The 64661-nt window shown below is 38.8% G+C and overlaps 2 protein-coding genes and 2 long non-coding RNA genes across 5 annotated transcripts in view; 2 read left to right on the plus strand and 2 right to left on the minus strand.

The window, feature by feature from the left end:
• LOC140334892 (uncharacterized) overlaps nucleotides 1-2266 on the plus strand; it is a 4383-nt gene extending 2117 nt beyond the window's left edge. The window contains exons 3-4 of the long non-coding RNA XR_011921639.1: nucleotides 989-1056; nucleotides 2214-2266. This is a non-coding gene — a long non-coding RNA (uncharacterized lncRNA). The remainder of the gene's footprint in view (nucleotides 1-988; nucleotides 1057-2213) is intronic.
• A 16702-nt stretch (nucleotides 2267-18968) lies between these two features.
• On the plus strand, nucleotides 18969-34451 carry LOC140334886 (NACHT, LRR and PYD domains-containing protein 1a-like). 2 transcript variants are annotated; one of them, XM_072417156.1, is made up of 13 exons: nucleotides 18969-19107; nucleotides 20807-20857; nucleotides 21672-21722; nucleotides 23137-23211; nucleotides 24266-24375; nucleotides 25036-25088; nucleotides 25740-25972; nucleotides 26197-26489; nucleotides 28095-28214; nucleotides 29736-29792; nucleotides 30701-30851; nucleotides 32081-32131; nucleotides 34019-34451. In XM_072417156.1, exons 1-13 carry the CDS (start codon nucleotides 19101-19103, stop codon nucleotides 34291-34293), a joined length of 1527 nt encoding a protein of 508 aa, XP_072273257.1. In that variant the 5' UTR covers nucleotides 18969-19100; the 3' UTR covers nucleotides 34294-34451. The 2 variants fall into 2 exon arrangements, with proteins under 2 accessions (XP_072273257.1, XP_072273258.1); XM_072417157.1 differs by lacking the exons at nucleotides 18969-19107; nucleotides 20807-20857; nucleotides 21672-21722 and adding an exon at nucleotides 22828-22974.
• Nucleotides 33961-35987, minus strand: LOC140334893 (uncharacterized). The gene is made up of 2 exons (XR_011921640.1): nucleotides 35549-35987; nucleotides 33961-34275 (listed from the first exon to the last, which is right to left on the minus strand). It is a non-coding gene; the product is annotated as an uncharacterized lncRNA (long non-coding RNA).
• A 1673-nt stretch (nucleotides 35988-37660) lies between these two features.
• LOC140334890 (NACHT, LRR and PYD domains-containing protein 10-like) lies at nucleotides 37661-40389 on the minus strand. The gene is made up of 2 exons (XM_072417162.1): nucleotides 39952-40389; nucleotides 37661-37851 (listed from the first exon to the last, which is right to left on the minus strand). Exons 1-2 carry the CDS (start codon nucleotides 40224-40226, stop codon nucleotides 37803-37805), a joined length of 324 nt encoding a protein of 107 aa, XP_072273263.1. The 5' UTR covers nucleotides 40227-40389; the 3' UTR covers nucleotides 37661-37802.
• Between the last annotated feature and the right edge of the window lie 24272 nt (nucleotides 40390-64661).

The following is a 64661-nucleotide window of genomic DNA, read 5'->3' on the forward strand; positions in this document are numbered from 1 at the left end:
ATATATATATATATATATATATATATATATATATAATACAATTATATATAATATATAGGGATTTCTTTGTATTGGAAACCCCGGTGATCGTCACTGCACTCGCCGGATGAAGGAAGAAGATACAAGACGTGTCCGGAGGAGCTGCGGGGAGAAGGTGAGTATTTTTTCGATCGATGCTGGATCATCGCAGCGGGGACCAGGTAAGTAAGGGGATTTACATAGTGAGAAAAGTTCGGGTCTATCGATTTTTGCAAAATCGATAGACCCGAACCAAGGTCGGGTTTACCGGCCTGGTGGTTAAGGGGTACCAACAAATGTCTATCTATCTATCCCTCTATCTATCTATGTATCTATCTATCTATCTCTCTATCCCTCTATCTATCCAGAAAGTTCTGGGGTGCAAGAGCACCTATTGATAACAGGACTTTAAAGGCCACTCACTATACATTTAATAAAATCCACTTTATGGTAAACAATGGAAATTGTACAAAAATCATAAAATCCAGTAAAACACAGGACATAACAGCGGATCTCGTATTGGGCTGTCCTACAAGAGGTTACACCCACCCAAATGTGCCTACGCGTTTCGCAGATATATCCACTTCTTCAGGAGAGTGGAGATCTATGATTATAACAAAAAATATATATACTCAATATGCCAGAGTACAATCAAAAAATATATCATTATTATACTTCCAAAATCATACATTTACCTGGTTATGGTATGTAGCAACCTTGAAGAAAAGCTGAAAAAAAACTTGAACTGGGTTTCTGGCACATAGCTGGCACACCTAACAATGTAACAAATAGAGTTTTACTGCAGCAATATTGATTATATATATTCCTGTTATAATCATAGATCTCCACTCTCCTGAGGAAGCGGATATATCCGCGAAACATGTAGAGACATTTGAGTTGGTGTAACCCACTTTTTTTAGTATTCACAATAATATGATGTAATTTCAAAGAATCTTTTTTTTATTTTTAGAAGCTTTTCCAATGACGAACAAGGTCTCCAATCGGCATCAGTTTTTGGATTGCATCTTGTGTGGAGAGGTAAATTCATTTCTAATTTTGAATCACCCTATTTACAAAAAACAGCTTATTATTTACCACATCCCAAAATTCAAGTAAACAAAAAAGTTTCAACTGCAAGATGGAGTAATGTATAGAGATAGCGAGACTTTTAAGGTATTACTACAAATTGCTCTAAAGATATTATAAGTATTAAAAGTTCATATTTATTTAACACTTCTTAAAATCCAACACAAATAAAAACATCAATAAACATGATTCAACATTTCAACGTATATTCAGTGATGGTAATTCTTATGTAAACTCCAATACTCAGGTTACAAGACTGTATCAGACACTAGGGCCCAAATTTGACGCGTTTCGCTATCTGACTACATTACCCCATCTTGAGGTTAAAACTTTTTTGTTCGCATAGAAAAGAAATCAAATGAACTTCTTGCTTCTACAACACTTAAAATTTGCAGAACAAAGCAAAAGTGAAATGTAATAGCCTGCCTCTTCTGTTTCTTATTAGAGACAGTCAAATTGATAATGGCTTCCAATCAATTCAATTAACTTTCACCCAAAATTGAATTATGTTTGACCAAATTTGAGAAAACTCTTTTGCTAACTGCATCAAAGGGGGTAATAATTGACATTTAGGGAAGTCTTTACTATTCTTTTTTTAATTAATATTTACCTTTGCAGATTCAGTAATACCTAAATCAAATCTCACAATGACTTATTTTGATGTCATGTTATGTAAATCCAGCATGGAATCAAGGCAGATGTCCTCAGCTGCCCTCTTACTTAATTGGCTGGACACTTAAAAGAAAAAAATTGGGTTCTGTCCATGTAGACAAAGCACCTATAATTTCATTAGGTAACAAATGTCCTTGCCTGCCCTTTTGAGTGATTGGCTGGACAAATTAAGTAAAACAAACAATGACCACAGAATGTTATCAGCTGGTATGATTTCTGGTATTTATTGCACTCAGTGAAAAATGTAGAAAACACTTCAAATGTTTTTTTTAACAGATCAAATTTAAGGAAATAATTACGTTTATTGATAGTGTTTATATACATGTAAACATATGCAAGAAGGCAATATCCAATATGTATTATCATTATATAAAATAGAAACTATGTTGTACTATTAGGAAAAAGTAATATACTGTTTTATTTTTACTTTCTCCTAGGGTGAGAATTTTTCAAGTCCAGTTACTCCAGAAATAATAAATACAACGTACAAGTAAGTTTCATGAACTGTACATAAATATGTGGTAATCCACATTTGTACCCATAGTGTTATACATTTCTACATCCGCTAGAATATTGAAGGGGTGTTCAGACTATTTGTGAGGTTGTGGTGCAGTTTCTGCTTCTTTACTCCTATAAACAGCGCCCATAGGGAATAAATGGGGGTGGTAGTGAAGAGTTGAGTATGGACTAGTATAAAATGTTCAAAATGTCCTGAGCATTACTGGGGGTGGTAAAAAAAAAAAGGGAAGAAGACCATTGTTCCCACCACTGGTTTGAAGAATCCCTAAAGATACAATACTTCCTTTTGTGTCATTATTCTTGATGCTTTCTAAAGTGGAACTAAAACCAATTGATTTTCACCTGTCATCCATCACGAGTGTTGGACTCCTTCCTTCTTCTCTTCCTCGTTCCAATCCTTGGAACCAATAAGCCGGATAAGAATGCTTTTTGCAGACGGGACATCACCAATCCCCTTTTGCAATGAAGCCCTGCCTGATCGCAAATCTAAATCACATTTCTTCAGTCTCCTCTTCCTCACTGATTACATGGCAATTTTGTATCTTTGGCATATTCCTCCATTGCAATGCTATACCATAGCGTTGTCCCAGTCCAGCACTATTTTATAAAGAAAAGTAACAGGTTAAAATGCTGCTCTCAGCATCACTTGTGTCATTTGCTCGTCACACACAAGTCATTGGCCAATCTGACAGAGAGGTCTCCAATGATTTTTTAGGGCACTTTGATGCATGGAGTGTCTTGGACCAATGAGGAAACCCGAGTTCCTGGTTTTAGTTGCATGGACAACCCAGGTTGGCATGCAGGAAGAAGACCAAAGGAAACTGGTAATCCAGTGCTTGGGAATTACTTTTGCAGGACAACCAGATAACTGAACATTGTGAGACTGCTGGGTACTAAGGGAACCTAAATAGGAGCTCATCATCTCCTTTGATATCCAGAAAGAACCAAGACATTTCCAAAAGAGGAAAGGACTGTAACATGCAAGGAGGGAGGCAAGCATTTTTGGGACTTTTTCATTGAAAAAGGCAAATGCACCTCCTCCACAGGAACCCCAGATCTCACTCTATTGGAAGGTGCCAGCAATATGTGATACATATCCTCCTGAAAACACAGCACTGTCCCTTTGTACCACACTCAGGAGCCCCCAGTCCTGATGCTGGCAGTGGGTCGAGTCTTGTAAGGCCCTGACAGTGTGCAGTGAGATCAGAGAAATAATGTCTTTATGTCCTAGGAGAGCCCCTACTGTTTTTTGTTCAAATCACAGATGTGGTGGTCATTGGGATAAATATCTCTTACATTACTGGACATTGGGGAAAATGACTCTTACATTAGTAGCCATTGGAAGAACTACTCTTACATTGGTTGCCATTGGAAAGAATGACTCATATTGGTGGCCATTGGAAAGAATGTCTCTTACATTACTGGCCATTGGGGAGAATGACTCTTACATTAGTAGCCATTGGAAGACCTGCTCTTACATTGGTTGCCATTGGGAAGAATGAATTTTGCACTGGTGGCCTTTGGAAGAGTTACATTTTCATTGGTAGCCATTGGGAAGAATTACCTTTTCATTGGTAGCCATTGGGAAGAATGAATCCTACATTGCTGACCATTGTGAGGAATGACTCTTACATTGGTAGCCATTTGGGAGAATGACTCTTACATTAGTAGCCATTGGAAGGATGTATTTTACATTGGTAGCCATTGGGAAGAATGACCCTTACATTGGTTCCCATTGAGAAGAATTACTCTTATGTTGGTAGCCATTGGGAAGAATGAGTTTTCCATTGCTGGCCATTGGGAAGAATGTCCCTTACATTGGTGTCACTTAAACTGACCTGAGATGCACACATTGCTCAGGGATCAACTAGCAAAGTCTGAAGGAACCCTAGGGGTCCGGTTGACAAACACTGTCTAATTCTAAATCTTGCGTTATAAAACCCTTTAATACATTACTTTGAAATTTGACTGATTTGGTGCTGAGTTTTTGTTCAAGTTATCTTCTCATTATTGCTTTAACTTTTATTTTATTTCACAGACTAAAAATCAACTCTATTGGATTCTTCCGCTGTTCTGAGACTGGAATAAAATTTCTAGTAACAGGTGCAGTGACCGTTTAGTACAAACCAAAGCCCTGGATTTACCAGAACACTAAATTAGTACATTTTGGCCCTTCTTTTGAAATTAACTTAATGAAAAACTCATTGCGGAACTTAAATGCGATATATCTGCCTCACTATTTGTGCCTAAAAGGTAAGTTCCATGGCTGGAAAGAATTCATACCCTTCTACAACATTTCCATGGAGAAAAGACAAAAATCAATGGCCTGGCATCGGCATTGAAAGTGATTCTGGGTGCTGCCATGTTGGATGTGATTTCTTTTGAGTTGTTGCTACTTGACTGTAATTCTATTTGTCTTTGTCAGGATTTATTGGGAAGGAGCCACCAATCCATTGCTTACCATCTGATGACAAAAACAACCTAAAAAAATTTTTTAATTATCCTTTCTACAATGTTTTTGTTAAACCCACAATGCACACATTGGGAACCACACTTTTGGTTTCAGAAGGGAAGTTACCAGTTCATGGAAATGTATTGCTGTATCTCAATTGCAAGTCTGATCCAGGTCATGAAGACTATAAAATCCGTCTGTACTTTGTGGCTGATTCACCTCTGATGAAAAAGGTAAAACTTTTCAACATATTCCTTATATATATATCCCAGGACTAACCATTGTCTGAAAACCTTTAGTGTACATTTTCCACCATTATGCAGGTCTAGGAAGATTTCTAATCTAAAGCCGCCTACACACGTGTAATTTTTGTTGTTGGAAAGGATCTTTCACAATCTTTTCCAACGACAAGGGAGTGCACGATGCATGAACGGTGATGCACATACAGCACCGTTCTGATCTATGGAGAGGGGAGGGGGAGAGCGACGGAGCGGCACCCTGCTTCGCGCTCTCCCCCTTCCCTTGCATTAGGATCGGTCGTCGTTCATCGTCCGTGGATCCGCCAGGATGGTCGTTTGGACGATGGATGACACCGACTGTACACACGCCAGATTTTCGCCCGATATCTGGCCGATGCCGATTATCAGAAACATCTGATGTGTGTACGCAGCTTAAGGAAGAGAAGAGTCATGATATTAGGCAGGGAACCCTTACTCCAAGCCTTACAGATAATGTAATGCAATATTATTATTATTATAACATCATTTCTACTTTATAGTGATAAATCTGCACTCGATGCTGAACCAGAATATACTAATTTATTTAGCTCTGTAATCAACTTTTTTTTTTTTTTTTTTTTTGTATTTTCAGTATTATAGTGTGCTTTCTTTTAGAAAAATTGGCAGCGTCCAAACATGCAAGCATGCGGCTTACATTCCCAAAGGACAAAAAACTCCCAAAAATATTTTTTTTCAAGCTCCGTGTGCTTACTTTCAGGCTCCAGACATTTATGAGCATTTACTAGCTGTTTTTGTGTTTTTTTTTACTGTGCTATTGAATTGTTTTGTAGGCTTTCTTATGCTCCTGCAGGAGGTTTACATAATTGTTAATGTCAGTCCATCCAGAGGAAATTTTCAAATACTTTCCAATTTAATGCACAATTTTCTTGCACTCAGCTCAGCTCCCAAACTGACTGCTGTACAGGACACTGGATGAAAAATAACTATATGTCTTTGGTCTCATTGGATTGATCCATATTGTTGTGCGTTATGTGTGTGCCATGCTGTCATGAATGCAATGCTGGATGGATATTGTGTGTTTTGTTTCGGGGCTTTGATGGTGCGATGATGGCAGGCAGCGGAGTGCAAGAGCTGAGTAATGAAAGTCAATCATAAAATCAATGATTTGCTATCTACAAACGAGGGTACTAAAACTTTTACTGTATTACCAATATGGCAAAGATTATTGAGACTTGCAGTTGATTGACCTAGATATATAGTAATATGAATGGCAGCACAATAAAATGTTTGCTTGCTTTATTGTAGGCTCTGGATAAACAAAACTGTCAGGTTGGATTCCATAGAATGGACAAGCCATCCCACACCATCCAGACTGTGTATACAAACACGGACTATGATGTTTATAGCGGTACAGTTGTGGTATTTCAGGTAATCTATTGAAAAAATGTAAAATATTATAAAAGTTTTTTTTTAATTATTGTGTCAGTTTCTGAAAATAGAATGACAACTAATAAGCAAGTGAGCTGGTTCTATAAATTAGGCAACCACAATGATTGGTTGCCACTGTCCGCCATGATTCCAAAATCAAAATATAAGTGACATAGTAAAAACATGTATTCATTGGGATGGGTCACATAGTAGACTGGCCTTTTAGTACCAGGGTTTCAGGTTCAAATCTTTATCAAAGCTGAATGTCCAAAAACCTGATAGGAAGAGTGAAACTTCAAACTTTACCTAGTTTTTTTCAGATCCCCCCACTTTAAATAGTGTTTGGTTCTATTCGGGCTGTTTCCTCATATTTTGCTAATGGTTCCTCAGCATTCTAACTTAGTTTAAGCATCCGTCAGCTGTCCCATAAACCTCTTTCTATAGTACAGCAGATGCCCTTACATTTAGGTATAAACCATTTTTTTTGCAAAATATGTATTAAAAGAAAAATCCTCCTGTTACAAAAATGTTGCATGTTATATTTTTAGTGCATTCTAATGGATTGGAATCCCATTCAAATAAATGGAATGGCAAAATGTAGCATATGGAAAACGTTAACTCACGACTGGATAGGTGTGTGTGCACCCCAAGCGAGGAATTATAAAACATCACAGCAATACCACCAATGAATTTCAGGACATTTCTGTGTACACTTGTTGCAACTAGGGATGAGCGAGTTTTTAAAACTCAATCTCGCTGTGAATTTGAACGCTCTCGCTTACTGAAATTTAAGCGAGAACGGGCGGTGTAAATTCGCAGAATGAGGTCAAATTGAAAAAAAAATTTGAATTAACCTCTAGTGCCGGGGATCACACATCTTCTCAATGAATGCGGCCCTAGAATATTCCGGGCCCAAGAATATTAATTAACCTCTAGTGCCCCGGGGATCGCAAACAGATTCACTGCGAATCCTCCTGTTAAAATTTTCTAGATCTTCTGCTGAAATTTCTCGGAACCATATGAAGTTCGAGGAAATTTCTAATCCCTAGTTGCAAAAACATTTACCGATGATGGGCTTCCTCCTGTGATGTGCATGAAAAATAATGCTAAAACAGAAGACTCCACTGTTTATTCAACATTAACACATATGTTTTGCTTAGGGCTATGGAGGTCTGGGGTTAATGTTATTTATTGTAACAAATCATCTGAAATCAATGGCCAAATGTTTGCTGACGCCCAATCATTGATTTTAAGCTTAATGGCCAAATGTATGTGTATCCTCCTTCAAATCCCAGAGTTTATGTGTCCCTAGTGAAAGGTCGTGGTAATTCTGCATCATACAAAGACATTGTATACAATTCTGCCCCTCCAGCCTTGTGGTCACAGTTTGGTGAAGACTATGTTCTGTTCCCCCATGACTGTGCCCCTGGGTACAAAGCTAGCTGGAGGAACAGTCACGCAACCCTCAACCCTACTGGTGAATTGGAATGGTGAGCCATGTCTTCTCATCCAACATTGGTACCTGACCCCCCATTCTGGCACAGTACCCACGGGCACAAAATCTTGCAGGAAACCTTCCCAAATGAGAAAAGAATAATACAGATGCAGGGGGGGGGGGGCAACTCCATGGTAATTCCCATGGTTTTCAAATATAGCTTCTATAGGTGTAATGGTCACAGGGGTTCACAAACTACTACCATATAATGTGTGTGTGTGTATATATAATATATTTATATACAGTGGTACCTTGGTATAAATCCTTAATCTGTTCCAGGTCTTTGGAGTTATACCAACCAGGACTTATACCAAACAAACTTGTCCTTTAGGAAATACAAGAAAATGATAAATCTGTTCCCATGAAAAAAACTGTAAAAATTGATGGGGCTGTATAATTTAAACTCTGCTTAATACTAAAATACATGAATACAAAAGCAATTAGATGAAATAAATGAAAATTTAACCTCCCTTTACTTTGCTGAGAGGAGTTGAGTGCCTACTAGGATGGTGCTGAGAAGGGAGGAGGAGATGTTATGTATACTGAATGTTACTGAATGGTAGCAACTGGTGTACTGGCAGTCGTGGCTTTGTCTCGAGAGAGATAATTAAGGGGAGTGCGCAGTGTTGTGACTCATTTTGACCCATACAAGTTCTAGCACAAAGGTTGTATACCAAGCAAAATTTTTTGTGTCCAAACAGGACCAAGTTGGACCTATTCTAAAGCTGACTTATACCAAGGTACCACTGAAAATAAATAAATAAATATATATATATATATATATATATATACATATACAGAAACTATAGAAATTGACACTTTTGTATTATACTATGTGCATTTATTTTTGTATCTTAAAGAGTTTGCATCTTCAGACTGAATGCCAAACCGGAAAAATCGCCTTCCTAGAAATTAAATTTGATCAAAAAAAAGAAAGAATTAATGTACGTCTAGTGCTACAATAAGATTCTAAAACTGTGTGGAAAGCAAGCATAACCACAGGTAAATTTGTGTGATTTTTTGCTGGTCTCATTGCATAAATGTGCGCATAGGTACAGGTGTGGGTATATGTATTGTGAAACCAAGGCAGGATTGGAGGTGGAATGGAGATATGCCCAAAATTCCTCTCTTATGAGATATAAATGCCCAAGATTCCTCTATGAAGTAGCAGGTGGAAGACTCTCACCTGTGAGATAATTAATGAAGAAGCACTGAGGGTGGGGATATAACATAGAGCAAGGAGCTCAGTCAGTAGTTTAGTTCTGTTTGGAGACACAGACAGGGGTTTGTGTGAGAGAGCTCTGTTTGGAGACACAGTATACAGACATTTATAGGTATATAATCTTTTTCTCATCTAATGTTCTGGGAGCTTGTTTATGTAGAGGTATTTTCCTGACACTACGTGGTAGTAGAAGGACATTTGGGGTGAGCACATAGCTCACATTTTGTACACCTTTTTATTTGTTACCTCCTCACACCTCCCCGCTTACCTCTCACGTTTTGTCATCCCAGCAGCACTAAACAAAATTTTTTTTTGTTTTTTTTTGGTTGTTTCATGGCCTTTTTATGATTTCATTTGTATATACTCAAATCATTTTTTACAGGGATAAAAGGATTCTATTTTCAAAAAAATGTATAGGTATAGATAGTCCATAAAAATCTACCTACTTACAAAGAACACGGGGGTTCTGGTAGAAGGAAAATATGTTCATATTTCCCAGTAGGCCAAGAGAGGGCAGGCTGCTTACGCAAGAACAATTTCCCATTGGATACTAGAAGAAATATTATTTGCTTATTCTCCTATTGGTTTGAACCCACTACAAGAGACCAGAGCCCACTTAACGAGGGGCATATCAGCATCATGGGCCTCCTATGCAAAAGTGTGAACAAAGTCAGTTTGCAAAGCAGCTAGCTGGAGATCTCCAAATACCTTTATTAGAAATTATAAATTGAGCGTCTGTTCTGATTTAAATTCTGTGTTTGGCTCCTCTGTGTTAATGTCAGCATTGAAAAAATATTTAAAAAAGATTTTTGCAACAATTCAGGTTTCTTGGATTATAGTAATGTAGTCCCTTCCCTCTAAATTTAATTTTTCTTGCTTACATCCCATTTGTGCACTGGCAGGAGGAGTGCCAGGAAAAGGGAAAAATGTTTATCATACTTACTCGTAATTTTTCTTTTCTAGCAACTCCTCCTGACAACGCAGTGACTCACTCTCATCCCTTTTCTTGTTGCAGGGCTTGTTACTGAATGGGGAGGAGGTGAGAGGGGTTTATGGAAATTTGTAGGTCCTGGGGTGTCAAAGGGGCGGGCGCTGTCAGGAGGAGTTGCCAGAAATAGAAAATGATGGGTAAGTATGATAAACAATTTTCCCTTATCCAATACTTAATTGGCTATTTAGGAAACAAATAGAAGGCAAATTTGTTTAAAATTTTATAAAATAGGAAAAAAAATTCTGGTAAACAGTAAAAATCGTTGTACAAATTCAGATGGAAAATTGAAAATGTAACTCTATTTTATAATGACATTAAAATAGTAATCCTTTTCCCTGTCAGTGGGTCTGTCACACTTACCTCCTCTACAGGCGCCTCTCTCCTGCGCATGTGGGCAGTTCTGATCCTGGGCACGCCTGCTCCCCCAAGTTTTTTTCAGTATCGGCCCTCGCCCCAATCAATCTCTTAAACACTCTTGGCATTTTAGCTGGCTAAGACACAGTGCTCAGTGTTCGTGCAAAGTGTGTCCAATAGTGCCGAGCGCACTAGCTTTGCTGAGCATTTCCTATTTACCTGTTGCCTGATTGTGTGCTTCCCAATCCAGTGTTAAGCCATTGTCACCTAGTCTGCGGTTTCTCTGTCTGTTCCCTTGTTCTGTTCTAGTGTTCCCGTGTCGGATGTGACCCCAATGACTCACGTGCCTCTTGTGTTCCATCATGTCTTCGCTGACCCCCGTGTCACCTGTGCCTCCTGTTGCTTCCTGGGTCTCCTGTGCTTTTCTGTGTCATTGGAGTCTATTCTCTGGATTTTTGGTACTTGACCCCTGGCTTTGTTTCTGAGATCGCTTTTCTGCTGCCTGCCTCAACCCCGGCCCTCTTTGACTATACTCTGCTTGCTGATTCTGTACGGTTCTTTGTCTTGCCCACCCTGGGTGTCCAAAGACCACAACCTGGAAACAGCCCTCAGTACACCATCCTCACCTCTAGAGGCCCCCGAGAAATAATGTTAGCTGTTGCTTAGACTCTGTGCCTTGCACCTTCTTGGGGCTCACACCATTATTAAGCTACCCATATTCCCTTCTACTGGTTCCTTCTCTCCAAGAGTGACTGGGTCCTGCAATGGTTACCTACTTGTTTTGCCTAGGGCATGATAAATTAGTGATGTGCTTATTTCATTCTTCTTTCCCTTTGGCACTGGATGTTCTGTTTCCCTACCTGACACTACAGGTTGTGGACAGTCACCTAATGACCTTGCAACAATGCAGGACCTCTGGTCCTGCAATCTACAGGATAACATCAGATCTTCTTTTGTTCCTCACAGGGATACCTAAAATAAATTGCAGTGTGAGTGTGAGTACAATTTCACAGTCAAGTTGTGACTTTTAGGTTGTGTGATTGTAAGTTTGTAATATGTATGTCTACCTCTAACATATCTTGACTCCTAAAGAAAAGCAATGGTAATAATATAGATTTTTTTTCCCAGAAAGCATAAAAGAATTTCTAATTGAAAAAAGAAAGCTGCCAATTGTAAAATGTAAGTTTGTTTTATAGTAATATAATTGAATTGCTATTTAAATTTTAATTTGCTATTAAAAACTTAAATGTTCATTTCAATGTGCTGTAATCTTCTAAAAGTTGTCAATCGTGTAATACAATTTGGCAATCTGGAGGTGTAGTACAAAAAGCCCCCCATTGTAATTTACTGCTTCTGTGATTGGCTTACCAATTTTCTCAATTTTAGAAATTTCAGTTTTAAGGAGAAACTGCCTAAGGGTAAAACAAACAGCTTTTTTCCAGAATGGTAGGAATCTTCTACAAAGTTGGTTTATATTCTTGCAATTTAAAGAGAGAGATTCAAAGGTAACACAATTAAATATCCAAGAAAAGCAACAGAATGACACAACCCAATAGATATATAAAGTATAGAGAAAAAAAGATATTCAAGAAAAGTGAGACTCGAATATGAATGATTATTTAAAAACGAAGTTTATTCAATGCAACTAAACAATGTTTTTAGCCATAAAGGTATTATAAACAACCATAGGATAAGTTACCATACATTGGCAATTAGGGAAATCCACAGCAACCTCTTAGTCATAAAAAAAAGTTTCCAAGGGTAAACCAAAAAATGTTACAGTTTTCACAAGAGATATTACACAAAATGCATAAGGGAACTAAGTATTGTATTTGATATTTAGGTTTTTTCATTTGATGCGTTTTACAGAACTAATATGCTTCTTCAGGAAAGCTTCTCATTAAGAGGTATTTCCAATGCAAAAAACAATGGTTGCTGACTTTTATTCCTGGAAGAGGGACACAAAAGCCAAATCAGTGATTGGCCTGTTCAAAAGAATTCCCAAACTATTGAAAAGATTGCTGTAATAATGAGGGAGCAATATGTATTAAACTGTCACCTGTTCAGAGTGTGAGCCATAAATGTAAAGCGGGAAGTCTGTAGTACTTTTCTTGGATATCCTTGCAATGTACATAGATTACCCAGCGGGCATTGCTTATTTCATCCATGGGAAAAAGTCAAAGAATCATTACAGAACTCCAACTCCAAACCCAGAAGCATCCGTGCGGAGCCTACATGACTGGGTTTAAAGAGGGCAAATAGAGGAGTAGAGATTGTAACAATTTGATTCAGTTAGATGAATTCATAACATAGCAAAAACAAATAACTGTAAGGCCCTGGTCCAGCTCCTGTGGTCACTAGACAAATCTCCCAATCTAACTGTAATCTTCACCTATAAAAATCCTCCACTCCTTGGGAGTTGTGCCGTCCCAGCACCCATTTGCCCCCAGGAAGGGAGGGCTTCTGGGGAAAGACTGACAGAGGTTCAGGAGCCCACAAGAGCAGGGGACATAATGGAAAGATGGTGCAATACAGGAGAGTCCAGCAGAGACAAGTCCAGGAAAGGGAACAAAAGGTCATACACAGGATGTCAGTACACCAGACGAGATATCCAAAGGAAAAAAACACAGGGAGTCACAGGGAAAGGTCGTTCCTGGCAGAAAACAGTCACAGGGACCCGAAATATGCAACAGAAGTCATCAACAGGTAATTCAAACACATAGACACCACTAGCAGGTCAATCATCCTACGCACTACAAAAAGCAACTGGTGCCTGGGAGCTGAGAAGCTATGATGGACCAGTAGCCAATGGCAGGGCAGGGTCAAAGCCAGGTGGACCAATTGGAAACCCAGGGTGTTCAATTTGGCAGCCCCAATATTGGACATGTGCGCAGGTGCATGGTCCTGCAAAAGAAGGATCCCTTTGGTCAACATTCCATGACGTTTTGTCCTAATTGCCTCCTTCAGCTGGTCCAGGAGGTTGGCATTATACTGTCGGATGATACTAGAGCCCCGAGGTAGGTAGTCCACCAACAGAATACCGTCTTTGTCCCAGAAAACAGGCGCCATTACTTTTTTGGCTGATTTCTGGGTTCGGGACTTCTTCGGCCGTGGGAACCCACTGTGACGCCATTCCTTTGACTGTTCTATGGTTTCAGGATCATAGATGTGGAGCCTGATTTCATCCTCAGTTCCTAACCCAGCCAAAAAGTCCTGTGCAGCTTCAAAATGTGCCAAAACGGCTTTGGATGCTTCAATTCATTCCTTCTTCTGATCACTGTTCAAACATTTCAGCACCCACTTCGCTGAAAGCTTGCCATGTCTAGGATAGTGGCGATACCAAACCCAACACGCTCCAGTGAGATGTCAAGTATCTGGGCTATCTTTTTTGAGTATGTTGGCCGGTCCGCAATAAACAGCTCATGGACATCGCAGGTTGCTGGGTCAGCTGAAGTTGGGGGGCACGCACTGCGGGGCTCATCTTCAACGGTGAAATGCCCGGTATTGAAAGGGGATATCCAGGTTCTGACAGTGCTGTAGGAAGGACACTTCTCCCCCAGTGTTTGTGACATTTCAGTGTGAATGTTCTTTGCTTACTTTCCCCGGAGAAACAAAAACTTCACGGCGGCCTGTAATTTCAACGACGTGAAACTTGCTTGTGCCTCTGCCATTACAGCTTCTCACTAAAAGAAATAACAGTTTTAGGAATCGGAAAGCCCTGATATTTACACAGTTACATACTAAGATATTAGGCTGTTATATGCCCCCACACTCATTTTTCTATTCAATCTGAAAGGGGGCAAAGCCAGGAACGTCTCAGCACCCCCACGTAAACAGGGTGCGCTGGACTGTGATGGCTTACTGCACCAGATTGCCAGCCAGCTAATCATCTCCTAACCATAACTTTGTAAAAGTTTACTCACACTTTCGTTTTCCACCCTACTACTAGCAAACAGGCTGATGTGCATAGTAATGCACTGAAAATTATTTTCTGTAAATTAATGCCTTTTCTTTGCAAGTCACCACCATCTTTGTGTTTCCTTCAGACACTCAGGAACAGGAAAGCATTCAAGATTGTGGGGCTGAGGCCATCAAACAAGAAGGTGGCATTACACACTCTGCATCATGTCATCAGATAGGTAAGAATGTGACACATATACATGCTGAAAGTTTATGAGTCTTCCTGTTTGAGAATGTTTTATGCACCATAAAAATCTAAACCATTGGGCCTCATTTATTAAAATTCTCCAAGACTGGAAAGGATAGACTATTATAGGAGAACCTGCCTGATCCAGAAAACCTGTAGGATAGTTGTTAAAAATCATTTACTATTTGTTAAATGTTTTCATTTCAGATCGATTCCAGGTCTGCTGGATCACTGAGGTTCACTCATGATAGTCTATCTTCACCATTCATAGAAAGCTTTATTAAATCAGGCCCAAGTTATCCACCAAATTGTGAGTTCCTCTTATTATTATTATTATTATTATTATTATTATTAATAATAATAATAATAAACAGGATTTATATAGCGCCTACATATTACGCAGCGCTGTACATTAAATAGGGATTGCAAATGACAGACTAATACAGACACAGGATACAGGAGGAGAGAACCCTGCCCCGAAGAGCTTACAATCTAGTAGGAAGGGGAATTTCACACACAATAGGATGGGAGACATGTAGTGCTGGGAAGTAGTGGGGGTTTCAGAAAACAGAAGAAGACAGGTAGGGAAGTTTGAAAACATGGGGTTTGAGCGCTCTTTTAAATGAGCAGAAAGTAGAAGCAAGCCGAATAGGACGAGGAAGACCATTCCAGAGACTGGGGGCAGCTCTAGAGAAGTCTTGTATCCGTGCGTGTGATGAGGTTATGAGTGAGGAAGTCATTAGTAGGTCATTGGAGGAGAGGGAGGGGGTTAGGGACGTAAGGCAGTTTGAGAAAAGGTTGTGGTCAAGGTTACGGATATCTCTCTGCCATTGACCAAGTCTGGGATGTGGCAAGGGAGGGCAAGGGTTTGATAGGTTGAAAGTGATAAGGTTATGATCAGAGAGAGGATATGGTGACTCTTCAACATTTTTCAAATAAGCACCATATTAGCCACCATATTAGCAAAGACCAAAAGCCTCAAGTTGTTAAATAATTTAATATTAATGCCCTCTCTATCTTTGTCTTGCTGACCACTATGATGTTGCTTGATTGTGTGCTTCCAAGTCCAGTTCCTGTGTTAACCCCTTGTCACTCGGTCTGTTGTTTCTCTGTCTATTTCCTTATACTGTTCTAGTGTTCCCCTGTGTCTGAGGTGACTCATGTGCTTCCTGTGTTTATCTGTGTATTCTGTGACCCCTGTGTCACCTGTACCTCTTGTTGCTTCCTGTGTCTCCTGTGCTCTTCTGTGTCTTTGGTGACCCCTGTGTCACCAGAGTCTGTTCTCTGGATTTCTGGTACTTGACCCCTGGTTTTGGTCCTGGTTCTGCTGCCTGCCTCAATCCCATCCTTCTTTGACTATTCTCTGCTTGCTGATTAAGGTGAAGAGGAGGAAAAGTCAAAAATGTTGAGTTGTCACATGAAGAGGTTGGCAATGGACATCTACCAATGGAGACATTTGTTACAGTGAACACTATAAGGGGATTTCCCTTTTTTTGCAGAGACTTCTTCTCACTTCCTGTTTTGTCTGTGGGGCAAAAAGTGAAGGCAGTTATTCCCAATGGAACACAATATTGAGTTTTGAACATTCTCTACCCCATCTTTTTTTTGATCTTTATAACATGGGGGAATGCTGGAGATAACTTTCAGATCTTCATGGATCCCCTTTCTATAATTACTATATCTACAGATCACAGTACATTGTTGTGGTGATCAATTCCTCTTACATTGCTGGCCATTGGGAAGAATGTCCAAAAAAATCATTGGGGTCAGTTAAACTGATTAGAGAGGCACAAACTGCTCATTGCTCAAGGAACCCCCAGCAACCTCTAGAGGAACGCTGATTGAGGAGCACTAAACTATTCTTTTTATTGGATGTAATGTAGAAATGCTTAATAGATTTTCTAAAAACCTAGTAAGCAGATAAATGTTTCTATTTTACTTTCAGAAAATCAAGCTCAAACATCAATTCCAGATGAAGAGATGAAGGAAGATAAATGGTAAAATAGCTCAAATCTATTCATGTATTGCTAGTGATAACCAATGGAATATAAAACCTTAGTCTGGACGATTTGTTTAATATCCCTCGGATTTCTCTCCAGATCTGCCCTTTGAGGAATCTCTGTTTAGATATATTTAGTCTTTCAGATTGATACCTGGCATAATTCAACCCAGAAATCCAAGGAAACAGGGTGAAAGGTGTCTAAGGAATAACACCACTGGGTCCTGAACTCAATGCAGAGAATTGCCATGTTCAGAGAGGAGGGAAATAGGAATAAAACTCTGTGGTCATATATTTGGCACTAAGTAAAAGTACGTTGGTTGTAATTTCCCTTTCCCTAATATCAGTTTATACCAGGCAGTAAAGTGAGACCCTCCAAAGGTCCACCTTACTGAAATTAGAGTGATGCCAAAAGTATCGTTTTGGGTCCTAACTATATTACCTGGTATGCATTAAAGCAGAACTATTGGAAAAAAAAAATTACCACTTACCTGTAAAGGTAGACAGCCACCGATCCCTCCATGATCCTAGTCCAGTTGGTCCCGCTCTGTCCCATCTTCCTTCTTCATTCCGGCACGGGCTGGACACTGGACACCACCATCTTCCCTCATTTTCCTTCTTCTGCTGAAATCTCTCTATCTTGCACTGCACAGGTAAAAGGTATATCTCATTGTGCATACGTGAGATCGGCATTTTTTTATTACAGGAAAGCTTCTTCTGCACATACCCCAGAAAAGCCTGCAGCCTCCTGACGTACATGACGCAGTTTCCCAGCAAGCTTTGGGTTTCTCATTCAGTGTTTACTGCTGAAGCAGTAGATGGAAGGATGGGGGCCTGCTGTTAAAAGTTTTAAAAAATTGTATTTTAAAAAAACATTTTTTTAATGTAAATGTTATCAACCCTTTTATATAAAGTAAGAAACGTGGTGATAGGTCACTTTTTATCCTGCCCTCCATCCTCACTTTAATAAAGCCAACTTCTGGCTTTCTCTTTATTTAGTCACACAATGGGCCTGATTTATCAAAGCTCTTCAAGGCTGGAAACAATAAACTGTCATGGGAGAACCTTGGGGATCCAACAAACCTTAAATGGATTTCCTAAAAATCATTTGCTTTCATTTGACAAATCCTGGACCAGACCCATTCCAGGTATGCTGGATCACCCAGGTTCTTTCATGATAGTCCGTCTTCTCCAGTCTTTGAAAGCTTTAATAAATCAGACCCAAATAAATGCAGCTGTGTATTCTTTAAATATAATTCATGTTTTACATTTATTTATTCATTTTTGATAAAAGCAGTGTAAATATCCTAATTTAACCTAGCTGCATCCTCAGTCTTCAGTATAGCAGAGCACAGATAGTAGAGGGTGAAGCAGCACAAGGGGCCATTCAGTCCTGTGCAATGTACGAAATATGCTTACAGGAGACAACAAAGTGATAGATTTTTGGGTTCTTCTGCATTTTATAGTTAAAAGTGGGAACTGCAGCAGATGAAGATCAAGTCCCCTTCACTGCCAGAAAGGACCATTTTAATAAAGAGATTTCAAGAGTGGATAGACATGGAAACAAATTTAAGTGTTTAAATTTAGGATAAACTAAAACAATGTTTGTATTTTAGGGGAGTACCTGACCGTGTAAAGAATGAATTGATTTGTCCAATCTGCAAGAAAACTTTCACTGACCCTACAACTCTAACATGTGGACACAATTTCTGCATGAATTGTATTAGAGAAGGATTAAACTCTCAGAATAAATATTCCTGTCCCGAGTGCCTTGAAACATTTAATCAGAGACCTACACTGAAAATAAACCAAACTCTGCAGCAGGTGGTCCGATATTGCACTACGTCCAGGACTAGCGACATCAAATGTTCCTACTGTATTTATGATGTATTTATGAATGGCAATGTCGCCATTAAATCGTGTCTGATGTGTGAAGCTTCCCTATGCAAAGATCACCTGGAAGTACACAGCCCAAGGGAGGAACACATCTTACTAGAACCTACCTCTTCTTTTGGGAAGAGAAAATGTTCAACTCACAGGAAGATACTTGAATTTTACTGCCCAGAAGATGCCACCTGTGTCTGTTCTAGTTGCTGCATATCTGGAGAACACAGAGGACACCGGGTGGAAACTATCAATGAGGCTGTTAGGAAAAAGAAGACAAAGCTAAGAAATTATCAAGTTTTGCTGAACCAAAAGAAAACGGAGGCTGAGCAATGTCTACAGTTTTGTATTGAAGCACAAAAGAAAGTAACTGAAGGAACTCAAATGGCCTCTGAAATGAAGCTGGTTAGGAAAATGTTGGGGTTTTTAAAGCAGATGTCTTGTGGGACATCCACAGAGAAATACCAGGATTCAATCTCGATCAGGGATATGAAAGAAAAGATTGAGAAAAGGAGGAATTAGCTATCCAACTATATAGATGAAATTGAAGAAATATGTTGCTTGACTGATCCATTCTTGGTTCTGTACTACCAAATGAAAGGTGAATGATAAATATCCAAACAATTAATTTATTGGCTAATTTGAGGAGATTTCATATAGTTTTGATATTCTTTGAACACCATAAACACAGAATGATTAATGGAATATATGGATAAGGAGGGTAATCTTAAGAATAAGCTGCTTTCTTAATACCCAAATATAGACCACATATGCATGGCGAGGAGACAGAACAACAAAAGGAAATAGCATGGCAACAAATCTTTAAATAAAGCAGTGAGGCAGAAGACAACAGAAAATAACCTTCACATTAAACTCCTCTCCTGTAAGCCTTATAATAATTCCCTGTACACTCCAACACTAACCCTAACTCGCTGTATACCTAACACTAATCCCTCTTTACACTCCAACGTTAACCCTAACTCAGTTTCCCAAAACTAACCCTAACTTCATGTATCCCAAACACTTACCCCTTATATACACCCCAACACTAACCCTAACTCAGTGCATCCCCAACACTAACCCTCCCTGTACACCACCAACTCTAACTCTAACTCACTTTACCTCTAACACTAATCGCCCCTGTACACTCCAACGTTAACCCTAACCCATGGCATCCCCAACACTAACCCTAACTCCCTGTATCTCCAACACTAACCCTCCATGTACACCCCAACACTAATCCTGACTCTCTGTATCGCCATCACTAACCCTCCCTGTATCTCCAACACTAATCCTGACTCCATGTATCCCCAAGACTAACCCTCCCTGTACGCTCCAACTGCACTAACTCCATGTATCATCAAAACACTAAACCTCCATATATACCCCAACACTAACCCTCCCAGTACACCACCAACTCTAACCCTAACTCACTTTACCCCTAACACTAATCGCCCCTGTAAACTCCAACGTTAACCCTAACTCACTGCATCCCCAACACTAACCCTAACTCACTGCATCCCCAACACTATTTCTCCCTGCATCTCCAACACTAACTCTCCCTGTACACCCAAACACTAACCTCATCTCACTGTAACCCTAACACTAACCCTCCATGTACACCCCAACACTAATCCTAACTCACTGTATCCCTAACACTAACCCTCCATGTACACCCCAACACTAACCCTAACTCACTGTACTCTTAACACTAATTCCCCCTTTACACTCCAACGTTAACCCTAACTCACTGTATCCCTAACACTAACCCTCAATGTACACCCCAACACTAACCCTAACTCACTGTATCCCTAACACTAACCCTAACTTTTTTTTTTGTATGACTTCTGTGGATTTGGTAACAATTGCTGGTTGGTAATTGGTAAACTTACAAAAAGTATTTAGCAAAACCACTTCAAACAGGGCTGAAACACAAAGGTATGACACTCAGATACCCTGGTATTATTTGTGCGTGTATGATTGAGGTTCTTGATGGGCATTTTTCAGCACATTTTTAGCAGGTATAGTGTTTCCAACATGATATACAAACTCTACAAATCAGTGGGTAAATTTTCTTTTCAGTCCCCTGAAATATACTTAATGGTCCTTTTACATTTTTTTTATATTAGTAGGCCATGACATTTTGTAGAGTTGAAACAGAATAGACAAATCTCCCAAAGTCCAATGTTTTAGGATGGACACCGGGCAGTATATAAAATATAGAGATATTGGGCTTTCTTCATATATAAGTTGTATGTCATAGATAAAAAAATATTTAGTTTCTTGTTTCATTTTAACAGATGCAATTGAAGAGTTACCGAAACCACTTGAAACAGGGCTGAAACGCAAAGGTATGACATTCAGATATCCTGGTGTGATTTGTGCGAGTATGATTGGAGCTCTAAGTGGGAATTGTTCAGCACAATAGTTGGTTGCCCTGTGGCTATTTGCAGCTCTATACATATTACTATCAGCAATTAAGAAGTGTTGGGGTTATATTCTGAGCTTTAAAAATCATTTGAAGGTTTTGAAGAATAAATTAAGTTAATCTTTTGCCAAGCCTTCCATGCCAATATGTGTACCTCTCCTGCCAAATGTGCCACCAAACTCCTCTCTGATGAAGAAAAATCATCTCCCAAAGTCCTGGTGCCTCACTGGGCCCGGTGGTTCCTCCTGCTTAATTTCAAATCACTTCTATGCCTTGCTTTGTATTCAGCAAGCACAGAGGGCAATCAGGAGATAAGCAATCCTGGTAATGTTGGTTTCTGAAGTCAACTTTGGGGAGGCGGAACACAGGACGGTAAGGTTTGGTGAGAGAGTCTCTTTAGTTTACCTTTCCCTATAAAGGGAATCAAATGATGTAATTAAATTTGTTCCAGATCCAATTTAATATTTCACTCAGCGGGTATAGTGTTCCAATACGTTGTAAAATCTCCAAATCAATGGGTGAAGTTTCTTTTCTGTCCACTGAAATTTACTTAATTGTCCTCTAACTTTTAATATTAGTAAGCCATGAAATTTTGTAGAATTGAATTAGAAAAGTCAATTTTTCCAATGTCCAATGTATTAGAACAGACACCTAGTAGTGCATAAAATACAGAGATATTATATTTTCTATAAACAGTAAATAATATACACATATATGTTTATATTTATTTCCTATAGGTGACATTGTACAAGTAAAGATACCAGCTCCAAAACGGGAAAAAGTCGAAGGTGTGGTATATGGGTCTTGCGGTTTTATATTTTGCCATATATGATGGGGGGTTTTTGAATTTTTACTTATTGAATCTACTTAACTAAATACGTTTTGTCATCATAATTTGGCTGTCTTTTTATCAAAGGAGGTCACGCAACCCCCAGGCTCACATTCCTGCCATTAGACCCCCGTGTCATAATTCATAATTCCCAGATTCATATTCCAACTATAATACCCTCATGCCATAATCCATAACTCCCAGGCTCACATCCCAGCCTCACCCTAATATTGACCTAATCCAAATTCGACCCTGGTCCACATAAGATTCCCATGTCATAATCTACACAACCCCCATGTCCATAAAGTTTAACCTCAAACTCTAACTCTCCGGAGCCCTAAATGTTATCAAAAACTCAACACTGCATCTACTTATACTGGACCTCTTCTGTCCTTTTTTTTTTTTTATATGACTTCAGAGGTGTTGGTAGTGTTTGCTTGTTGACGATTTTATAAAAAGTAATTAGTAAGCACATTTGTTTACTGTGTTTCATGTTAACAGAGGAAATAGAAGAGTTACCAATATCACTGCCAACATTGGAGAAACACAAAGGAATGATTTTCAGATATCCTTCCCCTATATATTGAAGGAAATTATTTTATCTTTGCCTCTATTGACTTTTGTGGTTCTGGTAGTGATTTTTGGTTGCTAATTTCTGAACTCACAAACAGCAAATTGTAACAACACATGTCTACTCTGCTTTATTTAAATAGAGGAATCTGAAGTTGAAGTGATTAGACCCCCATGTCATAATTCATAACCCTCCAATTCACATTCAAGCCATTCGACCCCATGCCATAATTCATAATTCCCAGATTCATATTTCAACTATGATACCCTCATGCCATAATCCATAACTCTCAGGCCCACAACCCAGCCTCACCCTATTATTGACCTAATCCAAATTCGACCCTGGTCCACATAAGACTCCCATGTCATAATGTACACAACCCCCATGTCCATAAAGTTGAACCTCAAACTCTAACTCTCCGGAACCCTAAATGTAATCAAAAACTCAACACTGCATCTACTTATACTGGACCTCTTCTGTCCTTTTTTTTTTTTATATGACTTCAGAGGTGTTGGTAGTGTTTGCTTGTTGATGATTTTATAAAAAGTAATTAGTAAGCACATTTGTTTACTGTGTTTCATGTTAACAGAGGAAATGAAAGAGTTACCAATATCACTGCCAACATTGGAGAAACACAAAGGTATGATTTTCAGATATCCTTCCCCTATATATTGAAGGAAATGATTTTGTCTTTGCCTCTATTGACTTTTGTGGTTCTGGTAGTGATTTTTTGGTTGCTAATTTCTGAACTCACAAACAGTAAATTGTAACAACACATGTCTACTCTGCTTTATTTAAATAGAGGAATCTGAAGTTGAAGTGGAATTAAAGGAAATGGCTTTATCTCCTCTATTTCCAGCATGGGAGGATTTTGAAGGTTTGATATTCAGATATTTTGGTATTATGTGTGTATATGTTGGGCATTAGTTGGGAATTTCACAGCAAAGATTTTGTGGTTGCTTTCTGGTCATTTGCTGTACAGCTCTGTAGTGCAGCTCAGCAAACATCAATTACAGCACGCTACACCATAACCCTCTGTTTAATCGTTTTACTTGCCCTTCCTGTACCCCTAATCCTCGCTGTAACCCTAAACCTAACCCTTCCTGATGCTCTTAGACAAACCCTTTCTTGTAACCCTAATGCTATCCTTTGGAACTTTATTATTAACTCTCCCTGTAACCCCAACTTTCCGTCTAATACTACCCGATGTGGGTGAAACCCAATCCAAACTCCACAAAAGTCAGTAGGACATTAGTGGAGCTTGGACAGTGCTGAGTTGATTTCGACTTGGATTTTGACTTTGAATCAAAAACTCATGACGGGCCAATAAAACTATATGTGTCATTGACAAATGCAATTCCACTCATTACCAATCTAACCAGATTTGACCTGACTTGGTTTCTATTCTGCTCAGTTGGCTACATTATTCTTTTGCTCAATCAATTTCTTTTTTGAAATACTTTTATTTAAACACAATGGTCATCCAATGGTTAAGCAAGCTGCATTTGAGCTGACCTAAAGCTGCTAATTTACGGTAAGCAACAAAAGGTCTCCCTCAGCTTCTCCCCCAGGCCAAATTCCACAGACACTGCAATAATGATTATGTTGATTGAGGCTTCCATCGTGAATTCCTTATTGGTGTTTTCATGCATGTTAATATCTCAGATTTAGTGATTGTTTCACTTTATCCACACATACTTTGTGGGCCATGTGGACGATAGAGAACATTATTGTGAGGCCACAGGCTGCCTCTATTAAAAAGATCAAAACATTTTCACCTTTTATCCTTTTTGGTGACAACTAAGAAATTGTCACCAGGATAATTAGGGACAGTACATTTTCCTACAATTCTATATATTACCTATATTTCACTACTGACATCTGATATCTTCTGCAGTCCCATCATATATCTTCTGTTTTCCAAACCTCAGACCTACCAGTCCAGAAAACCCACAGCCATCATCCTTTGGAATCCACCAGCCATTGCAAAGGTGATATTAAGATGCATTCAAACTATTTTGATTGCAAACTCTGTGGAAAGGTAATACATGCATTTTAATTGGTGTTTAGATGTTTTCTGTATAAATATTAGTTTATTATGTTCTCCTTTCTCATTGTGTTTTCTCTAATAGGATTGTCAATCTGACATATTTCTGTATAACTCTTTATTTCAACAAATAATAAGAATGTATTTGTGTATGTAAACTTTACATTATAGTTGGCCACCAGTAGATGGCACTGTGCCCTTATTCAAAGTGTGTAACAAACTGTCATAGTTTCCCAGTGGCAACAGTTTGTTACACACTATACATGAGGACACATGCCATCTACTGGTGTGACCTGATTATAAACCAAGATTTTTTTCCCTAATGGTATTTTACATCTCAGTTTATACTCAATGTATATGATATTTGTAAAGTACTAAAAAAATTTCTAATTCTAAGGTGACATGTTATTTTCATGGTTTAGCATCTAAACTGTTTGCCTTTCTGTTTGTAAATATACCTGTACCATCTCTGCTATCTAGTTAGCTCAACAATAAATTGGGTAAATGCTTTTTTCCTTGATCGTGTTATTCTGCAAATGTGCGCAAATCACATGACTGGCTGTCCATAATTATGTTGGTAGAACAAATTTGTATTTCATGCATGTATTTAGGTGTTTTCCTGGAGTGAATTTGAATGTTTCTTACTCCAATTAGGCACAAGACCCGGACTATATAATCACCCCTGTTAATACTGGAAGTGTCTACAAGTAAGTCAATATATTTCCCGTATTAATCCCAACAATTATCTCCTATTTTCTACCTTTTGTTTTTTTTTTAAATATACAATTAAAAAAATGTTCTCTGTTTATGTGTTAATGCAAAAAATCAAAAAAATGTGTTGATCCTCAGAGAAATCGAGTAAATTGTTACCTTTGTGTGAATCCTGCCTGGGCTGTGCTTTTATAATTTACATAAATCTCAGATTTATATTGGGTTGCAAGAATGAAAGGCTTTCTTATGAAAAAAAAAGTTTTATGTGACCAACATAATCCAAGGAAATGCAGTATAACATGCAATAAACTACAATAACAGACGCTACTAATGTCCCTTCCACATGCCCTATAGCATGAACTGATACACCAAATGGACATACGGTACATCCCACAGATGGGACCCAGCATTTAAAACAATGGCTTACCTACCCAAGTGTGTTTATGTGCTTCAAAAACTTGAAAAGGGTTAGTTGGACCCTTACAAACACTGAACTTGAGCTCCACTTTGAGTGGATTGCTGACCGGCATTGAACCTTTTATCTCATTCAGCTTCAGATGTTCTCCAGTCACTACACATAGCCAGTAAAATGAGTCGGAAATTCTAAATGACCAAAGGTCTTCATCACTTCATATGTTTCCTTTCAGATTGAAACTTGAATCTGATGGACTCTACCGATGCTCGGAGACAGGTATTATGTTTAAGGTGACTCGCCCAGTGACCATAGAATATGAATTGGATTCCTGGATAAAATATGCCACACCAATCAAGAGTCGATTCAAGAGATGTGAGATACTTGGTCCACTGTTCAACATTAAAACCAACCTGGAGCCCGGTGTGGTCAGTGCAGTGTATCTGCCTCATAGCTTGTGTATAAGAGGTAATACTAAATGTTTCAATTAGCCTTAGGTTATTATGCTACACAAAAAGAAATATAGAAAAAATATCCAATAAGAAAAGTATATTTTGTGATTTTAGGCTTGTTTGCCAAATTGTTAACAAAATTTTTTGGATATTTACGATTGTTGTGTGTTCATTGATACTTGGATAGTTACCCCTGCCCACCATAATTAATTATGATTATTATTAATTAATATTTTTCAGGTTTTAAGGCAGACAGTTTTGCCGTTGTATGTGTTCACATTCAAGATGAAAACCTCATCTCAGAAAAACCTACCAAAGTTGAACCACACTATGCTGTTGTAGCAAATCCCAACTTTTCCGCTCTTGGAGTTCTTATGTATCCATTCCAGTGGGTAAAGAACATAACAGAGAAATTCCAAAGAAGGCATGGCATGGTTCTCTTATACTGGAAAATAATTGGCATGGATGACCCAATCCATAGAAAATACAAAATCAATCTTTATCTCATGCCCCATATCCTGTCAATTAAAAAGGTACATTTTTACAATAGCAATATTTTGTGTAATAGTGTAGTTTGTCATTAGGAATGTATTCAATACGGCCAGCTTAAGGGCTTGTAGACTTCACAGAATATCTAAACTTTCCAACCTTATGGTCACAGTTTATTTTAACCATGCTTGCGTTCCTGTGTACAAACCAGCTCTATAAGGACATGGTGTCACCAGTTTTCCCAGAGGATGGTATAGCAACAAAAGATTTCATGAAGTTCATTTTAATGACCATGGTTTTGAATAGGATGTCAAACAACAAGCCTATGAAGGTGTGAAGTTCAGGTATCCCAAAACTGTTGGTCATGTATTGGGTTGTAGGATATGTTAAACAATGTCATTGTCAATAGAATGATCCAGGGAACATCCTATTGCCTTGCGGAATCAGGAAGACATTTTTTGAACCTTCCTCTGGATCAGCTATGTGTATGGGGATTATATCTGGGATATGTTTATTTCCATAGTCGTTGAACTTGATGGACAACTCAACTCAACTCAAGGCACTTGCCAACCTTTTGTTTCTATTATGTGGACAGCCCCAACCTTCTATGCACTCCCAAAGAGCATGGCCTTGAACAGGGTACGGCCCGTCACGCAGCTTTTCTCCCCAGCAGACAGCAGGGGAAATGTTGGTGGATTATAAAGACCTGGAAGAACAGATAACCATGTCACTACATTGAGTGTCCAGAAAGTCACATGTCTATGTGTGTTCTAGGTTCCTGATTGCTGTTTGCTCTGCTACACTCATACATTTGGGTAGATTTGGGGATTTGGGACCTGTGCCAAAAAATGCAGCTTGCTTTTGCCATCAATTGAGATCCTTCTGAGATCATTCAGTGTTCATTTCTCATGCTTTTGACCTTTTTATAGAGAAAGAAGCTGTACTAAAGGAAACAGAAGCCAGTGAACGCCAGACCTTATGTTATTTTAAGAGCTTAGCGGTTCACTGCACACCATTTGAATATTCACTATCCACCTGTAATACCATTTTCAAGTCCTGTAATTAATCCTTACAATGTAATAGCTCTGAAAATACTCTAATGGCCCAAACTGTCTGGGTTCAAGTTTGCTGGCCTAGTTTACATTATGAGCTTTAAGGTTATTGATATGCTTAATCACAATATATGACCTATGATATTTATGTGCTGGATATGGAATTTTTTAGTAATTTTATTGTACAGTACCTTTTACTTGCCTCAACCTCCCCTAAAGAAGCCATAGGGCGAAACGCGTACCGAGACTGATCTTTGTTATTTAATATGTACTGTGTTTTCATTTCCTTAAATTTTGGAGATCATTGGTGAAGTAGTTGAACAATGTGTAGTAAACTTTTCAAATGTTACTTTCTAAAGGAGCAATTTATGTGATGGTAAAACTAAACACTTTTTTGTTTAATCCATAATCATTCTACACGTATGATTTTAAACTTGTGTTCTCCTATTATTATGGGTTAGAGGTTGGAAAAATGGATATAACTTACTAAAAGAGGAATCCTAAATTTACATATCTTTTACGATGACAAAACTTTAAACAAATCCTAATAACGTATGAGATTTTAGTGACTTGTTTTTTTTACCTGCTTTCTCTTAGGACATTGAGAATGATGAGAAGAAAAAAGGGTTTTATGAAATCCATAAACCTACTCAGACAAAATCACTGTACATCATGAAAAGTTATGATGTTTGTCTGCAACCTGTAGTGCATCCCAAGGTAATTCTGATATTTATATATTTGTACATGTTATCATACAAGTATTATAATAGGAAAAAATTCAAATTGTGGGACATTATGATACACAATACTGTTAAAATGTCCTTTTTTCATACATACAATACAATTAACATCCAACAGTAAGACTCCAGTCGAGCACTGAATGCTTTTCCTACAGTAAACATAGTGCATATTCATTCATGTGTGTTTCACTATGCGTTTCGCTAATATAGCTTCCTCAGAAGTATCACCCAATATTGTATGGTCTAAAATGCAAACAGCAACATCTGTCATATAGTTCAATTGACAATATTACATAGTACTAAGGTTATGCACATATAATGACATGAATGTTATATATCATGTACGACTCACATGATAACAAATTACAGCATTTAGTACTATGTAATATTATAAATTTAAATAAATGACGGATGTTGTTTGCATTTTTCATCATACATTATTGGGTGTTTTTCCTGAGGAAGCTATATTAGCGAAATGTGTAGTGTAAACCTGCATGAAATAATACTCACCAAGTTTTACCTGTGAGAAAAGCATTGATGTAAAACATTTAGAACTTTTGTGAAGTCTTACTGTTGGATTGTATTGAATATATCAATAGAAATGAAATTTTAACAGCATTGTGTATCTTAAAAGCCCCATCATTTAAATTGTTGTAACATAGGGATGTGGTGCTATTATTATTATTATTATTATTATTATTATTAATAAACAGGATTTATATAGTGCCAACATATTACGCAGCACTGTACATTAAATAGGGGTTGCAAATGACAGACTAATACAGACAGTGATACAGGAGCAGAGGACCCTGCCCCGAAGAGCTTACAATCTAGTACTATATTATGGTCCTAGGCTATTTAATTTAAAAACTGGGTACATGGTGACATCTTAGGGCACATGTTACTTTTTTCTTATTCTGCTACGATCCTGGGGCTACCCAACCTTTACTTCTATTATCTGGACCTGCCCCAGCCTTCTGTGCACACACAAAGGACCTGATCTATTAAAGCTCTCCGAGGCTGAAGAGGAAACACTTTCATCAGTGCAACTGGGTAATCCAGCAAACCTGGAATGGATTCCTTCAAAGTGATTTGTAATTTGTTGGCAAATGTTTTGAAGTCTGGACCAGATCCATTCCAGGTCTGCTACATCACCCAGCTTGCCTGATGAAAGTTTATCTTCTCTAGCCTTGGAGAGCTTTAAGGCAGGACCAAAGAGCATGGCCTTGAACAGGATACAGCCCATCATGGCTTCTCACTCCAGCAGACAGCAGGGGAAATGAAGAAAAGTCACATGTCCATGTGTGTTCTTGGTTCTTGCTTTTTGACTGCTCTGCTATCATCTCATATGTTGGGATAGTTTTGGAGATTTGAGGCTTGTGCCAACGGGCTTCAGATACAAATGCAGCTTTCTTTCGGCATCAGTTTGAGATCGTCCTTAGATCAATAACGAGTGAGATTTTGGTGACTTGTTTTATATTTCCCTACTTTCTCTTAGGACATTGCGAATGATGAAAATTACATTGATGAGTACCTGAAACCTGTGTGTCCCAAGGTATCGCTGATATTTATATATGTGTACATTTTATCAGTATTGTAATTCAAAAAGTGGGACTTTATGGTACCCAATATTGTCAGTTTTCTTTTTTTCATATGTACAATACAGAAATAGTCCAACAGTAAGACTAATAATCACTGAATGCTTTTCTTACAGTAAACATGGTGCATATTAATTCATGTGTGTTTCATTACGCGTTTCGCTAATATAGCTTTCTTAGAAGTAACACCCAATATCGTACGGTCTAAAATGCAAACAGCAACATCTGTCGTATAGTTCAATTTGTTCGATTTGTATTATATAGTTCAACCTGTATCATATATATGGATAAAATATATTCTGTTATATAAAGGATATTTTAACAGCATTGTGTATCTTAAAAGTTCCAATATTTCAATTGTTTTAATATTTGAGGATGTGGTATCAAATATTGGGCCTATGCTATTTATTTTAATATACCTTCTCCGTGGGCAGTGAACATGATGATTGTCATTGATCATTTAATTATGATATTTCCTTTGAAGCTCATCAGATACAGATTCAGGTTAGCCAGACCTTTACATTACTTACATGACCAGTGTTCTCCCCAGAATTTTTTTTAAGCTGGGTTGGGGGAAGCTGTAGGTGGGTGGCACCCCCTGTATCGTGACCCAAATTTTCAGTAACCACCCAAATACTTCCAGCTAGTTAATGAAAAGTGCTGGGTGGTACATTGAGCTGAACGGGGCTGGGGAGAACTCTGATGTGATGTGAGCCCCTTGTTAATGTGCAAAGTAGGCAAAAGATGGCTATTTTGTACAGTTGAAGGGTTTTGCAATTCTTTTCATTGTTCTAACATAGTTTTCTTTTATAATTTTGGCTTTAAACTTCCCACTTTTAAGATATTTATGAATTTTTGGTTATAGATGTTGGAGTTTCGGAGTGATTACTTATCCGGGCCCTACCCCTACACAGAGATCAATGTTTACAGCAATAAAGCCCAGCAAAGCATACAAAGCATTGACATACATGTGAAAGATAAAGAACATTCTGTGTGGCAAGCAAATATAGACCGAGGTAAGACGCATCACAAATGGCAGCAGAATTTGGAAGTTGATAGGAAACTTCCATTGATGACGGTCTTGCATAGTGGTTACGGCGTACTAGACCCAAAGCACAAAGCACAAGTATACGTACCTTTATTAGATCATATGACGGAAATTTTCAAACCTCATTGAAGTCGAATGAAAATGATTTAGTCTGGACACTTCCTTGGAATAAAAACTTCTTACATTACCCGGGCCAGGTGTTGTTCCCGTTTGGGGTCTGACAAGTAGATGGAGAGTTGGATCCACCATATTATGCTACAGGCATGGAATGATTTTTGGAGATTTGCAGTGGATATATTATATAGTGATGTAAATTTTCCTTCTTGAATTTTGTTGAGGAATGAAATCGCGTTGAATAATTAAGGAATATAAACGTACCTTTGAAGGTAGAATGTGTACAAAGAATTATATCCATTGATCTGTCATTTTCTGAATTTTTCATAAATGTTTTTTTTCACATTTGGTGACTTTATTGAATATACTTGTAAAAATAAGTTTTATTTAAAAAAAATATAAAAAAAGAAAATACCACTATTATAGTCTGTTAGCTGTGTGAATTGAGTCCAATGTATGATTTGTTTTACAAACTAGGACATTGCATGATTTGTTTTAGACATTGGCTTTACTTGAATTTGAATATTATTTCCTGAATGTACTGAGTAGGCTGCCTCCAAGTATTCTGTATTTCTGTTTGGCCAAACCAGCATCCAAAATTATATATAATGAGATAAATCAATATTTCCAAAAGTCTAGGAAAGAGAAGCTACATCCCCAATAAGTGCAATAAGTGTTAAGAATAAAGACATTCTAGACAGATGGGATTTTTGAGGCCCATCTATAAAACATTTTTAACTTTAATACCTACCATTATAGGATGAGTGACCATATCCTAATTATTGATAGAGTTCCCAAGCACAAAACATGGAGTTACAATTCTCACGAAAATGTTACAATTGCATGTTTCAATTGTTAAGGGTTTTCTTTGCTGCGTTTCTCCGAGCTGGTCTGCTTCCTCAGGGAATGTTTGTTAAGAGGTATTACCAATGCAGAAAATGTTTTTTTTTAGATTTAATTAATAAACTATTTATTTTTATAATATGGATGCCTCAAAAAGCAAAGCTTCTAGAATGTCAGCATCCAAAATTAAGAATAAACACTCAAATATACTGCTATAATAAATGTCTTTATGTTTTTCAGGAGACATAAGAGATTTCGAGTGGATGATGTCAACACTTCACATTAAGGGAGGTATGTAATCATTTTTAATCAATTATGCATCTTTGGAAGGATGATTGAGTGGCACCCTGCTGTGTCCTCCCCATAGGATATGAAACTGGTCACCCATGGTGGATCACTAAACTATATCAAGTGACCACTGTACACACCAGATTTCCTCCTGATACAATATTTTATAAGTAAGTAAACTTATAAGCAATAAGTTTATTTACTAAAGAAATACAGGTTGATCACATAGCTAAGGGAATTTTCCCCTTGAGATGAAGCTCTGATGATTTCAACCATCCAATCACTTTACAATCATCAAATTTTCTTGCATGTGATTGGGTGTTCTTTGCAAAGTGAACAATTACAACATTCAGTAAGCTAAGAGAATAACTTTTTGCAAGGTGATAATTCACCTTGTTAAGTGAAGACCCTAAATTTCTTTAGTTAAAAAACTCCCAATGTGTGCACAAAGCTTTACTGCAATTTTCTGTAGCGGCAATGGAATGCATCAAATTAACACTGTGTGTAAAAGCTGCCAGAAAGTGGCCATCATCTCCCAAGCTTCTATTAAAAATCAAGATCTGCATATTACATTACCCCCACCTCTATTTTAAATGGTTGTAGTAACGTGAAAAAAAGTTAAAAACATACCAACCTCACCCTTGGCCCTCCCATCGTATACTAGTGTTTCTCAAACTTTTTAACATGGGGTCCCATGAAATGACTTTCAGGTATTTGGGACCCCTTCTATAATTACCATGTCCACCGTTCACAGTACATTAGTGTGGTGGTCAGTGGGAAGAAGTCCTCCTAAATTGCAGATTAGTGGGAAGAATGTCACCCTTACAGATCATTGGGGTCACCTAAACTGGCCTGATAGCGACAAATTACTCATTGCTCAATTAATCCCTAGCAACCTCTGGAGGAACCCTGATTGAGAAATTCTGCTTTACTGGGTGACATGATAGTAAGTAGTATTAGTAGAGCATAGGTAATCACCTAATTCTATTTGGAAGAAACCAACCCCGAATGGAAGTACAACAAAAGAAAAAAAATTAAATAGACTTAGTAAGGTTAAATGTAACATAATACCAATTTTATTCTTGCTATGTACAGTGAGGTACAGATGTTACCAACTGGTAACGTTTGCATATATATTTCAAACATTTGTTTATTACAGTGATACACAGATTTAAATAAAGTCCTAGAGATCCAAACACACTTCTTCTTCAGAGGACATAGGTAGGTAGTGTATGAATATAAACTCTTTGGTTGGACTAAGGACTGGGATGGAGCAGACAGATGCACTTGGTCACACGACCCTTTGTCTATGGAGCACCTCCATAGAGTTCTAAATTCCAATAATTTGGGTTACAAGGAAAATAATGAGTGTAGAGCCAGATCACTGATTGCAGATGAGAACCAAGTGAAGCCCAAAGCGTTGTTGATATGTGGGGGGGAAAAGATAGTATCTGGCACCTGCAAAGATTCACCCGGGGTTGTGTAGGAGAGCAGATTGGTATTCAAAAAGTTTTTTTTCATATATATAAATGGGGTTTAGGCTAACTTTCTCAGCATGCTGCAGATCCTTTACTGTCAATCAGCATGGAGGGATGGATAGAGGAAACCATTGCTTTCCCTTCTACAGGATAATGATAAATGTGAGAATGTTGTTTCCTCCAAACGGCTGCTAGTGCTCAATCTCAATCCTTTATTATTGTTCTTTTGTTGATTTACTGTTTGCTTCTAAAGCAATGGAGGTTTTGGAAGGTTTCTTGGCCAAGTTGTAAACCCTTCTAATAATAATAATAATAATAATAATAATAATAATAATAATAATAAGACTTAATCAGTAATGTTTTCTCTTTTAATCTTTTTCCAACATATAATCAATAAATCAAATGGACACAGAGCCTTCTTCTAGAATCCATATTGTATTATATCTGGAAGAAAAACTGATACAAACAATAGCAAATGTCAAGCCGGTCGTGGATGCTTTGCGTACTAATAATCTTTTGACACATGAGCAATGTGCCAATGTGCTTGAAAACCAAACGTCTCAGGAGAAGATGAGGAAACTCTTCAAATATGTGCGGTCTTGGGGGACAGAACACCTGGACATACTCTATGAAGCCCTGAGGAAGAACAATGGCCCGGTCATCAGGAAACTGGAGGATGAAATATAAACACATGATGATCAGTGGCCCCTATCCAGTGCTCTGCTGTCACAAGCGGCAAACAGCCCATTATTGCTAAAAATGTAGTCAGACGTCAATGGTTGTCATCTAAACTTTCACCATTGGTGGTCCACTTTAATTTAAAGGGATTATAAGATTTAATAAAACTCCTGGTTAAGAATTTTTTCTTAAAGTAATCTAAACCCAAAAACAAAGAACTCATGTACTGCAGCTTACCAGTCCTTTGATGTGGTGGCTGTATTGGTTTTTCTCAGGTCTTTTTTTTATATATATTCACCTGGCAATTCTGCCAATATCACAGTTTGAGCCTGGTTTAAAAAAAGCCCTCCAAGACTGAAGAAGATGGGAGAGACTGGGTGATCCAGCAAATTTAGAATAGATCTGGTCCATGACCTAAACTTTTTCCAACTAATATCAAATCCATCCCACGTTTGTTGGATCACCCAATTTCTCCAATGATCTTGTACAGTCTTGGAGAGCTCTAATAAATCAGGCCCTTTGTGTCCTATGATGACACGGCTTTTATTACCCTATTACCCTTTATTTATAGAGGAGCAAGTGCCAAGGTACTTTCTATTTTTTAATTGACACGAGGCTTACAATTCTTGACTACATTTCATTCTTTGGAAAAATTGTGTGTGTGGATAAAGTGTACCCATAGTCACATAAAAAAGCAATACTAGCTTTATCATTTTCCACATAAAGATCCACATGGGACTTTTCAGGCACCTTTATTGATCACACAATATCCATAAAAACACAATCTACTAAAAGGTTACTTAAACAACAGACTGGTCAATAAGGGTTAACCAGGAGCTGGACAGGGGAACACTGTATTAAACAACAGGTGTAAATGAACTGCTCAGCAGAGCTAGGGGCTCCGCACTAGTGGAGACACGTTGCACAAATACTGAGTGTTGTATCTGAGCTAGCTACATAGCCAAGAATGATTAAGAGGCTATTTCATGATTGGCCGACGGGATGGGCAAAACTGATAAAGTTTAGGAGCATGGGCCTACCCAGAGTCAGAACTGCCTTCAAGTGCAAGAGAAAGGCACCTGCGCTTTAGTGAGGAAGAGGTAGGTGTGACACATTTGTTGATGGTATAGCAGGCTTTAAGTATGAATGGCTTCCTTTCTTGGACGGACTTGACAGCGAGTTGCAATACTAATATCAATAACCCTTCAAAATATAACTCTTGAATTTGATTTAACGATAACATACAAATGATAATCCTCCTTACCAGCAGCATAGGATTGAAGCACAGCACGGGTTGAACTTTACTTTAAGTGTTCACTTAACGCTTACCCAGCAGTACACCACCGTTCTCCTGTGAAAAAAATAATTTGACCAATCAGACTCTACTAATCTGCTCTTGTGTATGGTGTTACTATCCACATAATATTGAGACATCTCAGACATGTAAACTCCATAATAGAATGATTTCTCCTGGGCTGACTGTGGATGATTGGCATTGCAGATCCAGTCCCACTCTATAATCCAATCATTGGAGGAATATGTGCAAAATTTTGACTCTCCCTTTTAAATATGTGGAATGTGTTATGTAAGTGAATATATAGAATGTTTTCGATTTGTTACAAATGTTTTAGTGATTGTTAGTATAGTTTAAACTTGAATTTGTGAAACCTGTCAAATCAATATGAATTGAGACTGGCATATATAAAGCTCTCTTTGTCTTACTGACAGAATAAATTATGTTTATATTTGAAAAATATTGAATGCGAGGTGCCTGAAAAGTCCATAAAGTTTGTGAAAAAGATATACTTGTGGATATATTACTGTTTAGACTTGGGTCAAATGCCAAATCAACCCAAACATAACACATCTGGTTCAGGTGTAATGAAAAGAATAAAGTGGATATTCAGGTTAGGTTTGTTAGCTTGGTAAGGTATGCAGGTTACATTGGGGGTTGTGCAGGTGGAAGCAGATTCGGCAACATAGCATCATATAATAGGAACGGGAGTTCAAGAAGTTTTTGGGGAAACCTCTCCATCTGTACCCCAACCATGTACACACGTTGTATTTGTTAAAGCACATGAAAATAGCAGCAATGTTCATCCTGCATTACATGAAGTCTTCCAATATACACAATGTTCTGAATTAGTGGAAAGACATTGCAGTGTAGACAGTGATTACCTGTCCAAGAGCAGCATGGGGTAATATTTTCTGCGTATTTTCACATGATCACTGTCACCACTTTTATTGAGAGAGCAGAGAGGTGAAAGCATGTAAGACCATTATTAATGCTTGCCCCTCTGCAAATTTCCCAGCAACTGGTGTACATACCCGTAATAATGCAGCAAGGAGTTGACTGCCCAAAGAGCTAGCAAGAGGAATGAAATTACAGCTTAATAACTGACTTCAGTCTCTCTCTATATAAGTGCTTCCTGACCTTCTGACATAGGGGAACCTGTGACATAACTTTCAGGTCTTCAGGGAACCCCTGCTATAATATCCACAGCTCACAGTACATTTGTGTGGTGGTCAGTGGGAAGAATTCCATTTACATTGCTGGCCATTGGGGAGAATGTCACCTTTACAGATAGCCAAAAAACTAGTTGGTGTCACTTATACTGACCTGAGAGGCACAAACTGCTCATTGCTCAAGGAAACCTTTGCAAACTCTGGAGGAACCTGAAACATTGATCTATACCAGGAGTGGGAAAACTTGTTGGCTCAGTTTAGGTTTGACTTTTTTTAACTAAAAGTAAAAGAAAACATAAATTCAAATTGCATTCCATTTCAATGGGATGTTGTTTGTCACTCTTTTTAGCCAGTGGATGATTTTGTACCAATATTTGATGGGCCAGATTAAAAAGCCCAAGGGGCAGTATTTTGCCTGTGGTCCGTAGTTTGCCCGTGTCTGATCTATACAGTTTGTCAGGTTTCCCTCTCCTTTCTATTTATTAAACTTGCACCCATGGCTTCTGACACTCAGGTTGTTTGAATTTCATGATGATTGCCAATACAAACATTGGGTGGTGAGCCCATTAATAATATACACCAAGGTGGAACTATCCCAGACATCCACTAACCAATGGGCTAAATGTCTGATATTTACATGAATTCTGAACAATCCAATCAGCAGCACTGCTAATTATAAAACCCCCAAAGCTTCAAGCTGAAACATCACCATTGTGAATATTGTCACTCTTGGAAAGTGATACAGTTGAACTATATGTACTATATTTCATTTTTAATATGCATGTTTATAATTGTCTATTTAGTAAATGGGTGCTAATCAATGCTTTATTATGAGCAGGCAGTCTAGGAGAAAAGACATTTATCATTTTTACCAATAAATATATTTTTAAAGAAGCCAAAAGACAATCTCTTTACTTTACATTTTTTCTTAATACTAACAGCATTGCATGAAACAAAATGCTTTTACATTTCCAATACAAGGACAATGCAGCTATGTAGAGGTAGAACGGAAGCTGCTGACAGTCTCAGGTCTGGAAGTTGATGCTGTGGACTCAGCACAGGGACATGTGTGTGTCCTGGTTGTTTTCTTTGACATTTTCACTGTAAAATGGAAGAATAAAAGTTTATTCCACTATCATTACAATCATAAAACAAACATTTATAGCTAACAAGTCACGTGTGTTCTAGTATTTGTATTGTCCCACTGGACACCTGCGTTTGGTCATTACTTTGGAGGTGCCTCCATTAGTTTCCAACACCCTTCGTCTACCCAAGGGATTTAACTACATTTACCAATGTGTCTGGTCCTTTAATGCACATCACATCTATACAAGAACACATGATCGGCATTATGGTGCATTGGGAAAAAAAAAGGGTCAGGTAACATCAATCAGTCTTTGGACTCATGGGATCCATGAGAAAGTATTGGACTGAGAACATGTATTAAAAGGTGTAAGAGGGGCCCTGATTGATTGAGTAGAGATGATTACTTGTTTACATTGTAGTTTGGTAAATAACTAAGGACAATCCCGATGTTCTCTGATGATCTGTTATCAGTGACCCCTCATTTGAACCGGGGCATTCACTAATAGGCTCATTGGATGGTGCACGACCTTAGCACATTGCCATGTATGCAGTACTCTAATGGACAAAAAGGCAATGGTGGGAACACATAGGATGAGGGATAGCCCTTCTTTTAGGGTTTAAAAAACAGGCAGTTATGGGTCAAGTTTTCCTTCCCTATATAATGTATTAATTCTTCCCAGGTTTTGTCCTAGAAGGAGAATTTGTTAGTATGTTCCACCCAAAAGAATAACCCCAATGGTTACTCAAAGAGGAGTGGAGACCTATTAGCCCAGCCTGTGGTTACATACAGTGTGTCTGTGGGAGGAAGAAAGAGAAAAAAGAGCTGCCCTTTTGGATGGCTGCCTGCAGCTCACCCACATACCACAACGAAAATACCCCATACGAGCAGACATCACTTTATCTTCCCCTGCTGGATCACTGTCATTTACTTCCACTAAGACAGACAGAGATGTCATAACCATTGTGCAAATGAAAGTCCGGGAATTAACATTTCAAGCTTCCATCACATTGTTCACTCCACTTGGACATCTGGAAACACCAGCAGTACGTCCAAACTGATATTGGTCTTACTATCAAATCACCTACAAGTAGCAATGTGGTATCAAAAGGCTCTTAGTGCGGTAAAAAGCCCCAGCAATAATACTAAGTCTCCTTTTAAGCCTGAGAAAGCCCGGTACAGGCAAAACTTGTTGTGTGGGACACCTTACCGCCATCTCTAATCCTGTATGATACTAAACTATATTGCTATTATTTGTGAAATTAGTGGTTATATGTTAGACTAGGATTCATTTATAGAGACACAGCTCTCAATCTTTTGACATTGACGTTGTTGGAACTATAACATTTTGTGTTCTTAAATTTAACTCAGGCTGCCCTTCAAAAGCCTGGCTTTCCCTCCCTCCCTCATTTTGTTCCCCCCACAGACACACTAGAAGGAGAATTGCTAAGAAATGTACCACTTCCTTAATTTTCTCACATCGCACAGCAAATGTTTAATTGATATTTCACCCTATGCGTCCCATCCTGCCTTGGTTCCACTCATCCCTAGTAAATTAGTAAACTAGTAAAAAAAAGTCTGCCATAGACAAATGATTGGCTACCAGACTTTAAATATAAATCTGTGCCCCAGAAAAGATGATGGCTTCTTTTAATTGCATGCCCATTATGGAACCAACACAGTAGATGGTGGTGATTACATTTCAACTTTCCCTATGGCTCCAGCTATTCCTTAATCATAAAGAGGGTTTTTTTAACCTTTTTAACATAGGGCAACCCCTCAAATAACTTTCAGGTTTTCAGGGAACAGAACCCCTTCTATAATTACTAAATTCACAACTCAAAGCACATTATTATGGTGGTCAGAGGGAATAATGCCTCCTTCATTGCTTGGCATTGGGAAGGCTGCCATCCATACAAATAGCAAAAAGAAACATCATTGGAGTCACTTAAACTGACCTGAGGGTCACAAACTGATCATTGCTCAAGGAACCCCTAGCAACTTTTGGAAGAACCCTGGTTGAGAAACACTGATCTAGGTAGTCATTTAATGTCACCACTAGCTTATGGCCACAGAAAACTTTACCCCCACCCCTTTAATTGCTTCTGCATACATACTCAAATCTCTGTGCCACGTCCTCGAAGTTCTTGGCTTTTAGGACTGTATAGGTGACCAACAGTGCCTTCGCCTCCGTGTAGCGACTGATGAGAAGATTTGCAATGTCTATATGGTCCTTTCCCTCCAAAAGTCCACGGGGGATTGGCTTCACGTCTATTGCTTGTAGTTCATTGTCATTAAGATAGTCCTTAAACTGTTTAAACTGATTATCCAGCAGCTCATTTAAAGCATCGAGAATAAGAGTTCTGGGACTTTTCTTAGCGTGGCCTTCCATTGTGTTCAGCACCAAACCCTATAGAGATTTTTCTTTCACTTTCAGCTTTTGGCTTTGAGTATTTCCTCATCCTGTAAAACTCGCTGCTTTTTTTCCTTTATCATTTCCTGTCTAGATAGAGTAGACTGTTTATTATTCACATAGTTTGCTTTAACTCCTTGCAAGAATATGTAAACATTCACTTGTAGACTCATAGCATAGAATAACATTTGCACAAATGGGAGGGGAAAAATAGGGAAATAGTCCAAACGTCCAATGTTTTAGGATCACTTCCCCCACAACTCTTTGTTCACATTGTTCACTAGATAGCTGTCAAACCAGTTACACATTAACTAGTGATGCACAGAGAGAGACACCGACTATGAAGGAGAATTGCAAATCAGATCTATGGGGAAGACATCCAGCATAGAAGGGAGTAGCTATGTACGGAGTATTCACAGACATATTATATAATTATAAATTCTTTGTGAATCTTAAAGCTGAAATCCAGGCAGATAAAAAAGGCATACATTTTGTGTTTTGTTAATGTAAGCAGCAACATAGGGATAGAAGTCATTGGTGTCCAAACTGTGGCCATGCCCCTATTCCAGAGGATAAAATGCTAAGACATGCCTTGTGACCATGAATCTGTGGCCAGGATCTGCTAGCAGTTGCAATGGGCGAGCTCCCTGCTTGTAACTGCAGCACCCATTCTACCCACCAATGGCACTAGAGGGCAGAGGCACACCTGGCACTTCCATATCACCAGTCACATGCCAGCTCACACAGACACTTATTCAGCAGAAAGTCCACATACTCAGGCACTGAGCAAACACAGAGGACTCCTAAGACACCGAGAGCATTTTGAACATAGACATAATTCCATCCTACAGTGCTTCCAGGTTCTTATCTCAAGCTCTGAGCTAAAGCTGCGTACACACGGCAAATTTTTCTCGCCCGATAACATACAGATTTGGTGTTTAGTGTTCTTATCTCGAGCTCTGAGCTAACTCACATACAGATTTGGTTTTCAGTGTTCTTATCTTGAGCTCTGAGCTAACTTAAGCTGCAGACACACGTGCAATTTTTGTCGTTGGAAAGGATCTTTCACGATCCTTTCCAACGACAAAGGACTAGACGATCTGCTCTATGGAGAGGGGAGGGGGAGAGCGACGGAGCGACGGATCATTAGGATCGGTCATCGTTCATCGTCAGTGGATCCGCCAGGACGGTCGTTCGGACGATGGACGTCGCAGACTGTACACACGCCAGATTTTTGCTCGATATCTGGCCGATGCCGATTATCGGGCAATAAAAATCTGACGTGTGTACGCAGGTTTACATACAGATTTAGTGTTTAGTGTTCTTATCTCGAGCTCTGAGCTAACTTACATACAGATTTGGTGTTTAGTGTTCTGTAGCTGATGGACACAGAGGTGGCATCAAGGGTCTAACACACCCCTGATTTCTCCATAAAGAGTACCAAAACATGTAAAAAGATATCTTGTCTGTACACCGTGCACTTTATCATATCTATCTCTTATTAAGTATTTTTCAAAATAATTGGGTGGGCTTTGTCATACAGTCCACAATCCTGCACATACTGCTTACTGTCATACCTTGCACCACTTATACTCGTTACCACTGCTCTCCACTCCTATGCATACTGCTTATATACCCACCTACATGCTTCTTGTGAACATACTGCCTGCTATCAGCGAATGTCATAATGTCCAGACGCCTCCCCTGAATATACTGCTGACTGTCATAACTTTCTCTTTTGTACATATTGCCTGATGCTATATTCTCCATATTCCTTTCCTGTACATAAAATTTGCTGTTCTACACTCTCTTGTTCCTATTTCCTACTGTCATACCCTCCACACTCCTCTCCAGTACATATTGCCGACTGCTATATCCTCCACACTCCTCTCTTGTACATAATGTCCACTGTCATACCCGCCACACTCCTCTCTTGTACATACTGCCCACTTTCATACCCTCCACACTCATTTCCTGCACATGCTGGTTATAACAGATATTGTTGAGATTGTTGAGAGAGTGTTGGATCCAGAGGCAGAGATGGTGCTGGCAGAAGGGGGCTACAAGGAAGGTGAGCGAGAAGGAGGCACGGATGACCTTGACTTCCAGGAATCTGTGACATACTCATCCATGAAAATTACTGCTTCCAATAGCATGAGAATATCTGAACACATTTTCAATGGTCACAATCCCTCCATCAGGGTCTGCTGTATGCAGGGTAAAGCCATGGATCCATCTTGTCCGGTGTTATAGCTTTGGATTGGTGGTAATGGTGTAAGGTTTTCTTAGCACCCACCAGTCCACAAATTCAGCTAATTAGCCAAAAAACTGACCCCTGATCTGAGTATTGTGGCAGTTCCCCTTTAGTCTCCTTTCCCCTTATGAGTACTAGTAAAAAAATGGCCGCTGATTTTTTTCAGCATCTATAACACTGACAAGCTGCTTTGAAAACCCCCACATCCTGTTTATTACGCTTCCTGTAAAAATGTAAAACCACAATTAAAATGCATTATATCGCATTCAAATATTAAATAACTTATTGAATTCTTTACCTGCGGGCGGACACACATATTGCACTCCAGGTGGTAGAAGCAATTGTTCCACAAAGCACCTGCTGAATGCGTTGTAATATCCATGATATAATGCATCAAAAAGCTGCTTTTTATTTGACATCCCAATTTTGTTTGTAATGGTTATGGTTCACATATTTACCAAACTGTACAAAAAAATTCTGGTTTCTTCTGCTTTCTCTTGGTGTGAGTTGAGGGGCCAGAAGAAAACAATGATAGTATATGAGAACGCAGACTACACACCAATTTATGCGCTGGGTATGTTTCCTAAGACCCTCAAAAGGCCATTTGGACAAGCTCCATTTGGAATATGCTCATTTTTTCATAGCACATATTTCAATAAAACACAAAATAAAAATCTAATTGAAATGCACATAAATATGGTATGAACCCAGCCTAATAAATAACTGATACTGGTAAGACATAACTCCAAAATGACATGAAGCAGACATTTTTCCGGACTGGTCTCTTTCATTCATTGAATTTCAGTTCTCTCAATAGTGGACACTCAGCATCACATGTGGGGGATAGCTAGGGCAGTATACATGCAAAGACAGCCTGTCCAGGAATGCCCACACCAACAATCAAGGCAAATTATTAATGCCTCCCAAGAACCAGCTGACTACCGAAACCAGGCTTTTCAGAGGAATACCAGGGCAGGGTACTTTTCTGTTTTCAAGGATCCATGTATGGCAACCTACCAGACCATCCCAACCCACCATATATGCCTCCATCGTAAGATGACATGACTGGTCCAAAATAGGCTAGAAAGGGACCAGGTAAGGCAAAACATAAAATTAAAATTTAGCTTAGGATACATTATATAAATGTTTATCTGACACCAGGCCCATCTGACCCCACTTTGCCCTCTGTATGTGTAGATATTTGGAGGCACCATTGTGAAGTCTTTGGTATAAGCCAACCTGGGATCAAACCAAAGAGGTGCTGTCTATGAAGCAGGAAACCTACCCAACCAACCATCCAAGCTGGTCCCAATCAACATGATTCAGGTTTTTATATCTAATACTTCTAATCTATAACTATTTTTAATTTTTTGGCAATTAGTAACTAACTTTCGAGCTTCAATGAAATGTAATTAACAACTAAAACAATGAAGCGAAGGCAGTATATTAGGGAAAATCTATACCAGTCCACAACTCTACATGATGTAATATAACTTTGATATAACCATATAAGAAATCCATGGTAAAAAGTACAACAATGAAAATGAACTACACTTTTTGTAATGCAAAATCCAGAAAAATTAGGTAAAATTTATTGATTCAAGCATTTGGGCAGCATGCCGGCTCATTGGTTAGCACTCTGGCCTTTGCAGCGCTAGGTCCAAGGTGCGAATCTTGGCCAGGACACTATCTGCATGCAGTTTGTAGGTTATCCCCGTGTTTGTGTGGGTTTCTTCCGGGTTTCCTCCCACATTCCAAAATCATGCAGTTAGGTTAATTGGCTTCCCCCAAAATTGACCCTAGACTGTGGTAATGACATATGACTATGGTAGGGACATTAGATTGTGAGCTCCTCTAAATCACAGCTAGTGACATGACTATGGGCCTATGGTAGAGAGGACTGAATAGATCCATAAACAATAAATAAAATAGGGTGACATCTGCCAGATGTCCTAAAATGCAAAAAACATGAATATGAAATGTAACCTTTTTAGATACATAGCTCCCAGGAAAGAAATGCGGGCTTGCTGCAGGGCAGGAAATTATGTATTTGTGATGTTCTATAAAACAAAGTGATGTCTTAAGGCAGAAAACAGAATTATCGCCATTCCCCAGAGAGATTGAACTCTATACAGAAATAATATAACCTAGCTGGGTGCCATGGCTGCTGTAACAGGGTAAGGTTCTGTAGTGATATAATCCATTTTTTGGAATGATCGATTTATTGAAAATATTTATTTATTGTAGTGACTTTTTTATTGGAATTAACTATTTATTGGTGGATCCATTTATTGGTATGGTCCATGTACTGGCAGAATCCATTTATTTGTATGATATATATACGGGAATGATTTGTTCATTGGTTTGACCCATTTGTTAGTATGATCCATTTATTGAAATTGTTTATTTCTTGGCATAATCCAATAATTTGTACACTAAAAGTAAGTTGGCATTAACATTTTGATGTTCTCAAAGCCTGCCCAATGTTTGTAATTTACTTTAAGGCTTAATAAAATAAAATACAATGAACACTATATATCTGTGTTTTTTTAGTTATGAAGCTGTATGCACCACTTTCATGGGAGTCTATGAGGTAAAATGTTTTGTGACCCCAGAAAAAAAGTGTAATACATTGCACTTACTAGAGATGTAAGTGGTGATTGTATGTGTAAGACAACTGCACAATTTGCAGTTAGATTGGAATAATCTCTATGTGGTCAATGGAGCAGACAACTATAAATTGAGCCTTGCAAATAGAAGATATTTCCATCTTGTTTTAATTCAACCAATGTGAAATCTGTAGGATATGCGTCACCTGCCTCCCTGAATTAATGGCCTTTCCGTCTTCACTGCACTGCTTACATCTCCATTGCTTTTCTGATGCACTGGGGAATGCTCCTCTGCTTTCTTGCACTGCTTACCTCCCCACTACATCCCTCTAATGTTCCCTTCCCTACACTTCCCTACACTGCCCTCTCACCCTTCTGCTGCAGTTAATTTCTGCCTTTTTTTTATGCATTGCTCATTGACCCGCTCCCCACTACTTCAATGTTCACCTTCTCTTTTCTGCAACACTGCTTTCCCCTACTTAAAGGTGCGTACACACTTCCAATTTTTATCGTTCCAATCAAACGACGAACGATCGATTGGGCAAAAAATCGTTCGTAAAAAAGTAACCAACGACGCCGACGAACGAGGAAAGTCGCTGGAAACAATTTGCTGTAGAAGTCCTATATATTTTTTATTTTCTTCTCCTCTATCCTTTTTATTGCTAACCAACATTCATCTACAAAAATAATGAAGCTGAAAACTGTTGGATCGAACTCTTAAAATATATTATTGTTGCCACTCTGCCCACAGAACATCTGCCTCCTACAAATTAGCCAAACGCACCTCTGCCTGTGTTTGTCTCGGGATCAAAATCAGTTTCAGGCATTCGAAGTTCATAGTTGCATAGTAGGTTAGGTTGAAAAAAGACAAAAGTCTATCCACTAGGGAAATAAACATATCCGAGATAAATAAAAACCCTATAAGACATGGATGGTCCAGAGGAAGGCAGAAAATAAACCCTGATACAATTTGCTTCAACAGGGAAAAAAAATGTAGGCCAGTTCTCTATCCATTTACAGATTGACTTTTCTAAACCTATTGACCCTAACTTCCATATTACCGTCTGTGGGGTACGGTTATCAACTTCTACTCCACTGTCTACCTGTTTACATACTTCCTCATAAATTTGTTTGACAACTTCGGTCTTTCTTGAAGCCATGCTGACTAGCACTTATAATATTATTTTCTATCAGAAACTCCTCTGTGTGGTTCTTTATCAAACTTTCTAGGATGTTTCTAACTATGGACATTAAACTAACCGGTCTGTAGATACCTGGTAATGACTTTGCTCCCTTTTTGAAGATAGGAACCACATTGGCCTTACGCTTATCTATTGGTATCATGCCAGTGACTAAAGAGTCTCTAAAAATTTGAAAAAATGGCATTGAAATAACCAAGCTCAGCTCTTTGAGGACACGTGGATGTAATCTATCAGGTCCTGGTGATTTGTCAACCCTAATTTTGCCCAACTGTTTCTCAATCATATCAATTTTGAGCCATTGTGACTCATTTAAGGCAGTGATATTGCTATTATGAATTTGGACTTGAACTCTGCCATTTTACCTTTGTGAACACGTAGCTATAAAAAGTGTTTAGTAAATCTGCCTTTTCTTTATCCCCAGTTACCAACCCAGAGACATCCTTTAAGAGGCCTACATCCTCAAATGTAATTTTTTTGCTATTAATAAATTTTAAAATTTTGGGGTTTACCTTACTTTTTCTATGCAATCTGTCTTTCATTTTGAAGTTTTGCACGTTTTATCTCCTTTTTTTTACATATTTTGTTATATTCTTTATAGTTTTCAAACGATGAAGGTGATCATTACTTTATATTTTTGGAATGCCCTTTTCTTGTTCCTTATGGCTTTTTTAAAGTCAGCTGTGAGCCTCTTTTAGCCTCTTAAACCTATTACCCATTGAAATATATTTTTCAATGTGCTTTTGTAGAACAGACTTGAAACATTCTCATTTCTGTTCTGTGTTCTTGAAGGACAATATTGTCTCCCAGTCCAAGTCTAGAGAGCCGCCCTTAATAATAGAAAATTTGCTCTCTTAAAATTAAATGTTTTTATCCTTCCTGTTTTTGCTTCCTGTTTACAGCTTACATTAAATGAAATTATAATATGACCACTGCTACCCAGATTCACTTTTATTTGCACATTTGTTATAAACTCTGCATTGTTAGAAAGAACTAGGTCCAGCAGAGTATCATTTCTAGTTCGGGCTTCTATAAACTGTACCATAAAATTATCTTGTATTAAATTCATAAATTTCCTCCCTTGCTGTTCCTGTAGTGCCATTACTCCAGTCAATGTCAGGGTAGTTGAAATCTCCCATGATTAAACACTTCCACTTTTTGCTGATTTTCTTTCTGTGCTAGTAGTTGATTTTCTATTTCTTCCTTGCCACTGGGGTATGCATCCCCACATTTAACTCCACCCATCATTTCTCAACCTCATCTCTTGTTCCATTCGCAACTTCTTCTTTCACATTCACTTTTAGATCACTTTTCACATACAGACTGACACCACCACCCTTCCGTTTGACTCTGTCTTTACGATAGAGAGTATACCCAGAAATATTGACAGCCCAGTCATGTGAAGAACAAAGCCAGGATTCAGCAATGCCAACTAAGTCATAATCCTCCTCACTCAATAATGCTTTCAACTCTCTTGTTTGCCAGACTTCTAGCATTGGTGAACAGGCTCTTTAAACCATTGCTGCTTTTACCACCATTGTTTGCCAAACCGTTTTTATTTTCAGTACAACTGGTACTGCACAATCCAATGTTTGTAACATGAGAAGCTCCTTACAATTATCCATAACCCTCCCACCAACCATCCCCAATCCACCATCCACTAGTGTCTGACCCCTGACTAACCTTTCTGCCACTATATTTAACTGTCCCACCCCCTCTGTCCTAGTTTAAATATCACTCCACCATTCCCCAATGAAAAGTCAGCCTAGTGCTCTTTGAACCCAAACCCTTCCTCTTTGCACCAGGATTTAAGCCATGCATTTAGCTGTCTAAGCTCCCTCTGCCTTTCCTGTGTTGAGCATGGCACAGGCAAAGTTTCTCATTTACTTCTCTCTGCAACCTAGAACCTTTATGTTCACAGGGACATACCACAATATTTCCTTGCTTCAAGGAGAACCCTACACTTAGGCATTCCGGCTCTGGTGGCCCAGATCTGTCTGATCTAGGTTAAAGGCTGGCAGAACTTTTTGATGACCCCTGCCAATCATCCACTGCTGAATTGGTACTATTCAACTCAGTAGAAAAAGTAGAAAAATACATCATGGAATACATTTCATCGTTGGAGTTTGGACACTCAGTGGAATGATGACGCTTTGAAATGCCAATTTCTCATTGGTCTTTGTACCAGATTCGTTACATTACCTCATCCTGCTTGCTACTCAAATTGACTGGTGGCTCCTTGAGCATTAGATGCAAAAGATGACACCTTGTTTCTTGTCAACTCCCTCACAACCTGCTACCTCTGTTCCTACAGTCTCCTCAGCCTGTTGCATCTCAGGAATCCCTTGAACCAGTGCAATATTTCTAGCAAATCCTTCCATGTCAAGGGATGAATGCCAAATATTTTACAAGCCAAAATTTGCCTGAACTGTGGTGGTTCAGCCACTTTCTACATAATGGCCCTCTTCATTTCCTCAGTAAGGATGGGGAGAAGGTCTTGACAATTTTTTTTTTAGTCCTCGCTGCTTCCTACACTCACGTTTCCCTCCTCTCCATTTACAAGAGCCTGAAAGTATCATTGAAGTCCAGGCCATTTATTCTGGGGTTTATACATGTTTTCTTGATGACCCTCTTGCTAAAAAGCTCCATCTTCCACTACACAACACTATACTACCTTGCTGTCTTGCTGACAGATTTGGTTTCCATGTATCCTTCAGACCAGGATCTATGAATATCAAACACCCTGTCTTGTTTGTATGCTGAAGACTTGTCACTAACTGCTCTTGACCAGGGATGAGCGAATTGAGGGAACAAGATTTTTATGTTCGATCTCGCAGTGAAACGGGCCATTCTCGCTTACCGAACATGTAAGCGAGAACGGCCTTGTGATTCGCAGGTGTACTGAACTCAAATAACCTCTCAGCTGATTGGAGCACGTGCCTCAAATCAGCTGTTACCGCAGGCGTACCACTGAACTCATATGCCCTCTCAATGTAGAATCTCCATTGAGAGGTCATATGAGTTCAGCTGTGACCGACCACGTTCCCACAGTCCCTGGGCTGTAATTATCATTACAGCCCAGGGACCGTGGGAACCTATATCATGGATTCGCAAAATTGGTTTGCAAAAGTTCGCGGACCCATCTGAAGTTCGAGGAATATTTCGCGAGACTGTCAGAGGCATTCTCACTCATCCCTACTCCTGGCACCATTTTTTTTTTTATGAAGAATTTCCTGGTTCAAACAGACCTTTTAGTACAAATTAGGCAGGCTGCCAGAGCTCCCATGCAAGCCAATGGCATGCTTAATCTACAATGGAATGGTGATCTTTTGACTTATCAAGAGAAAAAGTATGTCTAGAACAATCTCCGGTTGTCCATCCTCGAATCCTGCAATGATTTTCTGTTGGCTGGGCATTTTGAGGTGTTTGAAGCATTAGATTTGCTCAAACAATCTTTATGGTGGCCTGTCTTACTAAAATATTTTATGTTCTTTGTCTCATCCTGTCTTACCTGTGCACACTACAAGAGCACCAAGACCAAACTTTGGTTCTTGCTCCAGCCTCCTCCCATATCAATTTGCCTTGTATTCCACTTATGGACTTTATTGCGGAGCTACCGCTGTCTAAAGAGTATAAATTCATTCTAAAGGTGGTTGACAGAATGACAAAGATGGCCGACTTTATTTGAAAAACACACCTTTCGTAGTCTCCACTGCTATGCCTTTATGAGAAAGATCATTTGACTCCATGGGGTTGCTGATGTGTCACAGATCCCCACAGGTCCAGGTTATCTGTGCCTCCTCTCTGCTCACCCTCCTTGCAGTCCCCAGCTGCCAGCAACATCTCTGCCTCATGTTTTGAACCCTTTGCATACTTCCTGTTCCATGTCAGGTGATTCTCTGTCAGCTGCTCCCTTACCTCAGACAACCAGAGTATTCTGCAGATGCACTCCCTCTGCTTGCAAACATCTGAATAACACCTGAGATTATCCCAGCAACAGCGCTCCCGCTGCTCGTGGGATTAATGTCTGCGGCTCACTTGATCTACGCCCATGACCCGTCATTCCCTTCTTAAGGGAGTGACCTGGCAACAGGAAGTTGATCTTTTTGGCAACAGGAAGAATCTTTGTGTACTGACCCCGGCTTGATTCCTGACCACTCTTGATCGCTTCCTGTCCTGACCCCTTGCCTGTTTCCTGACCAATCTTGTTCCCTGCCTGCCCTGACCTTTTGGCTCATCTGACTACTCTCCTAAATTTCCCTTTTGTGCTTTGTTTGGGTTCCAGCTTGTTAGCAGTCACCTGCCTTGGCGGGCAAAGGGGCGACAACCTGGCAGTAGCTTGCTGCACAACATCCTCACCTCTGGAGAAGACCAAGCTACTGCTTAGACCCTGCGCCCCTTGCACGTCTCCACCCACAGGGTTGGTGACAGAGTGGGTCCACCACTTGCTTTGTGGAGTCGTGACATGATGTTTCCCTTCAACATCCCTTGAGGACTGGTCCTCCCTCCTTCCTATGACTGAATTTGCCCAAAAGAATGCCATTCATTTTGTTATGTCTCAGTTACCATTCTTTGCCAACTATAATTTCTATTAGTTACCCCATGGAGAAGACATCCATTCCCAACTCTATTTCTCAAGCAACAATACCTGAAGTGCAATTATCTCCAATAATCTTAAGATTCTTTATTCCTCCCTTGCCCAGGTCCAATTTGGCAGAGGTAAAGTTGAGGGCAAGAAACAATAGGATTTCCGGTTTTCAAAGTTGGGGATCTAGTCTGTTTTTCTACTAAGAATTTAAGGCTTTTTGGTCCCTCTAAGTAATTGAGTTTGTGAGACCCTTCCCAATGCAGGACAGCTTTAAACCTGTAGCTGTTAAGCTCTTGCTACTGGAATCTCTGAAGGTCCACCCTATCTTCCAGGTTTCCTGCTTTAAATTGGTCTTGTGGGATTGATTTGGTTGTAGGACTTCTGCTCCTCCTTCTATCCTGGATTCCGGAAGAATCCTGTCCTGCTATTGGCTATTTAAACCTCCCTAGTTTCAGGATTAGGTTGCTGGATCCTCAGCATGTATCCTACTATTCTGCCAATGAGTTGTTCGTTCTGCTTTTTTGGATATTCACCTTTGGTTGACCTTTGCCTTTGATCGTCCCCTGCTCTGACCTCAGCCTGTTACCTGAGTTTACATTGTCTGGTGCCTGACCCCATATTGTTTAACTACCTCTCTTTGACTGGTTGTGTTCCTGCCTGATAGCCATTCATACACCGAAGCCATCTGAACCCTATCACCCTTTGTGGGGAGAGCCTAGGGTCCATGACCTGGTGACCTCCTTGCAGAAAAGTAGTAAGATGGGCACTAGGCTCACCAGCACATCTCTCCTTGCGCTGTGCACTGGTGAAGACCAGAGGTCACTTAGATTGCATGTCTCTGGTAGTCCGGGGTCACTGGCCGGGGCGTGGCGACTGTTAACAGTTGCCATTTGCTTAAATGCATAATTGACTAAAATGGAATGTCCCAGACAATTCAGATATTTCTTTACATTTAGCTTGCCAAGAAATATTCTAAACAATAAATATATCAAATGTATATAATTGAGTACGTCTGCAACGATTAGTAAAGTACAGTTGAGCCCAGACTATGAACAATAAATTCTCACCAGCAGCAGAACTTTGCAGATTTCAGAACTTTAGGTCTCACTTAGTAGGGTGCAAGGTGGGCCTTAAATGGTGGGGAATAAATAGGTAGTGATAGCTTTGAAAAGGGTATACGATAAGAAGAAGGCAAGGGATAGAAGGGTATAGGATAAGAAGAAGGGATAAGAAGAATGATAGGGTGAGCCCGAAGATCACTTTTACAGATGTGGCAAAATGCATTGGAGACAAAGAGAAAGATTTTTTGTTGTTTTGAATACAGCAGGACAGAGGCAGCAAGAAATTACACAAAAAATGTTTTGATATAATGCTGTATTATATTTCTCATTATTATAAAATAAAAAAGAAAATTATTGATTTTTGAAAACTTTATTATAGAGATAAAAGTATACATTTTTTTTTCTTACAGTATTTCTTGCAAGACAAAAGAATTTTAATGAGCTGGTGGAAATTATGAAAGTGAAGCCTTACCTGACCACAAAGTTGACCCTGAGGGATGTCCTGAGCATTGAGAATCTTCATGACCAGCCACCTAAAATCTCTCTTGGAATTACTTGAGGAAACTTATTGCCTTAAACAAAACTGCTAGAGACATATTGCTTGATAGAGATCAATCTGGTAATGATGAAAATGACAATGACTTATTTAGTGCTTCATTAATTCAGGGTGAAACTAATGATGGAAATTTGACTCATCCCCTGGATGTCCTGTGTGTTCTCCTGAATTGTTCAGACAGTTTTCTGCAACAAGAGATTGTGAGCAAAATTGCCATGTGCCAGTTTGCCGTTCCTCTCCTTCTTCCTGCTGATGATGGGTCACCCTGCTCCCTCATGCTATGATGGACATTTTGAAGAAGTGAAGACCTCAGTCACTATCTGACAGTAAAGGGTTTAGAGAAGAAAATGTGGTCAACGTAAACATGACGATTTTCTCTTTTGTCAGGCTTGGAAAAAGCAGATTATCAAAATCCAAAACCCTGAACCAAATTATTAATCCAATACAGCTACATAATAATGTTTTCATACATGACAATATGGATGGAGGGAACCTCATAAGAAAAATTGGTGATGGTCTTTTAGAAATGTCCTGGTATTTTCCTTGTGGGAAGTCTGATGTTTTCCCAGAGCCCATTGCAGTGACCAACCTACGAGGAGACCTGGAGGACAATTGGACCTGGTGGCAATTGGATCAGTTCATGTTTATGAATCAGATTTCCTCAGCTGTGTTTATATTCATTTAAAGTATATCTGAGATGGAATTCAGACTGTTATCATCCTGCCCCACCACTGACACCCAATATTACTTCATTGTTACTCCAGGTCCTGGATTAAAAGTGAGTAAACAGATACTGGAAACCCTTGAAGACCTAAGTCCAGTATTAAAGTTAAAAAATTCAAATGTGATCATTCATGCAGGCACAGCCAATGAGGCAACATTTGTAAGCAAACTACAAAACAGAATGGTAAATTTTTTACACAAGGACATGAAAAGAATTTGTATGAGCAATCTAGGGAAGGAAACCCACAGATTCAACATCCATGTAGACCAGAACAGTCACGAATGTCAGATGGCCAGGGAACTTGCCCGCAACATTACAGAGGAAATACAAGATGTAGCTGAGTACAAACAAAGCACAATGATGCTACAAGGAGATCTCTGGAAAGGCCTTGCTAGCATAGAAAAGTAACTTTGCCGAATGACAAGCCAAGGGGGCAAAGATACACATCAATATCAAGAAGAACTGAAACAGAAACATTTCTCATTACGCAATAAGCAAAGTAGGCAGGATTTGTCTCATGGTATAATGCTCTTGATTTATGCAATTACCCACTTCTCTAAAACTGGGAAACAGTATTTCTTAAAATCAATGAAAACTGAACATGACTCGCGAGAATCTTTCTGAACTTCAAGCTTTATACAAAGAAAAATGTAACGATAAGACAATTAATAAAGGAGAACTTAAAAGGACAGACTGGAAAATCCCTGACAGCTCTTTAGGAATGGAATATTTCCTACGTGAGATGGGATAGTTTTATGAGGCTGAACTTTCTATAGTTAAAATAAATAATAAAAAAAGACAATTTGCAGGACTGCCAAGAATTGCTTCTCATCTATTGTTATATGGGTTCCCAATAGAGCTCATAGATGGAGATGCTTCTAGTATCTCAGTACGGTGGATTACTGATGTTTAGACTGAGCTGGACATCACAATGGGTAAAAAATGTAAAATTAGTGTAATAACTGTGCTTGGAGTGCAGAGTACAGGGAAATCCACCCTACTGAACACCATGTTTGGTCTTCAGTTCCCGGTTGCCAGTGGGTGATGCACACATGGAGCCTTTATGACTTTTCTTAATGTGAAGGAGAACTTCCAAGAGGAGTTGGGTTGTCAGTTCATCATGGTCATTGATACAGAGGGGCTGAAAGCTCCAGAGTTGTCTTCTTTGGAAGGCAACTATGAACATGACAATGAATTACCCACACTAGTGGTTGGGTTAAGTGATATCTCTATTATCAACATGGCTATGGAAAACACAACAGAAATAAAGGATATTTTACAGATTGTGGTCCATGCATTTCTTAGAATGAAAGAAGTAGGGAAGAAACCCAACTGTCAGTTTGTACACCAAAATGTGAGTGATGTATCAGCTCATAATAAGAACATGAGAGACAGAAAGAAACTTCTGGAACAGCTGGATGAAATGACAAAAGTAGTTGCAGATATGGAAATGAAAAGTGAGATAAAACATTTTAGTGATGTGATGGGTTACAATCTGGATAAAAACAACAGGTACATTCCTGGACTCTGGCTTGGAGTCCCACCAATGGCCTCTTTAAATTCTAGGTAAAGTAAACATGTGTCTGAACTGTAAAGACATTTATTAGACCTAATGAAAAGCAAGGAATCACTGCACAGGCCTTTAACCATTCCTGATTTTATAACATGGATTGAGAGTTTATGGAATGCCGTCAAACATGAAAAATTACCCAACAGCTGGAAAAACATCACCAAAGAAGGTGCTCTGGAGAGCTTAAAAAATTTCAATGATAGAGAATAGCAACTAAGCCAGGAACCAGAACAATGTGCCATATCTCACTTATTAAGGTTTATCTTTGAGTTTGAAAGTTTACCTTCAGGGATGTTTACTCAAGAAATGATTTATTTGCATAATTTAAAAAGCTGAAGTGCAAACCCATGCAATTGAATTCTCCAATTTGATTTTGTTTGCTTTACAAAATATTCTATTGAAAGTGATTTGTTTTAGGTTACAACTGCAAATAAAACCAAAGAAAACAAAGATGTAAGAATGTATGTAAAATGATGTAAAATGAGCAATGGGCTTTGACATGGAATGAACAAAAGGATTTTACTTAATTGTAAATATATAGGAATTATAACTAAAAGGTGAACTACATGGGTGCTGAAGCACAAACCCTGGAATGTTAATTTCATTCTCATTTTAGCCAAAACATTAAAGTCTTCATCTTAGTACATGTGATATCCCAGGTCAAGACCAATGTCCTAATAATGTAACGATGGGCAACACCATGAGTTATTTATGCAGTTTTGCAGTCACCACCTGCGGTTTGTGTGTCGATGAAAAAGCACAACAGGAAGAGGAAGACAAAACACTGTCCCCCTTTAACAGGAAGTGCCCCAACAAGGATCTTTGTGACGGACTGAAAACAAAATAGAAGGACTTTTTCTATATAATTTGCATCTGCCTGATACCCTACTTTAGTCTTTCCCAAAATTTTTGCCATGGGAAACTCTTGAAATATCTTTCTGGTTTTCGGGAACCCCTGCTAGGGGGTTCCTCCAGAGGTAGCTGAGGGTTCCTGAAGCAATGAGCAGTTTGCACCTCTCAGGTCAGTTTGTGTGACACCAATGAATTTTTGGCTATCTGTAAGGGTGACATTCTTCCCAATGGCCAGCAATGTAAGAGGAATTCTTCCTACTGACCACCACACTAATATACTGTGATCTGTAGATATAGTGATTATAGCAGGGGGTTCCCTGAAGACCTGAAGATTTTTTAAAGGGCTTCTCTTATGTTAAAAAAGTTGAGAAATGCTATGCTAGCAACTCAGCTATAGCAGACCCTCTACAGAACAGATAAATGTTTTATTTTGTAACAATCTAACAATCTTTGCAATGTGTGTTCGGTTGTTTCATTATAAATTTCCCAAATCTTATTTGCTTCTGTTAAATGTCTTTGCTTCAGAATGCTTCTAATAAAGCCTCATCACCATATGGAAATATTGTTAATCTCAGTAAAGTTTTCTATTCAAATTATTCTTTTTGACAATTCTTCTTTCTGGGGCCTAACAATTCCTTTAATTTTGATTAAAACCTTTTTCTATCTGTAGAAGGGCCTGAAGTTATCTTATGAACAATAAATATATTGGAATAAGTTACTGCCAAGCACATAGACCTGGAAGAGTCTCACGAGGGAATGTTTGAAGGAATGTATGATTCCCTGTTTTAAAACAGAACCTAATGTGACCTGGATTGGTGGCCCAAGCCTATGGTTCAACGTTTTTTTTTTAGGTTGGGGGGCTGAATGCTATTTTATTAATCTTAAAATTATGAAATGATTTGATATTACGTATTTTAATTATACTGTAAAAAAAGAAAAATGCAAGCAGGCAGATTGTTTACTGAAGATGGGACAGACAATGTCAAAATAGATTTTTTTTTCTATAATGTATACAGAGCTGATCATGTGCACCCCTGCAAACAATCCGGACATTCCTGTCTGCCAGGAATAAATTTACTCCTGCATTCCGGCCTGGCCAATCTAGATGTCCGAAGATCCCGAACCCAGAAGAAGAGACCCATGGAAAGATGAAACAGAGCGAAGAGAGCTGTTTTATTTTCTACAATAAAGTTTCACTCCCTGCTGAGAAGGTTTTGTTAGATTTCATGGACTTCAGCTGCCTAACAGGAAGTGAACGAAATTTTGCAACATCGACACAGACAGCAATAAAAATATAACAATATTTTAAAATGAGTTCCTTTTTAACCCTTTATAACCCCATACAAAGAATTCATTTTACTCCTGAAATTGTTGCTGTCAGAGAGCTTCCCTGACTTGCTGTTTCGTAAAGAAAAGGCTGTCCTTCAAATAGGAAGTAAAGGAAATCTCTCACATAGGCCCAGATGTGAGATTTGACAACAATTTCCTTCTTCAGCTTTGTAACAGAAGATTAAAACAATTCCCAGACATCACGTCCCACTTTAGATTATTTAACTGGGAAGGGAGGTTTCACAAACTTTCACACGTATCTTCCTTTCTTCTTGGACTAAATTTTACTCAACACTGAAGGTTTCCAACCAATTTATATGATATTTTTATTGGCTTGTTTTGGTATGCTAAAAATGTAAACGTTTACTAAATCAAATGTGTAAAAATGTATAGAGAAAGGTGAACAGGCAAAGAAGCACTAATGGAAAACAATGAAGGCATCATCAATACGGGCAAACAATGCTAAACTATTGCCCCATTTTAGAACAGAAAAGGAATGGGACTTCAACAGCTAATATTCGATCCATTAATAATTAAAACCATCATTTATTGTACAAGGATAAAAAGATTACATTCATATAAAAACAATAACAAATAAATGCATATTTTTAGGAGGTCTCAATTAATAAATGTTGAACGTGTTTCACAGTAATATATACAGCTTCATCAGGAACTTATTTTGAGACCTGAAATCTCCCTACTTTAAACATAAAACAATAATTTGCACAATAATTGTTACTTAGCTTCACTTCAGGACTTCAGACATTTCTATTGCTCCTTTCATCTATGAATCCCAGTCTCATGTCGGAGTCATCTCATCACTCTCTTCGTCCTCGGTCAGTCTGTCTCTAACCTTGTCTCCTATTTTCCTCCCCAGTCTCTATATGTTTATATTATAACAGCAGGTTTACCCAGTACACGTTTTCCGTTACAAGTGGCCTGGCAGACCAGTCCATTTCCATAGGAATGTATGGCTAAACATTGAAGAAAACTTAACTAACCGACTTCATATTGGCTATAAAATCATGAAAATGACCGTGACTAAAAAATAAGAAAAGTAAAATGTAAAATTCCCCCCCTGGAAGTTCTGTAAAAGTGGGGTACATTGGTCTTTATTATTATTAAATTATTAAACAGGATTTATATAGCGCCAACATATTACGCAGCGCTGTACATTAAATAGGGATTGCAAATGCCTCTTCCAAAGTAAAACTGACTCAACATGGAATGAGATACAAAACTTTATTAGTAAACATTATTAAAGCATTTGCAGTTATAAATTTAAGGGAATTCGTGCAGTTATGCAAATAACGTATTATATTATAATCCTGCCCTTGTACAAAGCATTGGTCACACCACATTTGGAATATGCAGTCCAGTTTTGGGCACCAGTTCACAAAAAGAACCTTGTGGGATTGGAGGTAGTGCAGAGAAGGGCAACTAAACTAATAAAAGGAATGGAGGAGCTCAGCTATGATGAGAGATTAGCTGAACTGAATCTATTCTCCCTTAAGAAGCCAAGTATAAGAGGGAATATGATCACCCATAAATAAGGGCCATATAGAAAATAGGAATGAATGGGAATGCCTCTGGCATTCTCGTGAAAATTTTCTTGAAGTTCTCATGGGTCTGCGAAATTTCGCGAAACCATGGGAAATCCAGGAAATCACTATAGGAGGATTACCGCGGCTTCATAAATGCAGCAGTGGGAATTCTCCTATCAGTGAGCAATCCCCGGGCACTACAGATCAGAATGAGGGCAGAACCTCATTCTGACCTGTAGTGCCCGGGGATCTCTCACTGAGAGGAGGATTTCCATGGCTCCATTCATAAATGCAGCTGCGGTACTCCTCCTCTCAGAGTGAGTCATGTGGCTTGCATTTATAAATGAACGCAGTCGTGAGAAAAATCAGAGAATTTTTCCCACGGCTCCATTCATTCATGAGCAGCCAGCGAGACTCACACTGTGTTCCTGAATAGAAAAATTCTACCCTGAAACACGTACTACAGGGCTGACTGCTCCACTCCCCTGATTGCTGTTGCCGCCCTTTACTAGTTGTATGTGTTCTTGGATAGAGTTTCTCTTCATTCAGGAACACATACTACAGGACTACCAGGGGAGTGGAGCTGACAGGGCTACAGGACTCCTGTGTTCTTGGATAGAGAAAATCTATCCAAGAACACATACAACTAGTAAAGGACTGCAAGAGCAATTAGGGGAGCGGAGCTGACAGCTCCGCTCACATGACTGGTCTTGCAGGTCCAAAAATTTTAGTCTCGCTGGCCGAATTTAATAAATTCGCTCACTCATCCCTAATAGAGAACTCAGGGACTGAAAAAATAAATAATTCATGATAAATCACAGCAATTATTTCCAGTTATACAAAGGCAAATTTTTCCTATTATAGCAATTTATCACATAAATTCCTTTTTAGTAAAAAAATAAATATACAAACATTTACTTCTTTTGAAATGCCAATCCTACCAATGACCATTCCTTAAAAAGAACAATTTTTGCAAATTCCATAAAGTTTTCATGAATTAGTCATTGGTAGGATTGGCATCTCTAAAAAAGCAAGTGTTTGTATATTTCTTTCTTTTTTTTTTTTAGTAAAAATGAATTCATGTAATAAATTGAATTAAAATTGTATTTACTTGTATTTAGAATCATATACAGAGCAGCTAAGATTTGTTCTTCTGGTGAAGCTGTAATAGGTGAAACACATCAAGGGCAAAACTTTGTCTTTATGAAAAAGAATTGTCACAACAAAAGATGTTTTGATGCATGTTAACCAATATGGTTGTTTTTATTATTAATTAAGAATAAATATCACTGAATTTGAACTGTGTGTATTAAGCTTCAGAGATTGGAAGTACCTAAAAAACTCCCACCAAAATAAGCACATGTTGCAAATACTCTTTCATGCTCAGTTGGTACAAAAGGGCCCAAAGTGTGCCAAGTAGATATCCCCTCGCACCAATACACTACCACCAGCCTGAACCATTGATACAAAGCAGGGTGGACCCATGCTTTCATATTGTTGACACCAAGATCTGACCCTACCATGCAAAATTAGCAATTTAGACCATTTAATTAATTTAGATTGATCAGTGTAGGCAATATTATTCCAATCTTCTCATGTCCACTTGTTGTAAGCCTGTCTGAACTGTAACCTCAGGTGCCTATTCCTAGCTAACGCATGGTACGCTTTGGGATTTCCTGCTGCTGTGTTCCATCTGCTTCAGGATTGGACGTCTTTAATATTCGGAGATCTCTTCTGCAGACCTCATGTGTGTGGTTATTTGAGTTACTTTTGCCTTTCTATCAACTTGAATCGCTCTGGCTATTCTCATCTGCATACTGAATACTGAGTATTTTCCCTAAGGGGGACTATTTTCTGTAAACCCCAAAGATGATTGTGGGTGCAAATCCCAGCATATCAGCAGGTTCTGAAATACTTACTTAGCCCACTTGGCACCAACAAGCATATTACATACAAAGTCACTTAAATCACCTTTCTTCCCCATTCTGATGGTTTGTTTAACCTTCAGCAGGTCCTTTGAGAAATGTTCACCTGCCCTAATGCATGAGACTGGCCAATTAAATATTTAAACTATATAAAGTGAACATGAATGTTTGATGGCTATTGGTGTTTGTTCTGCAGGGTACAGAGGAGAATTATAAATAATTAAACTAATTTTCTACTATCATTCAACAAGACTGGGTGTCCGGGTTTGGCAAATGGCCATCTACTCAATGAAAGAGGTCATCAATGATAAAGAGAAAGATGAGCTTCTTTATGCATATTTGGAAACTACAAACGGCAATAATTCTCTGTTATTCTTCAGTTTTCCAAATAATCGGGGGTTACAGCTATGCTCTGTGCTTTCCATACTTACCCATCCTGCCATGCCCATGTATTTTGCAGCTGGACAATTCCCAGGCCTAAGCAATGAGGAATTGGCTGCTGAACTGTGCTTATCAGGGCATGACATATGCTTCATTTTATGTTATTACATATTAATATATTTCCATAGTGAAAAATGGATTTCCATGTGGGACCTTCATTGAACGAGCTGACAATGCATCCTAATGTGCTGCAATGAACTGCAACCCAATGACATGTGCAACAACACAGGCGCACCATATTAATGTCACTGTAACAAATGTTTCATGCTTTAACACGTTGCAAAAATAAGCAAGGTATATTAACCATGAAGTTAGAATCTGATCTGAAGGTTTAGGATTTAGGTTTAACTCCATCTATATTGACATCAGGGAGGGGATTTAATAATGATCAGAATATTCTTCTTTCAATAGGAAATGTTCACATTGGTATAGATATGGGTAAAGCTGTGCCAATCATATGCATGGGAAAGAACGATGGGTTAGACTGTGGGTTGCAAAATTGGATGATTGAAGCCAAAGCAGGTTTTCCATATTTACTGAACCAAGTGAACATTTATTTGAAACTATATAAAGGTGGTGACAGGTTCATTTTAAAAAGTATCTAAAGCTAAAACAATTATTTATTTTAAAATGTGGATAACTAACCCCCCACCTGTTTAAATTCAAGACATTAAAATAATATTTGTGCACTTACCTTTGTATGAGAGCTGATGGGGCTGTTGTGTCGGGGGGAGGGGTTCTTGAGCTTTTACTTCTTTTGCTATATCCTCGACTTGTTCTAGTTTTTATTTCCTAGCAGGATTTATAGAAATATATTTGCTATTGAATTAACAGAAATAAGTAAGTCAGCTTTAAAGGTGATATTGCCCCTGGGTGCTCGTGTTACCTGGTTTATAAAGGAGCTGCCATGTATGACAGTAAGCCCACAGATATAATAGAAAAGGTGGAGTATGTCAGTATTTTTAAAATATCACTAATGATGTACAACCACCAATCAAATTTGAAGCTGCCTGGAAAATATCAGTTTCAGTCTGAATATTTGAATCTGATTTGCCTGAATGTAAAATATGAAAAAATGAATGAAGAAATACTAGTTTTAGAATCTTATGCAAAATACTTTTCAGTCCATGTGTCTAAACCGTCATACGTCTGCCAGCATCACAATCATGTCAATTAGTAATGTAGTGTCATGTACAGAGAGACAGAATCACTAGGGGGTGCTACGTCTTGTACAGAGGTGGTGTGAGCACTGAGAAGGACCAAGGCGCAGAGTCTAAGTGGTTACCAAGTCTTCTCCAGAGCCTCTAGTGGTGAGAACGTTGCACTGCTGGTTATTGCCATGTTGCGTTTTTTGGGCACACCAAGGTGGGAAAAGCACGGTACCAAATAACAACGCAGAAGGAAAGTCGAGGCAGGCAGCGAGCAAGAGAGGTCAGGTCACAAGCCAGGGGTCAATTGCCAGGAATCCAGCAGACAGACAGCAGTGGCACAAGAAGGAAAGTCGAGGCAGGCAGCGAGCAAGAGAGGTCAGGTCACAAGCCAGGGGTCAATTGCCAGGAATCCAGCAGACAGACAGCAGTGGCACAGGGAACACAGGAAACCCTAGAAGCAACAAGAGGTACAATTGATGCAGGGACATCCACAGACAGACAGGAACACTGGAACAGCACATGGACGTTGGCTGGAAACCAACAGACAGGACAACGAGGGGTTACCGCAGGAGCTGCACAGAGGAAACACTGAATTAAGCAGCTGGTGAACAGAAACTAGCTCAACAGAACTAGGGGCTCAACACCAATGGAGACATGTTGCACAAACACTGAGTGCAGTGTGTGAGCTAGCTTAATAGCCAGGGCTGATCGAGAGGCTATTTTCTTGTTGGCCAGCAGATTGGGGTGAATTGATAAAGCTTAGAAACAGAGGCACGCCCGGTGCCAGAACTGCCCTGAGAGAGATGTGCAGCTGAGATGCCTGTGCTTTAGTGAGTAAGAGGTAAGTGTGACATTTAGTTATTTATTTAAGTTATTTTAAACAGAACATGAGCTACAACCAATGTTATATTTTTACAAGTTGCTCATTTATACTTTTTTTTAACATATATGGACTTTGAAGGCACCTTCTATCTACATAAATTCAATAAAATCATAATTTATTCAAACATTAAAAACATGAGATGTATCTATACTTTTTTCATCAATATACAATCGCACAAATATTGTACATGCTGTCTCAATTTCAACCCGTTTCACTATTCAGCTTCCTCAGGAACTTATGGGACTGACAACAGTAATGATAAATACCACTCGTTTAAAGCTATGATCATCTTTTGGTCTAATGGTGGTGATGTTGAAATTATTCAAAGGTTGGTGTCAATATCTTCAGTATTTCTAAAAATGTGTTTATCAGTTCAGAAGGCAGGTGAACATGGTACACTTATGTTACTGATGTAGGCAAAGCAACTTTTTGTTAGTCCACGTGTTAGTCTTTTTGTTAGTCTACCTTTCCCAATAAATATGAAGTTAGTCTTCAGCGAGCTCCCTGGAGACTAGCTTTATGTCTATGGGAAAGAGGTTGCTTTGCCAACATCAGTAACACATGTGTACCACGTTTACCTGTCTGACCTGATAAAAAACATTTTAGAAATACTAAAGATATCCACAACAACCTTTAAACAATTTTAAAATCTCCACGATGATCATTGTTTTAAACAGTTGGGATTTATCATTTGATTCCTGTTGTCAGTCTCATAAATTCCTGAAGAAGCTGAATAGCTAAACGCTTAGAAATTGAGCCAAAATAATTGGTGTGATTTTATATTGATGAAAAATATCAGCCATCCCCTGTTTGTAATGTTTAAATAGATTATGATTTTACTGAATTGAAGTTTAATTAGTGTAGATAGAAGGTGCCTTTTATGTCTACATATGCTAAAAAATGCTTACATGCACAATTATATTTACTTAGATGTAACACTGTTATAACATAAATACAATAATTTAATATATTAAAATATTATCACAAGTTTGTAAACCCTGACACAAGCTGGCTTCGTTGCCAGAACTTACCACCAGATGTCCTCAGAGTACAGTGCTAGGATACACAGGGAATTATTTCAGTACAAGGTGGCATAATTTCCAGAACTTACCACCAGATGTCCTCAGAGTACAGTGCGGTGATACACAGAGAGATATTATTTCAGTACAAGGTGGCGTCGTTGCCAGAACTTGCCACCAGATGTCCTCAGAGTACAGTGCTAGGATACACAGGTATATTATTTCAGTACAAAGTGGCGTCATCTCCAGAATTTACCACTAGATGTCCTCAGAGTACAGTGCTGTGATACACGGAGCGATATTATTTCAGTACAATGTGGTGTCATTGCCAGAACTTACCACTAGATGTCCTCAGAGTACAGTGCTGGCATACGCAGAGGGATAATATTTCAGTACAAGGAGGCGTCATTACCAGAACTCACCACCAGATGCCCTCAGAGTACAGTGCTGGGATACACAGGTATATTATTTCAATACAAGGTGGCGTCATTTCCAGAATGTACCACCAGATGTCCTCAGAGTACAGTGCTGTGATAAACAGAGAGATATTTCAGTACAAGGTGGCATCATTGCCAGAACTTACCACTAGACGTCCTCAGAGTACAGTGGTGGCATACACAGAGGGACATTATTTCAGTACAATGTGGTGTCATTGCCAGAACTTACCATTCGATGTCCTCAGAGTACAGTGCTGGCATACACAGAGGGA

This window comes from Pyxicephalus adspersus, chromosome 7 (genome assembly GCF_032062135.1).
Source record: "Pyxicephalus adspersus chromosome 7, UCB_Pads_2.0, whole genome shotgun sequence".
Taxonomy (NCBI): domain Eukaryota; kingdom Metazoa; phylum Chordata; class Amphibia; order Anura; family Pyxicephalidae; genus Pyxicephalus; species Pyxicephalus adspersus.

What these genes read in the sequence shown, in the direction of transcription:
- LOC140334886 (XM_072417156.1), top strand. An exon ending in TCATAGCTTGTGTATAAGAG is followed by an intron (nt 25,973 to 26,196) that starts GTAATACTAAAT and finishes AATATTTTTCAG; the next exon opens with GTTTTAAGGCAGACAGTTTT. An exon ending in AACCTGTAGTGCATCCCAAG is followed by an intron (nt 28,215 to 29,735) that starts GTAATTCTGATA and finishes ACTTTCTCTTAG; the next exon opens with GACATTGCGAATGATGAAAA.
- LOC140334890 (XM_072417162.1), bottom strand. Translation starts at nt 40,226, where the DNA reads ATGGAAGGCCACGCTAAGAAAAGTCCCAGAACTCTTATTCTCGATGCT. An exon ending in GACGTGGCACAGAGATTTGA is followed by an intron (nt 37,852 to 39,951) that starts GTATGTATGCAG and finishes TCCATTTTACAG; the next exon opens with TGAAAATGTCAAAGAAAACA.